Below are 72089 nucleotides of genomic sequence, written 5' to 3' on the forward strand. Positions count from 1 at the left end.
TAAGTAGCTTGTACCTGACAATCGAGAAGACTTGTAAATCAAAGTCCAAAACGTACCCTTGTAAATTTTTTGCATATTCTCCTCTGGATAAAATCTATTATATTGTGCTGCTAATTTATAGGGACCAAAAAGACACAGCAGTTTCTCTATGGCACTTCATGAAGCGTAGACATCCTGACTTGACATTCTCTGAGGTACATGAGGCCTTCTGCAATGGCATCTGCATGGGTGGACCTGCGTGGGATAATATTCTTGAGTTCTGGTACGCAAGCAATGCAGAGCCAACAAGGGTACTCTTCCTGACCTATGAGAAGGTTCTTCAAGACCCATGTGACGCAGTTAAGAAGCTAGCTCAGTTCCTTGGTCAACCGTTCTCGGGTGCTGAAGAAGAAGCTGGTGTTGTCACAGAGATTGCAGACCTCTGCAGCATTGACAATTTGAGGAACCAAAAAGCTAACAAGTATGGCTCCATTGGCGGGAAGATCTCGCATGAATCCTTCTTTAGGAAGGGGATGGCAGGGGACTGGACGAACCACATGACTCTTGAGATGGCAGAGCGTTTGGATTCTATCCTCCGGGAGAAGCTCGATGGGTCAGGGCTAATTGTGTGACGTTATTCCTTTTATTTATTTTGATTTGTCTTGGTATGATGATAAATCTGTTTCCATGCCAAAAATAAATCGGTATTCCACAAAGTCCTGATCTTTACCAGCTTTCTAGTTTCTTTTCTCCATACATGGTTTTTAAGGTCATTCGGGTTGTGTGTGACGGTAGATGCTGGATTTGTAATACACTTTTATGTAAAATCAAAGGTGTTTTTAATTATTATTCTGTGATGAACAATTGGCATCGGAGATTATTGGTTTTGATATTTGGAATTTACTCACGAAGTGGTTTGGAGATGATTGGATTTTAACAGGTGTTAAACAGGGACTGCTGGATTTGGGTCCGGTCAGACCGGGCATGTGCTGCCAGTCAGACCGGCGTGTATCGCGCGGTCAGACTGGCGCAGCCCACGGTCTGACCGCCGACTCTGTGTCGGTTTCGGTTTCGGGTTGTTTGTTTGGATATCTGTGATTGTTTCATAATTATGGCTTCTAGATGGATACTATACGTATGTAATATTGTCGTTTGCTACTAATGAGTCAAGTTGGAGATAGCTTGGTCTCGGAAAATGGTTTCTTTGTTTATTTCATGTGTAGGTGACTCGATGCCTCGGGAGAGTATTTGCGGTGATGGACCGGGAGTCGGCTTGGGGATAAGACGACGTCCGTGGTGGTCAGAGATCATGCGGGATACTTAGGCTAGAGTTGATGCACGTGGTTGGTGAAGATTCCATATGGCATACGATGGAGGTATTGTGTGCGTATGGGATGTGGAGTCGAATTTGGAAGAGGTCCAAATTTGGTATGATTGGTTATGTAAAGTTTGTTTCTTGTATTAGAGGGTTTCCTAAGGTGTTTAGGACTTCTAGTATGAGTTTGGTTCGTGGCTTTAGGCTGCCTACCTCGGATATAAATAGAGGGGGAGCGTGAGGCTTCCCGGTATCGCTTTTGGAGAGCAATTGAGTTGAGAGTTGAGTTAGGGTTTCGAGTTTAGTCGAAATTTTTGTAAGGAGTGCTGTTGGTGCACTTTGAAAACACAGAGAGAATCAATAAAGTCGTCATCCACTCTAAGAGTTCTTCGATTTGTGTTTCACCGGGTTTCGGCGGTCTAACCGGCGGCGCACCGACGGTCAGACTGGCGGCATCGCGGCGGTTAGACCGGCGGTGACAGTAGTCGACATCAGGTAATCTCGGCGGTTCAACCGGAGTTCGATCTCGGTCAGACCGACGTTCATCAGGCGGTTAGACCGGTGCAACACCTTCGGTCAGACCGCGATCCGTCGAATTTGAGGGTAACTTTTATTTTCGCTAAAAGTTTTCGGTTTTTGGGTATATCAACCATTTACCCCCCCTCTGGTTGGCTTTTAGTTGTTGCGATTCGATCCTACATTTTATATTACTAAAATATGAAGACACCCATATACATAATAACCATGTAATTAGCAAAACTCTCATATGTGAGAACACGACTGATGTGATGATAAAAATGTGTGCCTATGCCAAAATAGTTGGGCATACTACAAGGTCCTTATTCCCCTTCTGCAAAGGTCTGCAGAATCTTTCTGCTTTTGGTTGCTTTTGATTCCAAAATAAATTCTTCAAACTTCCAACTTTTCCATCACATCAAAACTTTTCTACATACAAACTTTCAACTTTTTCGTCACATCGTTTCAATTTCAACAAAAACTTCCAATTTTGGTGTGAACTAAACACTGCCTAGGTCTCATTCTTTCATAGGGACATTGCTTTAAAATATCAGATAACCAGTTTTTAAATCTATGATAATTAATTATGTACTAATGATTGCCTCATTTTTACGTGCCTTAATCTTTATCTTCAGTAAAATCAAATGGGGCCATAGTACAGAAGTGTAATGAAACTTCATATTTTTCAGAAATTTTATATTTGAAATTATAAAATTCAGGAACAATTAAATGTTGAATTGTGTTGTGTAGGGTTACCCTCAAAATCTTGGTTTATATGGCAATGAAAAAAAAACAGTGTATACATCATAGAATAAATCCGTGGTGTCCAACCTCAAACGTGTACCAAAATAAGTACACAAAGTACAACAAAACAAACCGGGGAACTAATTATTAGCAGGTCAATATTTATTACTATGGACGGTCATTAAATATCAAATTTGACCGTTAACTCCTGCATAAAACCAACTAAAATGGAACGGCAAATTTAGTGCTTGGGTTTATTACTAACCATTTTCACGAGTATGGTAAAATATTTGTATGCAGGACATTGTAGATGAAAATGTACCTGTGTTGCGATGAAATACACCTCCGGCCAATTAAGCGCGAGTACACGATTTGAATGGCCCAAAAATCAGAGCAAACTGTCATATTTGGAGCCAATTACTATCCACCGCCATGAGGGCCTACTGGACAGTGACTTGGCCGAAGGAGAGGGGGAAAGACGGTGCCAGGGGTCAGCTGAATCCTGGTTCGACCGACTGCCCTTGCGGCCATTCATCCCCAACTTCCATGTGGAGGATGGAGATTTGTCCCCTATGACGATTGTGGGTGAACCGATGATGTGACCATGGCTACCACAGATGCAACCATTGCTCACATCATGGATGAACAAGAAGATATCGAGATCAAGTACTCCAAGTGCTGGAATCCGATTCGGCCACCTACTACACTGCTGACTTCAAACGGCCACCGAATCTGTATACGACCTCCGTTTTCGGCCCGTGAGTACTTGATGGAAAGCTCTCGGAGCCCTCTTTCTAACGGATCCAGCCTCTTCTCTGAATTCTATCTCGTGTGGCCAGAATCATAGGAACAAGGTGTTGCATCACCTATAATGGGCCTATGGGCTTGTAACTTCATTTGGGACCCCAGCCCAGGTGGGGCCCATGTGGGGTGCGCCCCAAGCTGGTGGAGCACGACCCTAGGCACCCCTAGGTCGTCCTCCCACCCCTATATATAGCTAGTTAGCCCTTCAGGGTTTCTCGGGTTTTGTTAGATTAAAGTTTAGCCATTGCTACTTGCTTGCAGCGCGCGTGTCGGCTAGACCGTCCGTCTGCTTGTTCTTCGGAACCCCAACTTATCATTTGTATTAAATTCCTATTTGCAATATCAGATTGCTTTTATCTTGTTCTTGCTTGTTTCTTCGATTTGCTTGCAGGAATAGGGTTGATCTGCACCGGCAAGATCAGCAACCCACGGAGAGGTGTATCGATCGCTAAGGCGCAACACAACGTCTCGTACGGTTGTAGTCGGATCGTCAACGTTTCTCCCAAATCGTAGTTATCACAACTCACCGAAAGATCGGGCCAACAACAGCCTTGAGTGTCGAGAGAAACTCAGGGTTCATCAGGTGGTATCAGAGCTTTCGTTGCTCGGTGAGTTTTTATCTTCCTATAACCAGAAAATAGCCATACAAAAAAATTCGTATCATTTACCTAGCCATATTGTGCCATTGCATTGTTCTTTTCAGTTTTTGCTTTGTTGAATTTTGTGTTGCATCGTCACGTCGTGTTGCTGGTCTTAGCGTCTAGTTCGTTTAGAGTTTCGAGTTCTGGTCACGTTTTGTACCACAGTCGTCGCTGCCACCGTGTCTCTGTTGTTGTCGGGACCTACGAAAACAGAATCGGCTCGCTGCCACGGTTTTATTTTTGTAGTTTTCAGAAGTTTCTGTCGGTTAGTTTTGGAGTTCTTGAGTTGCATCTAGAGTTTGCCGATCCTTGTGTGTGTTTGTTTTGGCCGTGCCTGTGTCGTGCACGAGAGGAGGAAGGTGAATTACCATATCTGATTTTGGAAGTAGTCAAGATTGTTTTGGAAAGATATAGTAGATTGGATTGGTTAAAAATCAGTTTCCTTTTTATCCCATACACCAAATTCGGCTGCCATCCACTCCACCTCCTGGCCGAGTCCGACTCCCTCCCTCTCTTCCACGGTTCCGAGTTGTGTCAAACACCTTGGCGAATTTTTGTTTGGTGTCGGTTTCGAGATCTGTTTGGAAAAACGGAACCGGCATAAATTCAGCATTCCATTTTTTGTATAATTTTAATTTTGGGTTTAGACTTTTACATTTGAGTCCCTGTAAATTTTATATTTATGTTTGAGTCCCTGTAATCTTACATTAAGGTCCTTGAGTCAGTTTTTGTTAAAAAAAATCAAGAAAAAAGTGAAAAAAAGGCAGAAAGGTGCAAAAAAAAAAAAGAAAAAAAAAGCCGCACCAAAAAAAAACAAAAGAAAAGGAAAGAAAAAAAAAAGAAAAGAAGAAAGAAGAAAGAAAGAAAAGAGAAAATACTGTTATGTTTGAGCTGAACTTCATATATCAGAGTTGTGCATGAGTTGTTCCTAGTGCTATCTTGTGGTATCGTTTGTGTCTAGGCTCGCGTCTCTAGTACGTTCTAGCCTAGGACCAGCACGGTACTTGACTTTGAACAATTATTCAACTTTGCATTATCTGATTTGAGCATTTGCTATTCCTTTGCTACATATTTAAGCCTACCCAGAGCTCCACATATTTGATTACAGCTATACCGCAAGTGTTTGCCAAGGCATCGATACATCCAACCTTCATTGGGGTGCTTGGTTGAGTCGGTGTATGTCACCATTCCACTTGCATTGGTAAGATCTTGTAAGAGCTTGGTTAAAAGCTTGAGTGTGTGCGATTTTTGAGCTGCCACTACCTAGTAGTTAATAGGAACGCGCATATTTTTGTGTATGTTTCTTGTTTTCTACTAACAATGGCAGGGATACGCAAGATAATTGGGGATAGCTGCGCTCAACATCGACATCTTCGTCGAGACATGAGGAGGGATCAACATGACCATTATGAGGTAAGTGATGATGTTCTAGGTAAGATCAAATCTGCACTGCCTTATTTCGAGGGAGACTATGATCCTCGTGCTTACATTAATTGGGAGCTAGCGGTTGATAGTGAATTTCAAAAGCATGTCTTGTCGGAGAAACAAAAGGTTATGTGTGCCTCTAGTGTTTTAATTAAACATGCTTCTAATGATTGGAAACATCTTTGTAGGCATAACAAAATACCACAATCTTGGAAAGACCTGAAACGATATTTCAGAGATGTTTATGTTCCCATGTATTATGCTGACATTTTGTTCAACAAACTGCAATGTTTAAAACAAGATACCAGAACTGTTACTTCATACTATCATGATATGCAAGCTTGTTTATTACGTTGTGGTTTAGATGAATGCGAAGAAGCTAAAGAATTGAGGTTTTTATGTGGGCTTAACAAAGAAATTCAGGACATGCTTGATTGTCAAAGATATACATCTCTTTCTCATTTGTTACAACTTGCTTACAATGCTGAAAGTAAAATAGAGGAGGACATGAAGAAGCAACATGCTATGTTTTTGTCTTCTATTACTAACCATTTGCAGGAAGTGCATAATCATGAAAAGGAGGAGAGAGATATGAAAGAGCCGCCAGTCCCATTGATCACACTCAAAGTCGAGGCACCTCCATTATCTGAAGAGGGCATCAAAGGTAAACTTAATGGTGCTGAAATTAATAAAGGTGAGTGTGTTGTTAATGAATTGAATTTGTCCACTTTTCATGCTATAGCAGAGCAACCATTAGTGGAACCAACTGCTGAGATTCCTTTGTCACAAATTGATTTGTTTGCTGTTCCTTGTGATAAAGAAGAGTTATGCGATAATGCTTCACTTATATCCATGCCACAACTTGTGAATGAACATGCTATTCCTACTGTTAATTCATACTGCACTGATTTTAAGCATGTTGTTCACATTGCTAATGAAGTAGAGGAGCGTGAATTGAGATCTTCTTTAAATAATTTAGGCTATGTTCAGTTTGATGATTTTTGTGAGCTCGATAATTTCAAGGAGAAATTATTTGCTAAGTCTGATTTGCCATATCCAACCAATGTTATATTTCACATCTTTGGTGAATATAATGATCTTGGAATATATTTTGTGCATAGAGTTTACATCTGCTCGGATTTAGAACCTCATGTACATGTGGATAAAATATGCAAGCTAGAGAAAAATGTTATTGCTAACCAAATTGTCTCGAGTTTGCCTTGTTTTGATTGGAAGAAACAGGTTGTTGTAAATGGACTACGCAAAGAGCACCATATGGAAAAACCGAGGACGGTTTTCCGTGAAGAAGGGGAGGATGATGTGACCATGGCTACCACGGATGCAACCATTGCTCACATCATGGATGAACAAGAAGATATCGAGATCAAGTACTCCAAGTGCTGGAATCCGATTCGGCCACCTACTACACTGCTGACTTCAAATGGCCACCGAATCTGCATACGACCTCCGTTTTCGGCCCGTGAGTACTTGATGGAAAGCTCTCGGAGCTCTCTTTCTAACGGATCCAGCCTCTTCTCTGAATTCTATCTCGTGTGGCCAGAATCACAGGAACAAGGTGTTGCATCACCTATAATGGGCCTATGGGCTTGTAACTTCATTTGGGACCCCGGCCCAGGTGGGGCCCATGTGGGGTGCGCCCCAAGCTGGTGGAGCACGACCCTAGGCACCCCTAGGTCGTCCTCCCACCCCTATATATAGCTAGTTAGCCCTTCAGGGTTTCTCGGGTTTTGTTAGATTAAAGTTTAGCCATTGCTACTTGCTTGCAGCGCGCGTGTCGGCTAGACCGTCCGTCTGCTTGTTCTTCGGAACCCCAACTTATCATTTGTATTAAATTCCTATTTGCAATATCAGATTGCTTTTATCTTGTTCTTGCTTGTTTCTTCGATTTGCTTGCAGGAATAGGGTTGATCTGCACCGGCAAGATCAGCAACCCACGGAGAGGTGTATCGATCGCTAAGGCGCAACACAACGTCTCGTACGGTTGTAGTCGGATCGTCAACGTTTCTCCCAAATCGTAGTTATCACAACTCACCGAAAGATCGGGCCAACAACAGCCTTGAGTGTCGAGAGGAACTCAGGGTTCATCAACCGACCTCATAACCACCATAGTAACCGTCATTAGAGACTATAAAAGGAGTTTCTCACTTCACTATCAATACACACAATTTAAGTGGACTACAATTCACTTTCATTAAAGGCATAGTAGAGTATTAGCAAATAGGGAGAGAGTGAGAGAAAGTTCGGAGAAGTTCCGGAGTTGTTGGCACTCTCTTCTCTCTTGTACCTTGGCAAATGCTTATGTAATAAAGTAAGTGTTCGGGGTTTTCTTTTTGATTTTTAATTTTCTTGCTCAAGTAAAATATATTATTATCACTGCGAGTTTGTCGCTCAGTATTTGTATCAAATGATATAGTACTAGGACTCTAGATAAAGAAGAAAGTTCTTGCGCGATGCTAGAGTAGTAATTAATGTGCGGCTACCGGCGTGGCGCGGTGCATCGGCGCACGGAGCAGCGGCACGGCTGTGCGACTTAGGGGCGTGGCTGACTGACGGCAGGGCCGGGCGCCGGCGCGGTCGACGGGCCGACATCGCCATCAGCGTTGCTCCCCCTTCCCTTTTTTTTCTTTCTTTTTTCATTCTTTTCTTCTCCATTTCTTTGGTTCTTTTCTTCTTCCTTGTTGGCGCTGGTCGCCGTGGGGCAGCGGTTGCGACTGGCCAGCTGGTGGCACAACCATAGAGGAGCAGCGGCTGGTGCGGCATGGCTCTGCAGTGGCCAGGGCGGCGCGGGCGGACGGCAGCTGAGCGATGCCCGGTGTTGCCTCCTTCTTTTCTTCTTCATTGTTTTTCCCCTCTCTCTCTCTCTCTTGTTCGAGTGCTACCGACGTGGTGCGGGGTTGCTGCGGGTTCCTGCTACCATGGCGCAGCTATATGTGGTGAACTTACAAGGATGCGAGGCCATGCGTAGCACGGTGTTGTGCTGCACGATGCCAGCGGCCGTCTAGGCGTGGCATTACTACTGGAGAACCCCACATCTCTCCCGGTTCACAACCCCTTTACTCCCGGGTAGCGAACCAGGAGAAGAAATCCGGGACTAAAGATCGCAGTCTTTAGTCCCGGTTCAGATACCCGGGAGTAAAGATTTATCTTTAGTCCCGGTTGGTGTAGATGGCTGAGCCACGTCCCGGTTGATTCCCTTTTCTTTTTTTTCAATGTTAATTTACTACTGACAATTAATCCCTGTATTTTCTCGTAAATCGGGTGAGAAGCATATCCCCAAATCAAGTAACATCCCAAATCATTCACCTCACAAATCTAAGTTACACACAAATCAAATACATCACAAATCCTTAAATAAATTACACACAAAATAAAAACATAACATATCCATGCAATGAATCACAAATTCTAGAAATTATACATCCAGTGAATCACAAATCACAAATAAAAAAAATAGGAGGACGCAGGCCGCCGCCTGCGTGCGAGGCCCTGCCGAGCGCCCGCCGCCGCTGGCCGCCTGCACGCACTCGCACTCGCCGGCGCCGCCCGGCCTGCCGCTCGCCCGCGCCGGCCACCGCCTGGCCCGCGCTCCCCTCGCCGGCGCTGCCCGGCTTGCCGCTCGCCCGCGCCGGCCGCCGGCCGCCTGCCCGCGCTCATCCGCGCTTGCCGCTGCTCGCCCCTCGCCCGCGCCGGCCGCCGCCTGGCCCGATGTTCGCCCGTGCTGGCCGCGGCTCGGCCCGCCGCTCACCGCTCGCTCGCGCCGGCCGCCGCCGGCCTCCACCTGGCCCGGCGCTCGCCCGCGCCGGCTGCGGCTCAGCCCGCCGCTCGGCCTTGCTGAGGGAGGAGGTGGAGTAGAGGGGAGAAGGAGGAAGGGAAGAAGGGGGAGGAGGAAGAGATCGGATCTGAGGGGAGGAGAGATCGAGGAGACTTAACTGATCTTATCTAGGACTTAACCGATCAGAGATGGGAGAGAAATATTTACTTTCGGTTGGTAACTCCAACCAGGACTAAAGATAAATCTTTACTCCCGGGTTATACTACCAACCAGGACTAAAGATCTAAATGATCTTTACTCAAGTGGTAATCTTTACTCCCGGTTGGTACTACTAAAGATCATCAGCCCCCTGTCAGACTTCGGGGATAAACCGGGACTAAAGATCAATTTTTTTTAACCAGGACTAAAAACAGTCTTTAGTCCCGAACCGGGATTATTGTGAAAATCGGCCGACCCTCCAAAGACCACTTATTCAGTAGTGCATGGTGCAGATTTTGCGTTTGCTAACCGAAAACCTGCTAATCGGCTTTCGCCGGCGGCTCCATGTTTGCGATAGTGGATTTTTCCGGGAACGACAAAAATGAAATGAGGATAAAGAGATGATTTCATATTCGTGATCAGATCAGTGAGATGCAAAATGGGTCTACGAGTTCTTACCCTTTTTTATTCATGTCTCCAGTAGAATGTCATGCTGATAATGTAAATACCAAATAGATATATTGAGGAAAAATATTTATAAATCCTTCTAAATAAATTGGTTAGATTGTTTGTACTGATAGTAGAATTCTACTAGTTAAGAGCATCAGAGGACTAGCTCTCAGGCCTTTGCAGGCATGGAATCTACCTATCCTGTAACTTGTTATTTGCATAAGCATTAATAATTTATACTCGCGGTATCTCTTAGTTAGCTCTAATAATATCACGGTGCGTTATATACACACACTATTTCATTCAAATTTTAAACAATGGTTCTATTGCATTAATTAATATTCCAACATCGGTAGATAACATTTCATATATAGCATGCACATGGTATTGGGGTTTGCTACTGAAGCAGCACATTTAAAAGTGAAACTCAAAATGTAACTTGAATATACCACGTAAGCAACAAAATATGGACAGTCAGATCAGGAAGAGATAAAACAAGAAGGAAAAACGAGAACCCTTGGATCATATTAGAAATCTACGGCATCATCTTTTCGTTTATGTTTATACTTATAAGCCAAAATTTGAATTTTAAATTTTAAATTTAGAGTTGTTTTGGGGTTTTTTTTCATTGAATTTTATTTTTTAGCCTTTACATTTAGATCACTAAAAACACATATATAAAAATTTTATTTACAAATTATTTTTCGTCTGTAAATATACCATAAGCGAAACGATGGGCCGATAGATCCCTCCGAATCTCCAATTAAAACAGAGGGAATGGAAAGCTCTCCAACCACCATGTTCACACAGGCTAGACGGCACAGGACACCTCAGTCTGTCCTGGAGTCCTGGTCATTGGGAAAAAGAAACAAAAAGAAATGGGAAAAAAATCGACCACTCGATGCACGCCATGCGGAAGAAATACTCCCTCCGCTTTAAAATATTTGACACCGTTGATTTTTTAGCACATGTTTGACCATTCGTCTTATTAAAAAAGTTGGTGAAATATGTAAAACTACATGTGTATATGAAAGTATATTTAACAATGAATCAAATGATATAAAAAGAATAAATAATTACTTAAATTTTTTAAATAAGATGAATGGTTAAACACGTACTTAAAAAGTCAACGGTGTCAAATATTTTGAAACAGAGGGAGTACGTATCGTCGGCGGCTGTGGCACGGTGCAGCGTGGATGAGAAAGATGAGTTGATGTTGGCCAGTTGAAGGTATACTCAGTACCCTGCACAGAAGGGCAGAGCTGAGGCCACCTCCGAACCGAGGTGCCATCCCATATGCTGCCTCCGAACGAGCCGCTGCCCCCATGCAATCCGCCGCCTCTGAGCCACGGCCTTGCCCAATCATTCGCTCCGACCCGTCTACCCATGAGGTCCGAGCCTCAGGCGGCTGTCAGTGAATGGTGATACCATGACAGAAGGAGAGATCGAGGGCTCATGTCGCCGCCTTTGAGATGGTGAAATCGAGCTGGAGGGGTCGTTGCTCATGCCTCATGGTTTCGTTGAAGCGGTGGTAAAAATGGCATCGGTCAGAAGAGCAATAGTTGTGAGAGAGGGTGAGAACTGACGAGTGAGAAAGAACAACTAGATAAATACAAAGGTTGCAATTGACTGAGTTCTCAGGATAATTGTATCACTCTAATGTAATTGACTTAGTTTAATAAAATCTTCTATTATCTTAAAAAGATGTAGAGGATGCAAGAAAGACCATGCTAAGGATATGTAGTGGGAGCTCTAATGATTTTGACACTAGCACACTCCTGTTCTTCAAGCTCTACCAGCTGCACACTCCTCAAAGATTCCACACAAATTAATCCGGCTGTCAAAAAGTTACTACTGTATAGTAATATCTCGCTTAGAAGCAAGAGCACAGTTTCACTGTTCATGTCAAAGAAAAAAAATTACCGTACTAAATTCATGTACTATTTCATATTAATTGTGACTAACTCCTAATCAATCCAATAAAACGATATGGAGATTTATGGTACTACGTCCCAGAATATACTATGTAAGAAACAAATATAGACCGTCAAATTAGAAATATGAAGAGATAAGGAGTATCAAAGGAAATAGATCCATTTGACCAAGTAGAGTAAACAGAAGCTCACAAAACAACCTATAAAGACACACGACACACTATGGTTTTAAAAAAGAGTAGATATCAAAGAACCCCATGTACATGGGCCTTTGTAACAAAAACCCACATGTGTAGGTTGTATGTTTCAAAACACCCCAGGTAGATGGGCCAAGCTAAAAAACCCCACATTTACTTAGTTTTTACCTAATGGGCTTGCCAACGTGGTTGTTTGACCCACTCTCACATGCCACGTAAGTTGTTGGGTGGGGGCAAGCGCGGGAAGGCGCGTGTTCGCCGAGCCTTTTAGGCGGGACGACGCACGCCTGCAGCGCGGTTCTGGACGCCCCTTCAAAAGTTGAGCGCGGGAAGATGGAGCAAGACGAGCAAGACGAGCAGGAGAGAGACATTTGCGGAGAGGCATGCAACAGAGAAGGGTTTAGCATTACGATGGCCGGTGATCATAGGTAAGTAATCGAGATAAATCCCCTTAATCATTCCTCAAATTTTATTAGGGTTGATGAAATTGGGTTTTTTGTTTTTTGTGGGGAGATGAAATTTGGTTTTTGTGACTTGGTTTATGGAATGCTATATTTAGTTGCATCTTAGCTATGAACTGGAGTTTTGACTAAAGTTTGTATATTTGTATATGTAGGTAGGGAGAAAGATAAGGGGAAGAGCATTGCAGAGGTTGATGAATTTGGTTATATTGAAGCACTCAACACTGATGGTACAGAAGATGATTCCGAGAAAGAAGATGTTGACATAGATAAGGTGTTGAAGGAGATGAGAAGAGAAAGAGATGACCCTTTTTTGCATTGTGAAGGAGATACCGATGTCGAAGACTTGTTTGTCAGGTCTAAGGTAACTAAAAAGTGCACGCAGGATAACTTAGTTGCTGGTTCAAGTGCTTTAATGAGCACACAAAATTGTGTTGGCCCATCAAAGTGTAAACCGAGGAGGAACAGCTCTGGTGTTGTCGATGGTAACAGCAATGCGCCTTCTGATCATGTAGTCCCTAATGCTGACCAGCAAAGTTTGTTTGATGATGGTATTGAACTATGCTCTGAAGAAGATGACGGTGCTCAAGTGTCTACTGCAACAAAAAGGAGGAGGAAGAGACCAAAACGGCCTGCAGCTACAAGGATATGGTTTGACGAGGCCAAGATTTTAGATCAAAGTCAACTATGCAATGACAAGAGGGAAGGAGTGGCTGCTGCAAAGTGGGAGATAACCCCACATTACATAGAGAAGTTGGAATTAGAGAAGACTAATTCAAGTTACCGTAGGCCAGTGTGTGCTGGGAGGGGTATTTGGCAAGTGAGTTGCGGGGAGTACACTTATGCGGTTGACCTAGAGAACAGAACATGTGGCTGTTTCAAGTGGGATGTGACTGGCATTCCTTGTAAGCATGCTATTTCAGCTATATACAAGCTCAGACAATATCCTGAAGACTATGTAAATGATTTTTTCAAGAAGGCAACTTTTGAGAAAGCTTATCAACACCTCATATACCCTGTGCCAGGTGAACATGATTGGGTCAGAACTACAACACCTGATATAGATCCTCCAAAGTTTAACAAGCACCCTAGTAGGCCAAAGAAAAGTAGAAGGAAATCAGTAGGAGAGGAAACACAGCATAGTGGAAGGGTGAGAATGACAACTATCACTTGCTCAAACTGCAAAAATCATGGGCACAAGTACACTAGTTGTCCACAACCACTGAGGCCTGATTTAAAGATAAGAAAGAGAAAACACAAGGTAACATTAGTTACTGCTTAATGCTTTCGAAGTTATGGCGCATATACAACTAACAATTTTGTTCTATATTGCAGAGTAATAGAGTTGTACTTGAGGAGTCAAGCTATAGTCAAGAGGTGACATTTGTAGGCACACTTCTACATGGCAATCAGTCTACAGGCATGGCATCGACTGATCATTCTGTGGGGAGAGGCCGTGCAAGGGGAGGACGTGCAAGAGGAAGAGGACGTGCAATGCATTGGTTTGGTGTTGATCATACAAGTGATTCTGCTGCAAGCGAAATATAGAACACTAGATTTTCGCTATTTTGGTGTAGGACTAAGAGTCATCACACTTAACCATGGACGTGAGATGTGGTTAATCTGTGATGCTCATTTGAATCACATATTCTATGCAAGACATGTTATTTTGTAACGAAGGCTGGCTACAGACCTTGGGAATGCTTGGAATGAAGTAATGAAATGCTAATTGCCAATCATTGTTTTACTATTGCAAGTTAACCATATGCTACATGGCATCAACCATATGCTAATTGGAGTACTGATGTAATCTTTCCAGATGCAAGCTGAGAAAATCTGCAAGCTGATTTCACTATAAGAGAACTGATTTTGCAACATCCGTGTAAAATCCAAACAAACATTGAGGCACACATTCTTTTCCCCAAATCAAAGAAACCTAAAACAACATCTCCAATAAAAATTGTACAATAACCTCCTTGTCAACCGGACTGCAGCAAATGCTCGTCTCCACCTACACGAACCGTGCTACATCCCTCGTCTTCGGCGGCATCTTCAAGCCGAGCAGAGCCGCGAGCTACAGGGATTCATGTTGAGCAAGAGAGACGATGGGGAGAGAGACAAGCGAGAAGAACTTCCCGCGCTGCAGGGTTTAGGCTCAGCGCACGCGCCTTCCCGCGCTCGCCCCCACCCAACAACCTACGTGGCATGTGAGAGTAGGTCAAACAACCACGTTGGCAAGCCCATTAGGTAAAAGCTGAGTAAATGTGGGGGTTTTGAAGCTTGGCCCATCTACCTGGGGTGTTTTGAAACATACAACCTACACATGTGGGTTTTTGTTACAACCTACCTGGGGTTCTTTGATATTTACTCTTTAAAAAAATAGAATCGAGAAAAGATTATGATAAGACATCGACACCATCGATACATCCACGTCTTCACAAGTACAATTTCATTGTCCCATTATCCGCGCTCGTGCTCGTCAACTCAACTATCAGGTGAGTTCAATGAGTTCATTCTGGAGTTCATGTTCATCTTATTTATACCCTGGAGATGCGTGCACTCTTGTTTTACTCAGGAACAATGGAGAGGATCCAAAGGAGAGAGGATTGGCGCAGGCGGGATTCGGACTGCAGGACAGTGCCAACTTCTGATGGCCGCCACGAATTCATGCGAACTCCAATTTGGGCGTGCAAGTATTTCATGGAAAGTTTATCAAGTCTACTTTCAAATGGATCTAGCCTCAAGTCCATATCTATTCTTGAGCGGTCGCAATCATCATTTTACTACCAAGTCCTTTTCTATCTACGGTGCCGCGTCACCTTATTTGGGCCCAATGGTGTCACACCCTGAAGTTCTTTCCCAAGCCTAAATTGAAGTTATAAATGGTCTCAAGAAAATACCGGTGTAAAGCAAGAGTAAACCCTAATAAATTAATGCAAATAATAATCGGATTTGGCATGTGGAATTTTTCTTGAGTTCTACATGTCAAAATACGCTAACAAGATTTTTAGTGGAATTTTCAGAGCTCTAGAAATAATTTTAACCAATTAAAATTGAGCACAAGCAATATTTAATCCCAGGAAAATTCATTTCCTTCCTTTTCTTTTTCTTTTTCCCTTTTCTCTTTTGAATGGGCCGCCGGCCCATTCTCTCCTCCCTCCCCTTCCCGCTGGGCCGGCCGAAGGCCGAGGCCCAACTGAGCCGGCCGCCTCCCTCCTCTCTCCTGGGGTCGCCGACAGGTGGGGCCCACCTGTCGGGCCCGTCTCCCTCCTCCAGCCGGCGCCGCCGCGCCCCGCAACCGCCGCCGTGCATCGCTCCCGCGTCTTCCGGGCCACGTCGGCCACACCCGCGCGTGCGCCCGCATCTCCTGCACCCACTCCCTCTCTCCCGCCCGCGCCCGCGCTCGAGACGGCCGGGATTCGATATTCGAATCCCGCCTCTCTCTCCTCCCCCACTCCCCCACGTCGGCCGGCGATTCCCGCCTCTCCCGGTCACGTCCGGACCCCTCCTCCCCTATTTAAGCACCACCGCCATCCCCTCTCTCTTTTTCCCCATCTCGCCGAGTCCTCCCATGCTCTCTATCGCCCTAGCGCCGTCGCCCTCCTCTCGGTCGCCGCTGCCCCGCTCCGGTCGCCACTAGCCGCCGCTAGACACCGTCTTGAGCCGCGCCGTCGACGCCGTCGCATTCGCCGTCATGCGGGCCGTCCCGTCCACCCCTCCTCCGCCGGAATTCACTCCTCGCCGTGCGCCGGTGAGCACCGCCATGGCCGCCATCTTCGGCCGGCGCCCTCGCCCTCTCGCATTTTCCTCTCTCCCTCTAACCCCTCTCCTCTTGTTCGTTAGGTGGTTCCGGAGCTAGTCTCGCCGTCGCCATCGCCCTCCGTCGCTTGCCGTCGTCGGTGAGGCCCCTCCTCCCCTTTCTCTCTCTCTCCCGCGCCGCTTAGCCGCCACGCCACCGCCCAGCCGCTTAGCCGCCGCAGTCGCCATCCGCGTCGCCGCGACGCCGTCGGCCGGTCACCGCCTTGCGCCGCCGCTGCGTCGAGCCGCGCCGCCGTGCACCATGGCCGCCGGGCCGGCTTGAGCCGTCCGTTCGCGCCGGCCGCGTACCGCCCCCTCCGCCGTCCGATCCACCCCGAGTGGATCGGGGCCGTCGGTTCGGCTGCCCGCGTGTGCGCCGTGTCGCCGCCACGTGTGCACCATATGGTGCGCCGCTCCTCTCCGGTCCGTGGACCCAGTCCACCGTGGACCGCCCTCCCCGAGTCACTGCCATGTGGGGCCCGCATGTCGGCGCCGCCCCTCTCTCTCCCGGGATTTATTTATTGCGCAATAAATCAATTAAGGATTTTTCTGTTTATAGTAAAAATACAGTGAATCTTCTAAAATTCATATCTAATTCATCCGAGCTCTGTTTAAGCCCATTCAAGTCTCAGTAAATCAAGAAAAGTGCATAGAATCCATTAAAAATGGTTTTGTTCTCTGTTTCAGTAGTCTTATAGCTTGTTTGTATTGTTTGCTTTGTATGTTGCTTAGATTCCGGCTCTCCCGACGCTCCGGTGTACTTTGAAATAGTCGCCGAGGTTCCTCCAGCAGCAGAGCAAGGCAAGTCATGTTTGTCACTTGATCATGTTGATCCTATATTGCAAATGCTCCATTGTTTTTCTTCAAATACTGCATTGTTTTATAATATTACCATGGGATGTTTACCTACTGTTATAGCCATGTTATTTTGTACCATGTTCCTTTGTTAGCTTGGGATATAACATGACTAGATATTGGACTAGGGGTTGCTTAGCCATGCTTAGTTCAACTAGCACACAATGGGGGAAATTATATTTAACGTATAGACTTCAGGTTCTAGTGTTGATGTTGGATTAGAGCCACCGTCCTGGTGTCGCTTCATTAAAATATGTTAAATGGTGGGCTGTGGGTGCATGGTTTTTGCTAGTCGCACCCATGGCAATTAAGGACCGGTTCGCGGGAAACCCTGGAAGAGTTCCTCGTACTTACCACAAGCCAGCGTGAGCAACGGCTGGGCTTGTAGTGTAGCTTCCCTCTAGCTGACGCATCCAGGCAAGGGTGGGCGTGATGGAGTTTGGATGGGCCCTGCGACGGCCTATGCGGCTTCCAGATTCACCTAGGCACGAGAGGGGACTACCCGCTGCCTTGCGAGGAGTTGGGGTGAAACCTGAGGTGTGGTGTGCTTGGTTAGAGGGGGTTATGCGAAGGGTCCTATCATGGCCTCTTTCCGGTATGTCGTGGTGGCATGTCGGCACACGGAAACGTGTCGTGGGGCTGTGTCTTGTGGGTATAGTTGTACACCTCTGATTAGAGTAAAACTATTCTAATAGCCGTGCCCGCGGTTATGGGCGGTCAACCAGATTCACCGTGATTAGTTTCACCCCAGTCTAGTCTAATGGAATTGAATAGTATAGGTGGATGGTTGGGCCTGTTGCAACGTGGTGTAGCGTTGGACAGTGGATGTTTAATATTGATTAATTATTACAAATGTTTTACTGCTTCCAACTACTGTTTATAAATGCTCGCTTTATGCAAATGAACCACTATAGCTATCCCTCGATATTTCCCTGCATCATACCCCTATTCCGGTATGACTTGCTGAGTTCAGTGGGTAGTACTCAGTCTTGCTCTATTTTCCCCCAAACCCCAGAGTTTGAGTATGCGTCAGATGGTGGCTTCTCCGACGAGTAGGCTTCGTCCGTGTGTTGATAGAAAACACGAGGCCTGGGAGATCTGCTTAACTCCAGTGCAGGTCCAAAACTCGCCTTTGGATGTATGAGCGTGCCAGTTGATTTGATCCTGCAATCAACAAGAAACAAAGACAAAGAAACCGTGATTAAATCCATAAATGATAGCCGATCGGCTAGATGCCGATGACATATCATTTATCTTTGAGCCGATGTCATGTGTAAATCGATCGGCAATTGTTAAGTGAACAAATTAGAACTAAATCTACTCGATGGGCTGTAGATATCAATGATATATAATCCTTATATCGATATATACTTGAATCAAGTGATTGGGATAGATCGGTCACCTTGCCGAGACAGTATAAATCACTTAGATCGAAATATATATTAATAATGAGATTATATATATATTCATAGCATAGCCGATCAGGTAGATCTAGCGTGCATCGGCTAATACTCCGATACTTCTTTATATTAAGATATTAGAGCAAATAGAATATACTAAACAGAAATCTAATATACTTAAATGCAACAAGATCTTAACATAAAGGGCGGATCTAACATGTTAATTGAGCATGTAGGATATAGGCAATTAGATCAGATAAGATCGGCTGAAACTCCGATACTACCCTAATCGGCAACCAGTAGGCAGGCTAAAGGTTGAAATTCTAAGCACGACTTAATAGATCAAACTCAACTGATACAGCATTAAGTATGAAAAGAAGAACAATATCTAGACAATCAAGCCGCTGGATGTTTCATAGAGTGGTGGATATCTCGTATAATCTAAGCCAGCATCGTTATTTCATCTAATCGGCTGCCTTCTGGTAACAGATGTTAGCCGATTGTAGGTTAAATGACGATGTTGTCAAGGATTATGCAAGATATATGATAACTTGACGGATTACATAAACAAGATTAGAGTATCATAAAGATGGAAGCACTAATCTCGAGAACACAAGCCGCCATAACGAGTTTTACCTCTTGTTGAAGATCGAAATCGATGCAGCTCAACCCGAAAGCAATAACTCGTCGAAATAAAACTAAAGCAAAGAGGGTGGCGATGCGCCGAAATTGTATTGAACGTGTGTGTTGAAAATTACATAGGGCTCGGGGTCTATTTATACCCGAGAATTACAAGATATGTCCATACCGGACACGACCACTATCTCTAACAAACTCTAAGATACCATAAGTCTTTGCGGCAGACTTTTGCCCACATTTATCTCTAAGGAATTTACATAAAATATCCTATTTAATAGATACAATTGCCTTCCCAGGACTCTATCCATACGTGGCAATCATCTTGAAGCACATCAACTCGAACCTAATGTCGCACTCGGGTCGTATTATCGGAATCGGCTGTATCAGTTAACCAGTCCAACTCAGACTTAGTCGATCCTAGTCGTAGCCGATCCGGACTCCAGCCGATTCTTACTCTGTTTCCGGAAAGAACCCTTATCTTCGATTCCACTTCAATTTAATCTTCATCTCAGATGCTGATATTACCAAATTTGGTCGTTAACACCGTGCCATCGAGGATGCCTGTGGAGTGGGGATCCCGCTGCGGTGCAAGTCAAGGCTTAGCCCTAGTTATCTTTTAATTTTCCGCTGCATTTATGTAAGACTTTTATAATGTTTGTAAGACATGGATCTGTATGTCAACTTTGTCGTTTGTGTACCCCGGCCAGTCCTGGACGGGGATTTTAATGCACATTCTGCTTGGAATTCTATTCGGGAATTTCTGGGTGTGACAAGTTGGTATCAGAGCCGACCTTGACCGTAGGACAACAAATGGAAAAACCTAAGAGCCCTCTGAATCCTTTTCATTGCATATGTTCATTGCAATTGGATTTGTTCTGGGAAAATTGGGATATGTTCTTGTGGTTCAAGGGAAAAATTTTGGTCGCTCGTTTAAGTGAGATTTGTCAAATTAAGTCAGTCTAGGGTTTTAGTAAAATTATATGAGATTTATTTGACAGTCTGTCGGGATTTGATGGGAGGAATGCATTAGGTCATAACTCAGGAATATGGGTTGCAAGGTATTTATGCTCTTATTGTTATTATTAGTAAGTATCTAATTTCTCATTATTTTATCGCTATGTAAGTCTGTCTTATTTATTCGCTCTCATGCAAAAATGATCTATGCATAAAATTCCGCTCTTATTCGCTTATTTTATTTGAGTCCTTTACTGCTTCATTTAGATTGGATTTGAGCATGCATTGATCCTACCCCTTTGTCTTCTCTAAATGGCCGACCACCCACCCAACCACCGCGAAGAAGGCATGGACGATTTTGTGGCAGAGTTGGCTCGCATGACCATGGTGGTGGGCTACCACAACGCGCCGGAGTACTCGACTGTTCCGCCGCTCAGTGGCGAGCTTCCTTACCGTGTTCGTCTGGAGGTTCATGGCTATGTGGGCACCTGCCTCGCTAACATGGTGGTTGAGGCATCTGGAGGCACAGCAGATCACGCCTGTCAGGAGGCAGCATATCTGATGATGGCTAGACTTCGTGAGCGCCACAACTACATCTTCTGCAACACAGCATACCGTTTCCACCCTCGCCGAGCAAGTGGTGGCGGTGTCAGCACCTTCCGTCCGACAGCGGGCGAGAACGACACCACCTTCGGTCACATGTGCGCCGTGATGAGGGGAATGGACAGGATGCACTCAGATATGCACAAGGCGTCCAAGGCCTTGAATGATGGGAAGCTCGTGAGGATCATAGCTCTGAAGGATGAGATAGCACGCCTGAAGAAGGAGAATGCTCAGTTGAAGGGTCTCCCCATTCCCGGAGGAGTCCGGATCCGCACCACGCCCCGCAAGTCGATGACTGCACCCGTGCGCATTCAGCTTGCGCCCAGGAACCCACCTCCGCCCGCAGCTCCCGCAGCTCCTCTAGTTCCGCCTGCAGTTCCCGCAGCTCCTGCAGCTCCAGCTCCAGTCCCGGCTCCAGTCCCAGTGTCAGCTCCCTGCGTCCGCTCTCTCCTTCGCTCCAGCATCAGCCGCCAGGGGTCCAGCCAGTGGCAATGGAGGTTGGTTGCCTGCTACTCCCAGTGGCAGCCGCGACCACAGCAGCAGCAGTTCAGTGGCTCAGAGTCGGGCAGTGGCGAGACGTATCTGCCAGACTCCAGGAGCTGCTCAGAGGGACCTAGCGATGAGCAGGAGGACGCCTTCGACTCCACCGACCGCAGGAGCCGTTCCGAGCATTAGGCTCATTTTCCCTTAGTTTACTGACTGCTTTGTATTTGTCTGTTAGTTTGTGTGTTTAGGTTTGTTCGCTTGTGGGTCAGTTGACAGTTGATATCATGTGTCTATGATATGGCTGTCTTAATAAGGATTTGCTTGCTGTTTTAAGCGTTTCAATTCAGATCAGAACAATTGCAGTTTAAATTCCTATAAAATAAAGCTTAGTTCCTGAGCATCTATTTTTCTTCTTTTCCACCCCCTCCGTCTGCTCTTCCTTCAGATGGTCAACACCAGGAATGGCAGCCGTGCAGTAGGTGAGGGCAGCAACGGCGAAGAACGCACCAACGGTGGGCATCCCAACAGCGCCTCCGGCAATGGTCCGCCCCCGCTCCCCGAGAATCCGACTCTTGCCCAAGTAATGGCTCATCAGACTCAGATGATGGCAGCCATGATGCAGCAGATGCAGCACTAGCACCAGTAGATGCACCAGAGGATGCAGCAGCAAGCCGAGCAGCAGCAGCAGCAGTTTGGTCCCCCTCCCCCTTAGTCCAAGCTGCCGGAGTTTTTACGCATCAGGCCACCCACCTTCTCCAGCACCACCAACCCTATGGAGGCAAATGACTAGCTCCACGCCATAGAGAAGAAGCTCAATCTCCTACAGTACAATGATCAGGAGAATGTTGCCTTCGCCACACACCAGCTCTAGGGTCCCGCGTTAGCTTGGTGGGACAATCACAGGGCTACCCGTCCGCCAGGTACGGAGGTCACTTAGGCAGAGTTCTATCGTAGCTTTAGGAAGGCGCAGGTGCCCGACGGGGTCGTGGCACAAAAGAAGAGAATTCCGGGCACTCCACCAGGGCAACCGAACGGTGACTGAGTACCTCCATGAGTTCAATCGCCTAGCGCGATATGCACCAGAGGATGCCCGCACTGACGCAGAGAAGCAGGAGAAGTTCCTAGCAGGCCTAGATGACGAGCTGACCAACCAGTTGATCTCTGGAGACTACGCCGACTTTGAGAAGCTGGTTGACAAGGCAATCCGTAAAGAGGATCAGCGCAACAAAATGGACGGGAAGAGAAAGGCAGCGCAGTTCCGGTCCAACCAAGGAAGTCACCAGTGACCGCGCTTCACTCCCGGACTGCGCTTCAGCTCCATCAGCCCAAGCCAAGGAGACTGGAGCAAAGCCAGGGTCGTGTTTCAACTGTGGCGAGCATGGCCACTTTGCTGACAAGTGCCCGAAGCCAAGGCGTGCTAGGCCAAGGTTTTCCCAAGCTCGTGTCAACCACGCGTCTGCAGAGGAGGCGCAAGCAGCACCAGAGGTCATACTGGGTACGTTTCCTGTCAACTTAGTCCCTGCTACAGTACTTTTTGATTCTGGTGCAACGCATTGTTTCATTTCAAAGAAATTTGTGGGGATGCATGGGTTAAGAAAAGAAGAGCTTAGTACACCAATGAGGGTTCATACTCCGGGAAATAGTTCAACCTCGGTCAGTTATAGCCCTTCAGTGCTAATAGAAATACACCGATCACAATTTCTAGCCAACCTCATCCTTCTCGAATCCAAAGACCTAGATGTCATTCTTGGGATGGATTGGCTGACCAAGTTCAAGGGAGTCATTGATTGTGCAAATCGCACAGTCACCTTGACCAATGAGAAGGGAGAAACCGTGGTGTACAAGTCACTAGTCTCACCGAAGCAGAGAATCTCCTTAAATCAGATTGAGGTGGAAATCCCTGTGACCACCGAGGAGAAGAGTTCACGGAAATTGGAGGATATCCCCATAGTCTGCGAGTATCCAGAAGTGTTTCCCGAAGACCTCACTAGCATGCCACCCAAGAGAGAGATTGAATTCCGGATTGATTTGGCACCGGGAACTGCCCCAATTTACAAGAGACCGTACAGAATGGCAGCCAATGAGCTAGCAGAGGTCAAGAAGCAGGTTGATGAGCAGCTGCAAAAAGGGTACATTCGACCAAGTACTTCACCTTGGGGTGCTCCGGTCATTTTTGTGGAGAAGAAGGACAAGACGAAGAGAATATGCGTCGATTATCGCGCACTCAATGAGGTCACAATCAAGAACAAATATTCTTTGCCGCGGATTGATGATTTGTTTCATCAGCTGAAAGGAGCTAAAGTGTTTTCTAAAATAGACTTGCAATCAGGCTATCACCAGTTGAGAATTCGGGAAGAGAATATTCCCAAGACAGCCTTCACCACTCGGTATGGGTTGTATGAGTGCACGGTTATGTCTTTTGGACTTACCAATGCACCCGCATTCTTCATGAACTTGATGAACAAAGTGTTCATGGAATTTCTGGATAAGTTTGTGGTGGTATTCATCGATGACATTCTTATCTATTCCAAATCGGAAGAAGAACATGAGCGACATCTCTGTCTGGTACTCGAGAAGTTGAAGGAGCACCAGTTATATGCCAAGTTCAGTAAATGCGACTTTTGGCTATCGGAGGTCAAATTCTTGGGTCACGTCATTACAGCTCAGGGCGTGGCAGTCGATCCGTCGAATGTGGAGTCAGTTACCAAGTGGACCCCACCTAAGACCGTGTCACAGATTCGGAGTTTTCTTGGACTTGTGGGTTATTACCATCGGTTCATTGAAAATTTCTCCAAGATCGCCAGACCCATGACTCAGTTGCTTAAGAAAGATGAGAAATTTAAATGGACAGCTTAGTGTGACAAGAGTTTTGAGGAGCTCAAGAAGAAATTAGTATCCGCCCCAGTTCTGATTTTGCCCGACCAGACGAAAGACTTCCAAGTCTATTGCGACGCATCCCGTCACGGGCTTGGATGTGTTCTAATGCAAGAGGGCAGAGTGGTCGCTTATGCCTCGCGGCAGTTGCGTCCGCATGAAGGGAACTATCCAACACATGACTTGGAATTGGCAGCGGTGGTTCATGCTTTGAAAATCTGGAGGCATTATCTGATTGGCAACCGCTGCAAAGTATATACGGACTACAAGAGTCTGAAATATATCTTCACCCAACCTGATCTAAATCTCCGACAGCGAAGATGGTTGGAGTTAATCAAGGATTACGACATGAGCATTCACTATCACCCGGGCAAAGCCAATGTGGTGGCAGATGCATTAAGTAGGAAGAGCTACTGCAATGCTTTGTGCACCGAAGGCATGTGTAAGGAATTGCAGCAGGAGCTTGAACACCTCAACTTGGGGCTTGTAGAATACGGGTACGTGGCTGCCCTAGAGGCACGACTTACGCTCGTGGATCAAGTCGGAGTAGCTCAGGTAAATGATCCTGAAATAGCGAAGCTGAAAAAGAATATGAGGGTCGGAAAAGCCCGGGATTTCCACGAAGATGAACATGGCACAATCTGGTTGGGAGAAAGATGGTGCGTACCTGACGACAAGGAACTAAAGGATCTGATACTCATCGAGGCTCATCAGACTCAGTACTCCATTCATCCAGGCAGCACCAAAATGTACCAAGACCTCAAAGAAAAGTTCTGCTGGGTCAGCATGAGAAGGGAAATAGCTGAATTTGTCGCACTCTGCGACGTTTGCCAACGAGTGAAGGCAGAGCACCAAAGGCCAGCAGGTTTGCTACAACCTCTTCAGATCCCGGAATGGAAATGGGAGGAGATTGGAATGGACTTCATAACATGACTGCCCCGGACATCATCTGGCCACGATTCAATCTGGGTAGTCGTGGATCGACTCACTAAAGTTGCCCATTTCATTCCAGTGCATACCACGTATACGGGGAAGAAATTGGCAGAGCTGTACTTGGCAAGGATCATGTGTCTGCATGGAGTACCCAAGAAGATTGTATCTGATCGAGGGAGTCAGTTCACCTCAAAATTTTGGCAGAAGCTGCAGGAAGAATTGGGGACCCGTTTGAATTTCAGCACAGCCTACCATCCGCAGACAGATGACCAGACCGAAAGGGTCAATCAGATCTTGGAAGATATGCTGCGGGCGTGTGCACTCGATTTTGGTGGAGCATGGGATAAAAGTCTGCCTTATGCGGAATTCTCGTACAACAACAGTTATCAGGCCAGTCTACAGATGGCACCGTTCGAAGCGTTGTTTGGCCGGAAGTGCCGCACACCTCTCTTCTGGGATCAAACAGGCGAACGTCAACTGTTCGGAACAGAAGTGTTAATGGAAGCAGAAGAGAAAGTCAGAACCGTCAGAGAGAGGCTGAGAGTTGCCCAGTCTCAACAGAAGAGCTACGCGGACAACCGCCGAAGGGAGCTCACTTTTGAAGCAGGGGATTATGTGTATCTCCGTGTTACTCCGCTCCGGGGAGTGCACAGTTTCCAGACGAAAGGCAAGTTGGCACTACGCTTCGTGGGACCATACAAAATCTTGGAACGAAGAGGAGAAGTCGCCTATCAGCTAGAACTTCCATCCAACATGATCGGCAACCATGACGTGTTCCATGTGCCCCAGTTAAAGAAGTGCTTGAGGGTACCCGAAGAACAAGCCGATTCGGAGCACATTGACATCCAAGAAGATCTGACCTATGTGGAGAAGCCAGTTCGTATCCTTGAGACCAATGAAAGGAGGACTAGAAACAAGGTCACCAGGTTCTGCAGGGTTCAGTGGAGCCACCACTCAAAAGAAGAAGCAACCTGGGAAAGGGAAGGTGAGTTAAAAGCCGCCCATCCGCACCTCTTCACCAGCTCTTCCGAATCTCGGGGTCGAGATTCCGTTTAAGGAGGTAGGTTTGTCACACCCTTAAGTTCTTTCCCAAGCCTAAATTGAAGTTATAAAATGGTCTAAAGAAAATACCAGTGTAAAGCAAGAGTAAACCCTAATAAATTAATGCAAATAATAATCGGATTTGGCATGTGGAATTTTTCTTGAGTTCTACATGTCAAAATACGCTAACAAGATTTTTAGTGGAATTTTCAGAGCTCTAGAAATAATTTTAACCAATTAAAATTGAGCACTAGCAATTTTTAATCCCAGGAAAATTCATTTCCTTCCTTTTCTTTTTCTTTTTCCCTTTTCTCTTTTGAATGGGCCGCCGGCCCATTCTCTCCTCCCTCCCCTTCCCGCTGGGCCGGCCGAAGGCCGAGGCCCAACTGAGCCGGCCGCCTCCCTCCTCTCTCCTGGGGTCGCCGACAGGTGGGGCCCACCTGTCGGGCCCGTCTCCCTCCTCCAGCCGGCGCCGCCGCGCCCCGCAACCGCCGCCGTGCATCGCTCCCGCGTCTTCCGGGCCACGTCGGCCACACCCGCGCGTGCGCCCGCATCTCCCGCACCCACTCCCTCTCTCCCGCCCGCGCCCGCGCTCGAGACGGCCGGGATTCGATATTCGAATCCCGCCTCTCTCTCCTCCCCCACTCTCCCACGTCGGCCGGCGATTCCCGCCTCTCCCGGTCACGTCCGGACCCCTCCTCCCCTATTTAAGCACCACCGCCATCCCCTCTCTCTTTTTCCCCATCTCGCCGAGTCCTCCCATGCTCTCTATCGCCCTAGCGCCGTCGCCCTCCTCTCGGTCGCCGCTGCCCCGCTCCGGTCGCCACTAGCCGCCGCTAGACACCGTCTTGAGCCGCGCCGTCGACGCCGTCGCATTCGCCGTCATGCGGGCCGTCCCGTCCACCCCTCCTCCGTCGGAATCCGCCGCCGGAATTCACTCCTCGCCGTGCGCCGGTGAGCACCGCCATGGCCGCCATCTTCGGCCGGCGCCCTCGCCCTCTCGCATTTTCCTCTCTCCCTCTAACCCCTCTCCTCTTGTTCGTTAGGTGGTTCCGGAGCTCGTCTCGCCGTCGCCATCGCCCTCCGTCGCTTGCCGTCGTCGGTGAGGCCCCTCCTCCCCTTTCTCTCTCTCTCCCGCGCCGCTTAGCCGCCACGCCGCCGCCCAGCCGCTTAGCCGCCGCAGTCGCCATCCGCGTCGCCGCGACGCCGTCGGCCGGTCACCGCCTTGCGCCGCCGCTGCGTCGAGCCGCGCCGCCGTGCACCATGGCCGCCGGGCCGGCTTGAGCCGTCCGTTCGCGCCGGCCGCGTACCGCCCCCTCCGCCGTCCGATCCACCCCGAGTGGATCGGGGCCGTCGGTTCGGCTGCCCGCGTGTGCGCCGCGTGTGCGCCGTGTCGCCGCCACGTGTGCACCATGTGGTGCGCCGCTCCTCTCCGGTCCGTGGACCCAGTCCACCGTGGACCGCCCTCCCCGAGTCACTGCCATGTGGGGCCCGCATGTCGGCGCCGCCCCTCTCTCTCCCGAGATTTATTTATTGCGCAATAAATCAATTAAGGATTTTTCTGTTTATAGTAAAAATACAGTGAATCTTCTAAAATTCATATCTAATTCATCCGAGCTCTGTTTAAGCCTATTCAAGTCTCAGTAAATCAAGAAAAGTGCATAGAATCCATTAAAAATGGTTTTGTTCTCTGTTTCAGAAGTCTTATAGCTTGTTTGTATTGTTTGCTTTGTATGTTGCTTAGATTCCGGCTCTCCCGACGCTCCGGTGTACTTTGAAATAGTCGCCGAGGTTCCTCCAGCAGCAGAGCAAGGCAAGTCATGTTTGTCACTTGATCATGTTGATCCTATATTGCAAATGCTCCATTGTTTTTCTTCAAATACTGCATTGTTTTATAATATTACCATGGGATGTTTACCTACTGTTATAGCCATGTTATTTTGTACCATGTTCCTTTGTTAGCTTGGGATATAACATGACTAGATATTGGACTAGGGGTTGCTTAGCCATGCTTAGTTCAACTAGCACACAATGGGGGAAATTATATTTAACGTATAGACTTCAGGTTCTAGTGTTGATGTTGGATTAGAGCCACCGTCCTGGTGTCGCTTCATTAAAATATGTTAAATGGTGGGCTGTGGGTGCATGGTTTTTGCTAGTCGCACCCATGGCAATTAAGGACCGGTTCGCGGGAAACCCTGGAAGAGTTCCTCGTACTTACCACAAGCCAGCGTGGGCAACGGCTGGGCTTGTAGTGTAGCTTCCCTCTAGCTGACGCATCCAGGCAAGGGTGGGCGTGATGGAGTTTGGATGGGCCCTGCGACGGCCTATGCGGCTTCCAGATTCACCTAGGCACGAGAGGGGACTACCCGCTGCCTTGCGAGGAGTTGGGGTGAAACCTGAGGTGTGGTGTGCTTGGTTAGGGGGGGTTATGCGAAGGGTCCTATCATGGCCTCTTTCCGGTATGTCGTGGTGGCATGTCGGCACACGGAAACGTGTCGTGGGGCTGTGTCTTGTGGGTATAGTTATACACCTCTGATTAGAGTAAAACTATTCGAATAGCCGTGCCCGCGGTTATGGGCGGTCAACCAGATTCACCGTGATTAGTTTCACCATAGTCTAGTCTAATGGAATTGAATAGTATAGGTGGATGGTTGGGCCTGTTGCAACGTGGTGTAGTGTTGGACAGTGGATGTTTAATATTGATTAATTATTACAAATGTTTTACTGCTTCCAACTACTGTTTATAAATGCTCGCTTTATGCAAATGAACCACTATAGCTATCCCTCGATATTTCCCTGCATCATACCCCTATTCCGGTATGACTTGCTGAATACAGTGGGTAGTACTCAGTCTTGCTCTATTTTCCCCCAAACCCTAGAGTTTGAGTATGCGTCAGATGGTGGCTTCTCCGAGGAGTAGGCTTCGTCCGTGCCATCGAGGATGCCTATGGAGTGGGGATCCCGCTGCGGTGCAAGTCAAGGCTTAGCCCCAGTTATCTTTTAATTTTCCACTGCATTTATGTAAGACTTTTATAATGTTTGTAAGATGTGGATCTGTATGTCAACTTTGTTGTTTGTGTACCCCGGCCGGTCCTGGACGGAGATTTTAATGCACATTCTGCTTGGAATTGTATTCGGGAATTTCTGGGCGTGACAAATGGGCCATATGTCGAGTTGGGTCCATTAGGGACATGTCCAAGGGTTTGAGCACGACGCCAACACCCCTGTAGTTATTCTCCCCCCCCCCTCTTCTTATACCTTTAGCCGCCGCCAAAATCAATTGAGTTTTGTTTAGATCAAAGTTTAGCTTCGCTACTTTGCCGTGTAATCCCGTGATCGGTTAGATCACTGGTTTGCTCGTTACGGAACCCCACCTATGATACTTTTGTTGATTCAACCCTACATCTTTAATTCACAAATTGAGTTGCTTGTTCATCTTGTTCTTGCTAGTTCTTGATTGCTTGCAGGAGCAAATACCCTCGTGGTTGGGCTGGCCATGCATCTGTCGAGATTCTCGACTGCCTCTAGAGTTGGTGTAACATCCCTGGATAGTTGTAGTTGGATAGCCAACGTCGCTCCATCATCGACTTATCCTCTCATCAAAAGATCGGGGCACCCTCGTGCACATCAGATTAGCCCAATTTAGAAACATTTAAAAAACCTAAATTTTGCATAATCTAAGGAATGGTTTGTAAAACAGTATATTTTTGTACTATACTATCTGATTAAGTCACTAAGCTTAAATTAGAATTTCTCACTGTAAATCATATAGGTTAAAACACTTATAAAATATGGCATGGAAAAAGCGCTATTGATTTAATTTAAAAATAAAAGAATTCATAAACATATCCTTCCAAAGCAGGTGCGAGAGAGGATAAAGGGGATATGCAGAGCTGGAGATGGTAGATGGTGCAAATAATAATAAGATATTGTAAATTTAGTTTAATACACAAAATGTAAATTAAAGTTTGCTATAAATTGTTTATTACATGCCAAAATAAATTGGCATCTGTAAGTGTTTTAACTAGACTCTTCCTGCTAATTTTATTCTCTGGAACTTTAAAAAGTAAATTCAAGCACAATAAAAATAATATAGAGAACGGTTATCATGACTATATGTCTATATCGATAATAAATTCCTCATGCACCTAATAGTAAGTTTAATAGTATAGCCAACTATTAGCTTCAATTCATCTATAGCCAATCTAATAGCTCATTCATACAATAGTTAATAGTTATGTATAAACATATATTACACCATTAATATATGATCACACATCTCATACACACAATGTATTGGAGTTTGTGTTGCATCTAGCTGTAAATATATAGCTCGCTTCCCTTCTCTCTCCTCTCTTCTCTCCTCCACATATGCTTATAGCTGACTTGCAGCATGTCGTTGTACTCGCTCTAAGAGCATGTACAATAGCATGCTATTAGCTAGCTATAAACATATTTTAATGAGATAAAAGATGAGAGAGAAGAGTAGCGGGCTACAGATCTGTAGCCAGCTGCAGCACAGACTCCAAGACACAGTGTGTGTATGACAGATGTGTCCATATATAAATAATATAGTAAGCAACTATTATATGAATTAGCTATTAGATTGACTATAGATGAATTGGAGCTAGTAATGGGCTATACTATTGAACGAACTTGCTCTAATATAATTCAAATATCTTCACATATAACTCGGAATACGATGGTTAATGTCGCGTAAATATCAGACTTTATATGCTAGTGATTGGTTAAAGAGTGAATATGGCATTTGCTTGAAGTACACACCCGGCCCGGAAACTACAATACTAGTAAAGCCATATTTCTAGACGTCAGCTGCAAGTGTGTCTGCCTCTCTAGTACACGACCAATTAATTTATTTTTCTGGAGACATCACAGCAATGGGGATGGTGACTATAGCTTGAGTGGTTGGTGTGCTGGTCCGGATGGCTCACTAGATCGGGTATTGGGGCAGCTAATAATGGCCATAAATAGTACTCCCTCCGTGATACTAGAATACAAATATTTTTAGAGTTAGACATAGTTATTAAGAAAATAGATAGAATTAAATAGAAGATGATTGTGATTGGATAAGAAGTAGATGTAGGTAGAAAATTTAAATGCTGAAGGGTTATGATTGGTTGAGGAGAGAATATTGGTGTAAAAATTGTTATATTTTAGGACAAATTCTAGAGGTTAGAAGCTGTTATATTTTGAGACGGAGCGAGGACTATGTACCACGCGATATGCTGGTGAAACGTTCGCGTCAGTACTTGAAGCAGTTGTTTTTTACTTGTTTTTTTAGTCATGTTTTTCATATTTTAAAACCGTCATATCTATAATTGTTGCTAATACGTCTTTTCGTGACCGACATTGTATGCAGCGCATTTTCTTTTCGAACACGCGGAAGCTTGGTGATTCGATGTATTAGAAGGCACTATAAAAAACGATATTTGTGGGCGCCCTCTTTTTTCTTAGGTGGGATAAAATAAATCCGGTATGTAAACAGAGTTGGGAGCACTACCACAAAAATCATTTTTCTATATGTCCAAATCTTTTTTTATGCGGTTGAGCCTGGTGTCTGCGCCAAAATGATTTTTCCATGCAGGTGGCGCACCCGCATGCGAAAATCTGCGGGTGCTTATATTGACTGCATGCAAAAATAAAAAATCACGGAAAAATTCCAAAAGAAAAGAAACCCCAAAGCCTAGCCCCAAGCTCCTCCGCCCTTGCTTCTTCGCCGGCAGAGGCCCAGCTAGCCGTTACCCGCGCCAGATCCATCGCCGTCATGCTTGTAGCTAAACGCCACCACGGCGCAGCTACCTGGTGTCGCGCCTCCTGCCGTCGCACGCGCCAAATCCGTCGCGTTGTCGCCAGATCCTCGCTGGAGGGAAACGGTGGAGAAGGTGGAGCCCAAGGACGCCCAGTTGGCCGCTGCTCGCCACTACGCCAGATCCACGCGCATGAGGGCAGAGCGACGTTCGGATCTATGCTGAGGGAGGTGGAGCCCAAGGTGTCCCATCCAGCCTTCGCTCGCCACCGCGCCAGATCCACCGTGTTGCCGCCGGATCCGGGAGCGTGGGGGGCAGAGTGGCGGTCGGATCCACGCTGGAGGGAGGCGCTGGAGTAGGAGGTGGAGCTGCCCGCCCGCTAGCCTTGCCGCGGGCCCGGAGGAAGATAGGAGAGGAGACGAGAGGAGGGGTGAAATAGAGAGGATAGGAGGGGTGAATAATGTGAGGAGAGTGAGAGAGAGAGAGGAGAGAAAGTGAAAATTTTGAAGTGCCTAAGAGGGAAAAGAAAGAGGAGAGGAGAAAAAAAATCTACAGAGGAGAAAGTATCTCATGCGAACCACTTAAAAGGTCCGCATGTGAAAATCTATTTTTTGCATGCGGTCCTTTAAGAGTACTGCATGCTAAAATAGACTTATTTTTGCATGCGGCCACTTAAGAGGTCCGCATACGAAAATAGGTTTTTCCATGCGGGCCTCTTAACGAGCTGCATGTGAAAATGAATCTTGCAGACGTCATCATTTACGGTCCGCTTGCAACCTATAGGGGTCCTCGTACAGAAAAATCGTTTCTGTAGTAGTGGTTGTTCAGTAAAGACATTTCTACGAAATTGAATTTCTGCAAGGTGAATCCTCAGAGAGACCCACATATATTTTATTCACCCAGCTAACTCCATCTACTTTTTTTCCTTCTCTCATCGTCTTCATCCTAACTTTTTCTCTCCCATGTCTAAGGGGCGGTTTGGATGACTTCCATAATTTACTACAAAAAAAATTAGCAAAGTGTGGCATGCCATACAATATATAGCTAAGAATTTGTTGGCCACAATTGTGGCAAGTTATGGCAAAAAAATCACTCAATGGCAAGTAGACCAGCTTGCTAAAAAATTGTGGCATAACTCACTTGTGGCATGAAACAAACACTAAGCTTAACTGGTCAAACTTCATTGCCACAAGTTTGAGGTTGGCACTCAACCAAACAACCCGTAAGTCTCTCAGTATCGGCTGCTTGCCATATCGGCTAAGTCAAGCCCTTGTCTTGTTTCCAGCCGATACGATGCCAGCCGATGCGCAATCCGACTCTAAGTTCAACTCGATTCCACACCAAATCCGCTTCGATCTTACTTCTTCTCCGAATCTGATGCAAAATTCCGTTGTTAACACTCTCCCATCCTCATGATGGCAATGGGATGTCTGATCCTCCGATAGGTATTGATAACTCTCGATTTGATGGAAACTTGACACACAGAATCCAACTTCCAATCAACAAGATATGAACCCTCCAATAACAGCACCACATCTGCTCTGGTTATCAATCGTGCACTGCCCGATTGACCTCGTCAAGAAGGCTAATGTCGATTCTCTGGATCGGCAATATAATTTATAGGGTGCACAAGATCAAGGAGAGATGGTGACGCAGCTGTTTATATTGGTTTCGGCCCTTCATGAGAGGTAATACTGTTAACGAGAAACACGGCGGCCTGGGAGATCAGCTTAACTCCAGTGCAGGTCCAAGGCTTACCTCAAGTGTGCTAAAGGTGTGACAGCTGGTTTAATCCTGTAACCAGCAAGGAAACAACAAACAAGGTGAGTCAGCCAAGAGCCGATAGGCCGATAGGCCGATGACGTATCGTTAGTGATCCCAGCCGATGTAGTTGGACCAGATCGGCTATGGATTGATAAATAAATTAAGCGCAAACCCTAAATATGCCTCATCGGCCGTAATATCATCTAATTAGTTTGTCAAATATATATCAGATGATACTATAGAAATAGCCGATGAAACAATATTTAGAGCAAGATAGAGAAATAAAGAAAATGTACTAGCTAGTACTCTAGTACAAACTTATATAAACAAATCAATCTAAAATATATCAAATAACGATTAGTTACCAAGTTTGGCAATTCAGCCGATACTGATCTAGACTTGATATATTTATATAGGGTGATCTATCTATATATAGGTGGCAAATATGCATAAAACTACAATAGTATCATGTATATTAGGTAAGATTATCTCTAATTACAATTAATTCCAAGTTAGTTTTTAGGGTTCTAGACAAGACTAGGGATGATGCATCTCAAAGTAAGTAAAGAAACCTAAAGTCTAAATAATCAAGGAATTAAAAACTTTTCGAGATGGTGGATGCCTTGGTCAATCTGATCTAGTAAGACAATTTAGACGATACCAACAGGAACCCTAAAACGAGAACCAACCGATAAGGCTAAATTGAGATACTACGACTAGATTAACTAAGACATACGATAGCAGATAGTTATGATAAAAGGAGTAGAACATCTAAAACGACATAATAGCCCCGAAAGAAAAGGCCATAGAGACGGGTAACCTCTTGTCGAGAGAACTCGCCGAAAAGAAGAACGAAAAGGGTGGCGATGCACCGAAGTTGTATTGGATTGTCTCCCTATTACGATGGTCTGGGGTTCATATTTATACCCCGAGTACAAACTTAGTCCGTTATAGACACGACACAAACTTTCTAAAGAGAAGATACAAATAAGACCACATGGCGGTCTCTTGCCAAATCTCTAATAAACTGACTTAAGTATCCTAATTAATAGATATAATTGCCTTGCTCGAGCTCTATCTCTAATAGGCAATGACGGTTATCCTGATCTAGGCCCAAAACAAGCCCAAGTCATATCGTATCGGCTATTTGCCTTATTGGCTAAGTTAAGCTTCTGACCTATTTCCAGCCGATACGATGTCAGCCGATGCGCTGTCCGATTCAGATTCAACTCGATTCCGCACTAAATCCACCTCGATCTTGTTCCTTCTTCTCCGAGTCTGATGCAAAATTCCGCTGTTAACAAATACCATAGTCTAGTTAAGTAGATTGGATCTGTATCAATATGGCGCAGCACAGCGTGTGAGTAACACATGGAACGTATTGTATAATGTAACCGGCTAGATATGGTAATGTATACCTTATAATCCGGATACCTACCATCTATTTACATGGGATAAGATAAGTCGTCTTATCCTCAATCTCTTTCTTAAGACACATGTAAACCGGATGGGCCCAAAGTGCTCGGCCCACCCCATACTATACAACACATTGTTTGCTGTGGATAGCTAGGTATTATGTACCCCACAATAGCCCCTGAGTACTAAGCTTGACGAAGACTCAGAAGTTGGTGAAACCATCAGGGAGAGACGAGATTGGCTGAGTACTCACCCTAGCATAGCCGAGCAGAACTCTCTTAGCCGAGTGGTACAATACGGCAGATATATTCGATGTGGAGGCACAACCACCAGTTAGTGGTGACGATGCCAGCTAGCGCGAGGGTGTGGTGACCTAGCGGCGGCGTAGGCAATGGCCTGGAGAGGCAACTCCCAGTTAGTAGCAGAGGAGCCGGCCAGTATGTTGACGAAATCATACGGCGGTGGTGTAGGTAGCTAGCCTGGAGACGCAACTCCTAGTCGGGAGCGAAGGAGTTGCCCAGCACGGGGGCGAAATCACACGACGACAGCGAAGGTGCCAACCATCACAGGGACGAAGTCACTCAGCGGCGCCGTAGGCAGCCAGCCTGGAGATGTAACTTCCAGTTAGCGGCGGATGAACCGAGTAAGGCAGCACACAGGAGTGTGCACCACACAACATAGTGACGTCCGAGTAAGGTAGCCAACTGAGGAGGCACAACCCCCAATCGGTAGTAACGGAGTCGAGTAAGACAGCACTCACGAGTGAGCCTCACCTAGCTAGTGGAGTGATGGCTGAGTAAGGTAGCCCTTAGGGGCATATCTCACTCAGCGGCACGGTCCAGTCCTTAAGCGTAGGAGACGGGTGTGTGTGTGTTGGCAACTTTTTGTGACAAGTTGACAAGCACGATTGTAGCACCTTATGCCTTGCGGTGATCCTAGAGTCGCCAACCACCTCGATCTAGCAAAGAGCTAAACCTAGATGGGTTTTGACAAACAAACCGGCTAGCGGAGCCAATTTTAGATAACTACCCGTCTCGTGGGCAAAACGGAAGGTTTTCAGGACAAACCTACAAAGAGATGTCGCACTCTCGCAGCAGCGGCGGACGGTTTACGGCGCAAACCGACAAATATGGACAAACTAATTAAGAGAAAACTAAAAGCAATATGAGAAACGATTCGATTGATTGACTGTAGATTGGTTGTTACAATGGAACAGGCCATGTCCCTTATATAGGGGTTGGTCTTGCCCTCTACAGGCCCTCCTCCATGTCCAACTCGGGGTAGAAACCAAAGGAAACCCGAAACATGCCTTCCCAAGCAAGGAAACCTCGAGACCCGACGAAACACAGTCGGACTCGGACCTGCCGGTCAGACCGGCCACACACCGCTGGTCTGACCGGCCCTCAACCGGCGGTCTGACCGCCCAACACACGGCGGTCAGACCGGCCTACTTGAAGGAAACCCGTCACTTTCCAAACTTTGGCAATTTTCCCCTATTTCGTCCATAGGTGCCAAATTTGGGTGTAAACACATGCCCCCCTGCCTTTTTGGTGAACATACGTGAACCTAAAAGCATAGAACATGTTATCTCTGGGCGATAATCCAATTACCGGCCATAGGACTTCCTAAGCATCTTGTCAAATGCTCAGGAAGTACTTCTTCAAGTATTTCCCATTAATTGCTCTCTGAAAACACCATCTTGAAGTGTCTTCATCTCCTTCAAAGTCTTCAAACGCTTGTCGATGACGTCTTCAAAATTGCTTCCCATCAAAGTCTTGAAATCTTCAACCGACGAGTCATCTTGCTTGAAATACTGAAGAGAGCCAAGATTTACCTCAACTGGCAAAACGGCAATTTCAACAATGTTTTATTACCTGACTCGGCTTATTCATTAGCCTGAGCGTAGTAAAGAGAAGAACTCAACAACTTAATATCATAAGATTCGGCAAAACTTCTCACTTCCTTGAACATAAAGAAGCTCCTTTAATGTTTGAGGAATACCGAATGTATGAACAATATGCTTCAAAATAAAGTCAATTACCTCCGTACAAGTAATATTCTCGAGCGGCACAGCTTCGGTCCACTTAGTGAAGTAATCCATTGCAACTAGCACGAACCAATGCCCTTTTGATGACGAAGGATAAATTTGACCAATGAAATCCAAAGCCCAACCTCGAAACGGCCATAGTTTAATGATAGGATTCAACACAGCGGTAGGCGCTAATTGAACATTGCCGATCCGTTAACAAGCTTCACTCCCTCTATAGCATTTGAAACAATCATCAATTATTTTCGGCCAATCTCGTAAGCAACCAATTTATCTTACGGGCCGATTGATGAATTCCAAAAATCCCTTCATGTACTTCTCTCCTAGCAACTTTAGATTGATCATTATCTAAGTACTTCAACAATACTCCATCTATTTTTCGGTGATATAATATTTGAACGCTTGCCGCCGAATCTTCCGATCAACCTTAAGTGTAGGATCTTTCAAATATCTAATCAAAGGAATTCTCCAAGCTATTTCTAACTCATGGGTACAAATGTCCGAATTCACAATTAATTCGGCCTTTTAATCAATTGTAACGTGCCCCCAGCCTCCTGTCTGGGATCGGTCAGACCGGCCACGCAATGCCAGTCAGACCGCCTTGTCTGCCTGGTCAGACCGGCCATGCAGAGCCGGTCAGACCGCCGGTACCACCAGTCAGACCGGCCGTGCAATGCCGGTCAGACCGCCCCTAGTCTGTGATTTTGCCAATTTCATCCAAAGACTTAAAAATCAAGCACCGGCTTTTCTAGTATCAAAAATACTCCTTTCTTCATATTATAACTAGATGCTTGGTGTATCAAACTATTGGACCAAAATCCCTCCTCTCTAGACATAAAAAAAATTATAATATCCAACTAATATGTCTAGATGAATACTAATTCAAATGGCTTTTGAAACAATAATCATCATGGCATCAAAACACTTAGCCAATTGAAGTATGATCAATAATGAATCACCAAAGTCATATGTGTCACATGCATAGATTCCAATAAACTATAAATGTAAGTAATCGGCTTGAGCATGTATGTAAAATATTAACAATGCCAATGTTCCTAAAGAAAACCACTCTAGAGCAAATCATCACATATAGACCATTGACATTAGCCGAATTACTAGTAAGCAAAACTTTCATGGTGCAATAAATATGAAATGTATATCTTATATGGTGATCCATAAAAACACATATGATTTGGCTTTAAATAAATATCAAAGAGTCATGAGCCAAATCATACTTCAAACAAATTATATGCCAACCTACCAATTCTACTACCTAGAACTGGCATTTGCAACATGTATGTATAATATCAATTTGATAAGTAAAAACACACATGTGCTAGATAGCAAGCAATTTTCTAACATGGCATAGGCATATAACGGTAAACACAATAAACTCATACCTTGCCTTAGCATCCAACAAACGGCGGCTCAAAAATGTGATGTCGTATCCATCGCCGTTCATCTCTCTTGATTTCTTCATAAGCATATTGATGTCTTGCCCCCCGAACAAAATTGGCTTTCTTGGTTGCGCGATTTCGAAGGCAAGATAAATACCACACTAACACCCATAGCATCATGCGAAGGAGACTTATCTTTAATGACCGATGATTCTTCTCTCATGAAATTGGATTTATCACTACTATGGGAAATCACCGGTCTCTTAACTTTTACTTCTTTAGGTCTCCACACTCGTTTAGGTGTCGTTCGAGGATCTAAATTGTTACATATTTTGTTCTCCACATCTTCAGTCTCCTTTTCTTTTTGTCCTAAGGCTCGAAGACGTTGTAGCCTCCTCTTTTGAGAGCGAGATAAGCCAGAAGGTATCCACTTCGGCTATGGTTGTTTTCTAGGAGCCAAGCAATGATTCTTAATATTTTTGGTCGAAGTAGAAGCTCCTGTGTTGCTCTCAATTTTCCCGCTCACCTTTAATGCCCCCAGTCTGATCGGCCTCTGGGCCCGAACAAACCGGCTGCAAGCCGTCAGTCAGACCGGCCAGGAAGGTTGGTCAAACCTGCAGTAGGCTGGCGGTTAGACCGGCCAACTGGCTCGGTTAGACCGCCGATGTCGATAGCAACAGCGTCAGCTTCAGTCTTCTCCGCTTGTATAGTTTTCGCCGCATCTTCAGTAGGTACTTAAACATCTTGAGATTTCTCCTTGATAGCAATGACCACTGAGCTTTGGCTTCTTTCCTCATCCACACCTTCTTCACCTTTTTCACCTTTGATCCACCGGACCGATTCTTTTGTGGGAAACGGTCTTGTCTTGAGTTAGAATGGCTTGGTACTGTCCTAGGTGATTGCTTCCATCCTTGATGACACGGCATAGGTGGTTGAGGCATCCATGGCATGTAATACATAGAAGGATAACCAAATGGTGACATTGGATGTAGATACCATGGCATCACAACCGGAGGTTTGTATGGAGTTGGTATAGTTGATGGCTCCAATTGCTTTGGTGTTTGACCAAATCTCTCCGTACGAGATGATCTTGGTCTTTTTGAATCACTAGTTTGATTATCAAATCGTTGACCGGCTAATCCTTTCTTGTACTTAGTCATAAGCATCTCAAAAGTGAGCTTCGGCCTTTTGGCATTTTGGAAACTAGATGACTCATCCTTTGCAACTTTCTGATCTTCGGCCTTCGCATTTTTTATTCTATTCTTGGGCCGAGGATCCCCAATAATAACACTTTTCCCTTTCTTTTTGCCAACATCAATAGAACTAACAGAGAGAGGATCACTAACAATTCCGGTCTTAGGCATAGATGTAACCGAAATAGTTTCACAAATGACCGATGAATCATCAATCGGTCTTTGCTCTATCAAGCTTGCATCTTTAAAATAATCATGAAACTCATGCTCCATTTGTAACCATGTAGAAATTGAATTAGGAGCAAGTAAACTATACCATGTAGATGCAAAGTTTGACGAAGAAAGAGGAAGCAATTTTAACTTAAGAAAATCGTCACTACCGGCCTTACCACATTGATCAATAAATTGGCTGATATGCTCCATTGTTGTTCTAGCATCCTCACCTATGAATTTTGTGAAGTTGGGCACCTCAAATCCTTGCGGGTAGGGGACCGAATCTACGTGTTCAGGATACGGTCTTTGATATGTATGCATAGCTACTTTGGATTCTATTTCACTACTATCCCGCAAGACATTGTCATCATCTTTTCCAACATCAACCTGACCGACTTGTGATTCGATCTTAGGTGACAATGCTATTTCACTTTCACTTGTGATACAATCTGAACCGTCACTTAGTTCGGCTATATTTTCAATGATGCTATTCTCTAAGCTAGCAACACAATCCGAACCATCACTTAGTTCAACTATTCCATCATTGTCTAAACGAGTAACACAATCCGAACCGTCACATGGTTCGGCTATACTCGTTACGGCATCATTGCACAAATCATTAACACAATCCGAACCATCGCTTGGTTCGGCTATACATGATATTGCACTATCATCTAAACTAGCATTTAAACTATTATCATCCACTCGGCTTTCCTGAGCCAGAGCTTCGTGCAATACATGATCAACATCAAGAAATATATGGCCATTCAATCTCTCTTTAATAGAATCAAGCAATCCATTATATGCAATGTTGGCCAAATCTTTGTCAATTATCTTCAAACTAAAACATCGGCTTTTAATATCTCTAAACCTCTCAATATAATCAGTGACAGATTAATCGTGTTTATGCCTAACTGATGTTAAATCAGACAACCTAAGCTCAGTCTTACCAGTGCAAAAATAATCATGAAATTTTTGTTCTAATTGAGCCCAAGTACTAATAGAATTTGCCGGTAAAGAAGTAAACCATATCAAAGCAGTACCGGACAAAGATAAAGAAAACAAGCGCAATTTACATGTATCCATACTACTAGCCCTACCACATTGCGCTAAGAATTGACCTACATGCTCGCATGTGGTCCTACTATCCTCACCACTAAACTCGGTAAATTCAGGAATTTTATAATCAGGAGGATATGGAACAACGTCATAAAAATTAGGATACGGCTTTTGGTAAACCCTAGCACGATTCCTTTCCTCCATGATTTCAGGCGTTGATGAATTTGGTGGTGGATTTGATAGCCTAAAAGGTGGTTGTTGCGGCGCAATATTGTCATATTGGCCATACCAGTTGTCATGAGAATATCCTCTATTAGGATCATTGTAAACATTAGGGATATGTGGAGTAGCATGACTAACAGTATTAACAGGTGATGAATAATAATTAAAATCAGTACTGCTAATTGTGGTATGAAAACCTGGAGAAACTCCCAAGGAACCGGTCTGACCGGCTATAGATAGCCCGGTCTGACCGGCCAAGCACCCGGTCTGACCGGCCCATGGCCCGGTCTGATCGGTGGTCAGTTGTACGGTCAGACCGGCCACAGGAGGCGCGATCTGGCCAGGATAGGACATGGTCTGACCGGCCATGGGGGGCACGGTCTGACCGGCATAGTACACGGTCTGACCGGCCATGGTGGACACGGTCTGACCGGCATAGGATGCGGTTAGACCGATGCCATGACCAGTCATACCATTATCTAGGTTTTGCATATAGCCGATTCCTGTCTAATCGGCCGTATAAACACCCGTTGACCCCCATAGCATTATAAGCATATTGAATAGGAGCAAAACTAGAAGTAGTATATGCATCTACACAATGATTATTAGCAAAGGACGGATTGGACGAATCGGAGGTTACCTTTGGTGAAACTACAACTTGGGGAAGCGAGACATTTCCCTTCACGACGCCTTGATTGTTCCTGATGTATGATTTCATCAACAGCTCCTGCGTAACCACCATCATCTTGCGTTGCTCCGCGTCAAGATCTTCCCATGTGACCTCATCGATCTCGTTCCCGCTCATCATGGTTGATGAAGAAATTCCTTGATTAAATCCGGCCATATAGCTCATAGCCGAAATATTTGACCGAATAAATTAATATACGGTCTTGATTTCCTTAGTACAATGGCGTGTATACTGCTAGCAAATCTTTGAAAATTGATGTTCCACAATAACAGCCGATGCACTGAAATGGCTTTGATTTTTGATTTTTTTTTTATCGTGGATAGTAGTAGATCAGCTTAGACAGCCTGATCTTTTTCCTGTTTGCTCGGTGATAGTCGCCTAATGCACGCACTAATTGAATCCAACTCAGTTTTGCCAACTCTAAGTAAATCGGCTTGGTACAGCCAGATTTTCTTTTTCTTTTCAGCAATTTGTACACGCCAAACCGAATAGAATTGAGGTTCTGATTTTCTGACTGTGTACAGCATAGATGCTGCCAGCCGTTTGTTGCTTTTTCCACGCACGAATATAGATCGGTTTCGGCTATATGGCCGAAACACCTGATTAGATGAAAAATCGATGAATCGATAGCAACAGTAACGGATTTTGTGTAGATTGATTTCGGCCAAAGTAGCCGAAACTCTTAATTCGACGAAACCGTAGCTAATTAGATTGAACAAAATTCGGCCGTTGATAAGGCCGATTAGATCGTTCCCCAGCGGAGTCGTCAAAAATCATGTTGGCAACTTTTTTGACAAGTTGACAAGCACGATCGTAGCACCTTATGCCTTGCAGTGATTCTAGAGTCGCCAACCACCTCGATCTAGCAAAAAGCTAAACCTAGATGGGTTTTGACAAACAAACCGGCTAGCGGAGCCGATTTTAGATAACTACCCATCTCGTGGGCAAAACGGAAGGTTTTCAGGACAAACCTACAAAGAGATATCGTACTCTCGCAGCGGCGGCGGACGGTTTACGACGCAAACCGACAAAGATGGACAAACTAAGAGAAAACTAAAAGTAATATGAAAAACGATTCGATTCATTGATTGTAGATTGGTTGTTACAATAGAACCGGCCATGTCTCTTATATAGGGGTTGGTCTTGCCCTCTACAGGCCCTCCTCCACGTCCAACTCAGGGTAGAAACCAAAGGAAACCCGAAACATGCCTTCCCGAGCAAGGAAACCTTAAGACCTGACGAAACACAATCGGACTCGGACCTGCCGGTCAGACCGGCCACACACTGCCGGTCTGACCGGCCCTAAACCGGCGGTCTGACCACCCAGCACACGGCGGTCAAACCGGCCCACTTGAAAGAAACCCGTCACTTTCTAAACTTTAGCAATTTTCCCCTATTTTATTCATAGGTGTTAAATTTGGGTGTAAATAGTATGTTCCCGAGTACGTATATCCAGACATGGGCCCCTGCATCGCGTAGGAGACGAGCGCATGATCCCGAGTATGCGTACCCAGACCTAGGCCCCTGCATTGTAAAACACATAAAAAGAGTAGTATATGGTATAGAAAACATCCACTTGAAAATAATACAAGTATATTTAAATGCATGCAAATATTTGTTTCTCCTGTTATCAAAATTAATTTTCTTGAGTAGATAACTCCTTACATTTTAAGCACTCTGCCTTGGGCATACGGTGTAGGTGTAGCCATACCGTGTGAGCTGCGCGAGAAAACAGAGCTTCACAGAACAGAGTTTGCGCTACTTAAGTATTTTTGCAACCATTAAGAGGAAAAATTTAATGTGCAGTATGGGCACCTAAAATGGGACAAGCATTCGAGAATGTGAGTATAGTTGTGAGAGGCTGCTAGTACGTACAACGTGGTCCAACTTAAATGGGACAAGATCTAGTCATTAATTATGAGAGATTTCACGGTAGTTTCAGTTAGAGCGGACACAGATTCGGTTGTTATTAGAGTAAGTTCAATAGTATAGCTAACTGCTAGCTTTAATTTATTTATAGCTAATCTAATAACTTATTCATACAATAGTTATATACTACACTATTAATATCTGGTCCCACCTGTCATACACACACTGCGTCTTAAAATCCGTGCTACAGCTGGCTACAAATTTATAGCACGCTGCTCTTTTCTCTCCTTATTTATTTCTTTAAAATATGTTTGTAACTGGCTTATAGCATACTATTGCACCTGCTCTTAAACAAAGCATGGTTGCGTGATTGCTACTATGTCGTCGGCGCCGCCGCACTCCTCTTCATCCTCTTCCTCCCGCTCGCCGTCGTCGTCAAGGAGGAGCACAAGAACGTGTCCCACCTCGAGCGCGCTCTCCAGCAGCCGCCGTCCATCGCCGTTGAGCACCCCACGAAAGAAGCCGACGGCGGTGACGCCACAGCGGCGGCGGCGTGCGGCGGGTGCGGCATCGGAAGGATGTTCAGGCTGCCGGAGTTGGGGGAGGACTACAGCATCATGCAGGCGCTGGTGAGCGTGGAGATGGTGGTGCTGTTCGTGGTGTCGGTGTTCGTCATCGGCGGGACGCTGAGGGCGATCGACAACATGGCACAAATCGGCCAGTTGCTGGGGTACCCTGCGAGGAGCGTGAACACGTTCGTATCGCTCATCAGCATCTGGAACTACGCCGGCCGCGTCGGCGCCGGCTACCTGTCGGAGATGCTCCTCGCCCGGTACAGGTTCCCGCGGCCGCTGGTGCTCACCGCCGTGCTCCACGCCTCCTGTGTCGGCCACCATTGCCTGCCTGCGGAGCCGCGTGCCTGAGCGTGCACACGGGAGAGAGAGAGCGCGACCGGGGAGAGAGAAGTATGACAGGTGGGCCCAAGGAAGGCATTTTTATTTTTATTTGCTGACTGGATTGCCACATAGACATCATGTGTGCAAACTCAAGTCAAAACCGCTCGAAACAGTGTTGAGGGGGGGTAATTCATCCGGTATTAAAAGTTCAGGGTGAGTAATGTTTGGTTTTTGGGTTCAGGGGTAATTCGGTTGACCGTGATAATTCAGGGGATAATTAGTATATTTTCCTTTTTGTTATGGATAATAGAAATGGTTTGCATCTTAGTAGTTCTCTATCAAGGCGCGTGCTCAATACTAAACAAGTAAACACATGGAAAATAAGACAAACCCTTATTCTGAATAGAATAAAGACTGGAGCACGAATGTGCGCTATCAGTAAGTTTTTATGTTCACATATTCATCCTTTGCTTAGTTTTAGTAAGTTTTTTATGTTTCACATATTCATCCTTAGCTTTTTTAAGTTGAATGATTAATATGTCACACTGTTTGGGAAGATCGGCCGTGTCGTAAGGATTGATAAAACTGTCTCCACAAATAAGAGAGGAGGTGCAGGATGGGGAGGGTAAAAGAGGAGTGAAATTGGGTAGACGATGTCACTATCATCAATATAACTATCCATCACATTATTTACTAGCCAGAAGATACAGAGTTGTTGCCTAAGTTCTGGAATGTTATGTCTCCCGAGATAGCATTGACTTCAAAAGGTAACCAAATTTACATAAGAGCTCTATTCTAAAGTCTAAACCCATGAGTATGTGATGGAAACATCACGGAGTACCTTTTTCCAATGGGTCTGATCTTACCTCTAAATTATATGAGTCAGTGGCAATTACAAAGACTCTTACCAACTCCATAAAATAGTTAGGTACTCTTTAGAATTTTTTGAGTTTTGTTTATATTAAAATTTAGCTATTGCTATTTTTTAAGGTAAACTGTGATTGATTACATTGACGTATTCTCCTCAGTTAATTTATATTAAATTCCTATTTATAATATTAGATTTTTTTAATCTTGTTTTTCTTGTTTCTTAATTTACTTATAGGAAAAAGGTTAATTTGTATCGATAAGATTAACAACTAACGGAGTGTATCGATCGCTAATACAACAACACAATGTCTCGCATGACTGTAGTTGAGTCATTAATGTTTCTCCTAAATTATAAATATGTTCAGCTCACCGAAATATTGGGTCACCCCCTGATCACATCATAACTGTAAGCGTAACCAAAACTGTGAGCATATCAGTGGGGATAATGAACGTGGAACTTAATTAACGCGTGCACGAGGACCATGTTGGCTGACTCAACAGGTTTAACGGTTGGTTCAGAAACAAAAAGACATCGCAGGTTTTCTCTCAAACCAGTAGTATCATTAATAGTGATATTATTTTCAGTACCAGTTTTAAATAAACTGATAATATTAATGATGGTTGTAAATATTTTCCATGAATTATTATTGCATGATATAAATACAATAAAATATGTTATGTTTGAAACTATTTTTGCATTATAGTTAACCGATATACCGGCCCAATCTAATTCCATATATGGTCGCTTTGGTTTTTTTTGCACGCTTTTTTCCATCTCTTTGTACACATTTTGGCTGTTCGATAAACTTTCGGAAAACTAGGCAGCGCATGCGCGCCAACTGCGCATATTTTTCCGGACGAAAGTAGTTAGACTAACCAATTAGTCTTAGTATTTAATAGATAAGATTTTCTTTATTCCGTGAATTTTTTTTAGATCGAAAAGAAATCTATACCTGAAGTCAAATTTTGAAAACTTTAAACCTAGATTTGAAACTTTCAACTTGAAATTTAAATTTTTTTGAAGTCAAAATTTAAAAACTTTCAACTTTTCTTCTCAAATTTGAAAAACTTTCAACACGCACTTGAAAACTTTCAACCCGGATTTAAAACTTTCAACTCAGATTTGAAAACTTTCAACTTGAGATTTGAAAACTTTCAACTCAAGTTTGAAAACTTTCAACTCGAGATTTGAAAACTTTCAAGTCTAGATTTGAATTTTTTAAGATGATATTTGAAAAATTTTAAGTCAAGATTTAAAAACTTTCAACACAAAATATTTAAAAACACGTGTGCTGAAGATTAAAAAAAATAATCAGAAAAAACGTAAAAAGGAAAAAAATCGTGAAAAAAAAGAAAGCGACAAAAAGTCACAAGGTCGGGGAGGGGCTGTCAGCCTGCCACCTGGCGCGCACGAGACAATTAGCTGCACCCATAAACTTTTACAGTTACAAGAAATAACTTGACTCGTGTAGATATCTTTTTCTGGTGACTCGATAGTTTAACTATAATTTTATCCAAAACGTCAAGAAGAATTATGAAACGAAGGGAGTAAATATTAACAATGGAAATGCATGCAGTATAAGTAGCTTATGCAAATGTGTGTTTTTTTTAGGAGAATGACGACAGGAGAGCTGCCGGAATTTAATTGAACGGAGAAAAAAAATTACAATCCCAGCGAAGGAACAAAGATCCGAAGTCCAAAAGGAGAATCTAGGTCTAAAAGCCGTCCTACGCAGGTTTAGATCTACTTAACAAGATAAGCTACCTCAACTGTTGTACAAGAAATGCTTTGAAAAATTCTCCTATTTCTCATAAGCCAAACATTCCACCAAGTGGTTAATGTGAGTTATTAATGACTATTGTTCTTGATTGGTCACCATCAGCATAGCTACATGTAAGGAGCTAGTTACAAGAAAAACTCTACCAATTTATGTCCATGAATAAAACGGCACGCAGAAACCTGCCAACAAGCAACAACAATAAAATATATTTCCTCGAAAATAGAAAAACAAAGATGTCGGTGCTCTAGTATTACCCGAGGTCTATTATATGCACAATTGTTCGCTTACCTACCATACCTTCTACAGCTCTTGTGTGCGATTTAGACCATATTTCCCCTACTTTCCCTATTCAAAATTAAGCCAGCTACAACTGACCAACTCAACAATTATGTTCGCTTTAAAAGAAAAAAAAATCATGTGGAGAACAATGTTCCGGGTCTTATATTGCCAAATCAGTGACGTACGTGGTTGAAAATAAACCCCCAAAAGAAAGTTTGAATCCCTACTCTTCTGACATAAAATTTCCAACAACATAGCAAGTTAATTTCCACAACAATAAAAATCATCCGCAAATAAAAATCGTCCACACCATTATTGCTGACGAAAACAATCAGAAGGCTTGCAGGGAAATGCAGCAACAATTAATCATGGAGTTCTTTAGCTTCTAAAGCAAAGCTGGTCGTCACTGGAACATCTACCTCACTTGCCCTGCTCCCTTCTTATAAATACATGGCCAAACTCCTGTGGACGGCAACAGGTGATGCCACCACACTTGACTACCTAACACCCACCAAGTACTCTTTTTACTTTTACCACAGCGCATAATTCTCAGGCGCTCTTGAGGCACACACACAAAGCACACCGGCACCAGTGATGATCAGCCAGATGGATTCTGGAAATGTTGTAGCGTTCTTCAGGGGCAGGAGCATCCTGATCACCGGTTCAACCGGGTTCCTTGGCAAAGGTGATTGATTGTTGATCAGTGAATTCTGTACCCCTGCAGACAGTGCAGCTTGTTTGATTGGTGTTTAACTGTTCGGTGTTTTGGTTCTGTGCTCATTGTGCAGTGCTTGTGGAGAAGATACTCAGGGTTCAGCCAGATGTCAAGAAGCTCTACCTCCTGGTCCGGGCAAACGACGTCGAATCCGCGACGCGCCGGGTTCAGGACGAGGTGGGGTAGTTCTTCTGGCTGTTTTTTCGCCACCCCTGTTGTAGCTTGTAGGTTTTTGTACAGTCTGAAATGGCTGACTAACCATCACAATGTGTTTCCATGCATGGGCGCCAAATGTTGACATATTGAAAGAAAGCTCACAAAAACATCTATGATTTTCTTCACAAGTTAGACTGCAGTCCTTAGAGCATATCTAATTGTTACCGAGTATCTAGTTCAAATATTACATGACGTCTGAAACCACCATGGCATAAACAGGAGAAAAAGGTGGCTGTAAAAGTTATTTTTTAGTATCAAACAACAAAGGGCTTTTGCTAAAATTTGTTCAATATGATAGAGCATTTGTTTGGTAGCTACATCTAGAAATCCATTTACTCTCATCACGCATTCATCAAAACTACCTCTACAATTTTTGTCAGACCAGTTACTAACCAAATGAAGTAATTATGTTTATAGAGAAGTATACATAATTTGCAAAGTGACAAGAAGTTTACTCCAGGACTGTCCATTGAGCAATTCTGCCTTGGAAACTACAGGGCACCAGGGGTACTTCAAATAGATAAAGACATTGACATGTCGGAAGCAATGGGAAATTACCAAAAATGCTTACCGGAAATAATACACACTTGCACAGTGGACAGTAGTGGAACACAAACTAGAGACGGTAAATAGTAGTTGAGGTGTACCCAAATAGTAGTTGAGATGCATCCAATGCTATTGTCAAGTCGAAAGAAATAAATGAATGGAAACTTGCACTGTGCCAGATCTGGAGGTTCTCTCAATCCTGGTGGTCCTATTGGACTAGTAGCATTCGTTCTGAGAAATACATTCTCCCAAGTCCCAAGAAAGTATTCATAATAGATGTATTAAACTGATCATACATAGAACAGTTTGTAACGCTCTGACAAAAGCTATTATATTCTTTTATGGTGTTCTTTCCCTCCAAATGCTATTTGATTTCTTCAGGTGACAGGGAAGGAGATCTTTCAAGTTCTGAAAGAAAAGCATGGTGATGGGTTCGAAAGTTTCGTGGAAGAAAAGGTCTGTACTTTGGCAGGGGACATAATCTATGAGAACTTGGGACTAGATTCTGCCAAATTGACAGAATTGTCGAACGAAATCGACATCATCGTCAATGGTGCTGCGACTACAAATTTTTATGAAAGGTTTGGGAACTTTTCTGGTCAGAGATTAATAGTGTAAATTGGTCAACATGATTTATCAGCGTCTGACGATTTTGCAGATATGATGTGGCTTTTGACTCGAATGTCTTGGGAGCTAAGAACATCTGTGAATTTGCGAAGAAGTGTACAAAACTGAAGATGCTGCTTCATGTTTCGACTGGTAGTAAAAAACAGCACTTGCTTAATATATTTGGCATATGTGCTTCATTGTGAATTCTGATGATATAATGACTTGAACAGCCTATGTCGCTGGAGAACAAGAGGGACTGATACTAGAGAAACCATTCTTGATGGGTCAAGCACTAAGGGAAGGCAGGCATTTGGATATCACATCCGAGCTAAACCTGATCAAGGAGACCAGGAGAGAGATGAAAGCTAGTAACCGTTGTTCAGAGAAGACTGAGAAGAGAACAATGAAGGAGCTTGGGCTCAAGAGGTCAGCCACAAATCAATCTTGAGCCAATCAATCAAACAAAATATTAGTTCACCTAAGAAGCTCCTTAATCTTTTCTAAATCCCTTAATTTTTTCTTTACAGTAAAGTATAATTTATTAGAAAAAGTTAACGGCTAAACCTCAGCGTATCTTCAAAACTGACAAAGTTACTGCATTTTTTTACTTGGATGCACAACTGAATGAAGGGCTAAGCATTTTGGATGGCCAAACACCTACGTTTTCACCAAGGCAATGGGGGAGATGCTGCTGGGGCACCTCCGCGGGGACCTTCCGGTGGTGATCATCCGGCCGAGCATCATAACCAGCATCCTCAAGGAGCCATTGCCCGGATGGATGGAAGGAATCAGGTGAGTGAGACGCATATACAAAAACTAAATCAACTAGTACTTGTCGCTAGCTCTTTCTTGGCCAGCTGATCGAATGGATCACTGAACATTTTCGCCTCGATCTTTTGCAGGACGATCGACTCGGTGATCATAGGTTACGCCAAGCAGACACTGTCCTTCTTCCTCGTCGACCTCAACCTCATAATGGACGTGGTGAGTAAGGCCTTGTTGTTCTTTTGGGCTTTCTTCTAAAAAATTACTCCTACATGTTATGGAAATTACCTCATAATGGAAATTATTTGTTACTCCCTCCATATTTTAATGTATGACGCCGTTGACTTTTTATCCAATATTTGACCATTCGTCTTATTCAAAAAATTTATGTAACTATCATTTATTTTATTATGACTTGATTTATCATCAAATATTCTTTAAGCATGACATAAATATTCTCATATTTGCACAAAAAATTTGAATAAAATGAATGATCAAACGTTGGTCAAAAAGTCAACGACGTCATACATTAAAATACGGAGGGAGTATCTAGAAATAAATAAATTAAGGCCTTGATTGGTTGGTATGGGATTAGAGGGGATTAAGCGAGAATATAATTACACGTCACAGTAGACATGGAATAAATCCGACCTATCCCTTTCTCACAAGGATTAACCAAACGGGTTCATAGAGAGGTTCTATATCTAGGAAATCATAAAATTTTGGGGTACTGATATTAGCGAAATCTTGGAATTTTGGATATTTTGGGCAAAAATGGTTAAAAAAATTGAACAGATTTTGGTTAAATTTAAATGAATTTTACTTAATCCAAAAAAAATGTATTTTTTGACTCAAATAACTTCCTGTCGCTGGATCGAAATACCCGAAATTAACGAAATTGCAAACCAAAATATTAAGCCCTTTAGTGACAACCAACATTAATTAATTCAACAGTCTGAAATGATTAACCTCCATCGAGGTTAGCAATGGCGCTGTATACTGACTGTGCCTGGGACATGCAGATACCGGGGGACATGGTGGTGAACGCGATGATGGTGGCAATGGCGGCGCACTCCGGGGAACAGGCGCAGACCATCTACCACGTGACGTCGTCGCTGAGCAACCCGGCGCCGTACGCGGTGCTGTCGGACGCCGGCCACCGCTACTTCTTCGCCAACCCGCCGCCGCGCGCGGGGAAGAACGGGCGGCTGCGCAGGATGCGCTTCTTCAGCACGGTGGCCAGCTTCCGCGCCCACATGGCCATCAACTACAAGCTTCCCCTCGAGGTCAGTTTGCTTTTTGTTGATTTAATTTCTTGCTTTGAATGGTTTGATAGAAACCATATATAACTTCTCTGTCGTAGGACTCGTGCATCTATCTACACACACCAGATGTAACTGGAGATTTCGTTAATTAACACTAAAAAAATGCTTTATCTAGTAAAATGCTCCAAATAAATATGTTTCCCATTACTTTCCTCCAGGCTAATAATACTTATCGTTTTATATAAGGATGAGGTCAAACTTTATAATCTTTGATTATAAATTATTTTTAAAATATTTGTCTTTCAAATATAATGACTACATGTATAGGTTAGTCTTAAAAAAGTACTTTAATAAAATCATATATTTATTAACACTTTTATATATATTATAATGGAAAATAATGGTCAAAATTGTTTTTTTAAGACCGTGCCCTTGTCAAAAACGACAAGTATTATTAACCCGAAGAGAGTAATTCATTGTTTTATTCAGAAAAATGCAAATCTCAGTGAAGATTATCGGTTATTATTAGTCCGAGGGTATCTATATATCTGAGCAATGCAAGTAAATAATTCAGCTGACGGATATTCTTTGATTCGAATTTATTTATACAAATTGCTATTTAACAGATTTTAGTCGTCGCTGAAAAAAATTCTTTTTCTTTTCAATTATTTAAAGTGGAAGTGTTATGCAATATAATATAATGTGTAGCTACTTCTGTTCATTTTCACTACAATCTTGTTAATATATGTAGTTTTAATTTAATTTTATCTAAGTTTGGATATTCTTATGTAAGTAGAGCTAAATTAATGATCAGCCTAATGAAAGCGATGAAGTTTACATTGTGAATGACGGATGTTATTGTAAGAGAGTTACATTTTTATCCGAGAGATGATGAAAATAACTGAAATTTTCTCCTGAAAACTAGACAGCCCCTACAAATAAATCAACCAGTTTGCCCCTGCTTAATTTTTAGCCATTTTTTTCCTGAAATTTTATTACAGAGGATTACCAAATTAAGCAAGTGGCATACACCGATTCATTTGTGAAACGTGATGGTGTGCAGATCCTTCGGCTGGTGAACATTGCGCTCTGTGGCATGTTCTCCCGGCGCTACGACGAGCTGAGCAGGAAGTACAAGTTCGTCATGCATCTCGTCGAGCTCTACGCGCCCTACACCTTGTTCAAAGGCTGGTAAGCACCCAAGCACACACTCGCTCTTCCTAAGCAAGCTAGCATGTATGTCAAATTGCTACTCCCTCTATTTTTTAATAGCTGACATCATTAATTTCTAAAATATATTTGATCATTTGTTTTATTAAAAAAATTGTGTTTCTAATATATCGACGTGTAATCTTTTTGCGAGCTCGTGAAAAAAATTAAAAAATTTGTGTGATTATTATTTATTTTATTATGAGTTGTTTTATCATTAAATTAGTACATTAAACATGATTTATATCTTGCATACTTGCGTAAAATTTTTAAATAAGATGAACGATCAAACGTGTGTCCAAACTCTGTTCAAACTCTGTAAAAATGGAGGCAGTATATGGTAACATTGAACCTTTTCATCAAACTCTGTTCAACTATATTTATTCTATTAGTTAGTTATAAGTAATAAGTGAAAAGTGTATACTGGCTGTCTTCAGAAGGACCTTGGGTGTGACTAGTATGTTTGATTATTTGTACAAATATTTCTAGAAAGTTGAACACTCAAATAAATTTAAAAGTTAATGGCGTGATATATTTAAGACCGGAGTACTAGTTAACGGCCAATAATTTGCTCCCTCATAATATATTATGGCAATATGTAGCTTCGACGACATCAACACGGAGAAGCTAAGGATTACGATGAGGAAGCAGGAGGACAAAAACGATGGAGGATATTGTTTTGATTTTGACCCCAAGTCGATTGATTGGGATGAGTATTTCTACAAGGTCCACATCCCCGGTGTAGTCAAGTATCTGTGTGATTGAGCTAATCAAGTGTCTGTTACTTGTCTCGTCTTAAATAGTACTCCGTCCGTTTCACCAAAGATTATTTGTTCTACCTTTCATTTTCTTTTTATCAAAATATTTGTTATTCTCACGTTCTAAGAGCAAGTTTAATAGTACAGCCAACTATTAACTCCAAATCATCTAATTTAAGAGCAACTCATACAATAGTTACCTATAAACATATACTTCCTCCGTCCAATAATATAAGGGATTTTGGAGGGATGTAGCACTTTATAGGACTACGAATCTGGACCTCCTATGAAGTGTCACATCACTCCAAAATCTCTTATATTATGGGACATAGAGAGTACTACACTATTAGAATCTGGTCACACCTATTATACACATATTTGTGTCTTGTAGTTTGTGCTTCTGCAGCTAGCTACGAATCAATAGTCTGTTGTTCTTCTCTCTTCTTTTTTATTTTTTCGATATGTATTTATTGCTAGCTTTTTATTTTTTCGATATGTATTTATAGCTAGGTTATAATTTGCTATTGTACCTGCTCTAATACATTTTTAGAGGAGATGTGACCTTCTAACCCTTTAGTTATTTGTATGGGGGATGCCAATGGTCATGAACCAAAGGCAAAGGGGTTCAAGCTCTTAATCTCAGTTAATAACAGCTTTAGGACACGTTTGGGATAAACTAACTTATGAGGCTAACCTTGTTATTCCCTTCATCCCAATTTAATCATCCCCTACACTTTTTAAGGTTATTTTGCATGGGCGGTCCCTAAACTTGTGTGGATGTGTCAACTAGGTCCCCGAATTTTCAAAATGAATTTTTGGATCCCTCAACTTGTCCAAACGGGTTCCAACCCGCTCTGTGTGCTAACGTGGCATGCCATGGTGGCGCCTACATGTCAGTAGAACCCATATGTCAGCCACATATAGAAAAAATTAAGGACGTATTTTTTTCTCCTCTCTTTTTTCATTTAATTTTTTTAAAATTAAAAACATCATTTTCTCCTCTCTTTTTAAATTTTATTTTTTTCTACATGATTGACATGTAGATCCCACTGACACGTAAGAATCACCGTGGCATGCCACGTCATCTCATAGAGCGGGTTGGAGCCCGTTTGGACCTATATGACACACATGACAAGTTTAGAAACCCAAAAATGTATTTTGAGAGTTCAAGAATCTATATGACACATCTGTACAAGTTTAAGTACTGCCCGTGCACTTCACTCTTTTCAAATTGATCATCATCTAAACTAGTGTCTATTCGAGTATTCGGGCATAAGTAAATGGCATATCGTTGCATATGTATGTTCGTTTATTTGTGCAGTACTTCTACTATTCTAATTTGATCATCCCATAAGCAAATGACACCATGACTAAGGACACCAAAATATTTATCATTCTCAAATTAATCCTTATCGATTAAGGTGCTTCATCGCTTCGTGTCCCGTAGATTGCTCGTGTTTTAAATATTGCGTACCATTGCACCAATAAAAAATTAATATTGGTTAGTTGCATACAATACAATCAATGATACACATTTACTCTTTATACAAATAAACAAAGAGACACTTGTTAGTGTTGGAATTAATGAATGGGCCTTAGCCCACTCGAAGATTAATTCTTTGGAAAATCACAAAAGCCCACCTCATGGGATGGCATGCATGTGGAGTTTAGTACCACCTTGCTTATTCTAGGAGAGGGGGACCTCCTTAAAAGGGAGGATGCCCTCCTAATCACTTGAAGCATGTGTGGTGGAGAGAAGAGGGGAAACACACGCGAGCGCTCGCTCGCCTCGCCTGTCAGGGCAGGCGGCGCGCGTGCACGACGTACGCGTCGAATGGTCCGAAAAATTGGCTCCTCACCCTTGCGCAGATGCAGCCTCCTTTTGCAGTTTTGTTTTGCTGTAAATTCGGATTCGTTTTTGTTTTGGAAACGTTCCGAAAAATCCGGTGCGTGCAAACGGCGTGGAGTCCGGATAAGTTACGCGCGACTTATCCGGTTCGGTTACGCGCAGTAGAGATCGTGCGGGCGCCCTGATCAAGCGACCCTTCTCTATATAAACCGACCTGCCGTCTTCACGCAGTATACGCAAAATCAATCTAGGGTTTGCCTCCTACTCTGTACTGCGCCGTCGCTCGTAGACTACTCCATCCCGCTCGCCGGCGTGCACCGGCGATCGGGAGAGCAGGTCTCCGGAACCTCTGCCTTCGACGTTCTGCACCGGGAGAAGGCGGCAATCAGGTTTTTGGGAAGCGCTTCGCGCGACTGCTCCCTGTTCGTTCGCGACGGCTCGCCTTCCTCTTCGCTCGCGTGTTTCGTGCCTTCGTAGACACTTGCGAAAAGTTTCGACCAAGCAGCCGGTCTTTCCGTCACCTCGGTACGTGTTCAATATGTTGCGCATATTTGATCTGTTCATGTTATACTGTGTAGTTTACATGTGTAGATCTAATGATGCGTTCATGCTAGTTTTCATCTGTAATGTCATGATTTATTTATGGAATAGATTAAATCATTATATGTCTATAATCTCAACAATCCAAAAACCTTATTATAGGCACTGTGATTTTACTATGGCTGGTTTTACCGATGCACTGAGGCCGGATAAATTCACCGGTGTGCATTTTAAGAGATGGCAGATCAGGGTCACTCTGTGGCTGACAGCTATGAAATGCTTCTGGGTGAGTACTGGCAAACCTGAAGGAGTTCTTACTGCTGAACAGCAGAAGCAATTCGAGGAAGCCACTACTCTCTTTATGGGATGCATTCTGAGCGTTCTTGGCGATCGTCTGGTCGAGGTGTATATGCATATGACCGACGCTAAGGAGTTGTGGGATGCACTGAATACTAAATTCGGTGCTACTTATGCTAGCAATGATCTGTATATCATGGAGCAGTTTCATGACTACAAAATGGCTGACAACCGTTCTGTAGTCGAACAGGCTCATGAGATACAAACCATGGCTAAGGAACTCGAACTCCTTAAGTGTGTCTTACCCGACAAATTTGTGGCCGGGTGCATTATTGCAAAACTACCTCCATCTTGGAGGAGTTTCGGTACTGCACTCAAACACAAGAGACAGGAATACTCCGTTGAGGGGTTGATTGCGTCTCTTGATGTTGAGGAGAAAGCTCGGGAAAAAGATGCCGCGTCTAAGGGCGATGGTGGGCAGTCCAGTGCCAATGTTGTGCACAAGGCCCAGAACAAGAGCAAGGGGAAATACAAAGCTCAGCAGACCACCAACTTCAAGAAGCAGAAGAAGAACAACAACAATCCTAATCAGGATGAGAGGACTTGCTTTGTGTGTGGCCAAGTTGGTCATCTGGCTAGGAAGTGTCCACAGCGCAAGGGGATGAAGGCACCTGCAGGGCAGACTTCTAAGTCTGCTAATGTGACCATTGGCAACACTGGAGATGGAAGCGGGTATGGTAATTTACCTACTGTTTTTTCAGTTAATCAATCTACTAATTGGTGGGTTGATACTGGGGCCAATGTACATGTTTGTGCTGACATCTCATTGTTTTCTTCTTATCAGGTCGCACGGGGTTCCACCGTCCTAATGGGGAATGGGTCACATGCTTCTGTTCATGGTGTTGGCACGGTAGATCTGAAGTTTACTTCGGGAAAGATCGTGCAGCTGAAGAACGTGCAGCATGTCCCTTCTATCGACAGGAATCTTGTTAGTGGCTCCCGTCTGACTAGAGACGGATTTAAGTTGGTTTTTGAGTCTAATAAAGTAGTCGTGTCTAAACATGGATATTTTATTGGTAAAGGTTATGAGTGCGGAGGCCTGTTCCGCTTTTCCCTTTCTGATTTCTGCAATAAGTTTGTGAACCATATTTGTGGCAGTGTGGATGATGAGGCTAATGTTTGGCATTCACGTTTATGTCATATTAATTTTGGCTTGATGTCTCGGCTTTCCAGCATGTGTTTAATTCCTAAGTTTTCCATTGTCAAAGGTTCTAAGTGCCATAGTTGTGTGCAATCGAAGCAACCTCGCAAGCCTCACAAGGCTGCCGAGGAGAGAAACTTGGCACCACTAGAACTCCTACATTCAGATCTTTGTGAAATGAATGGGGTGTTGACGAAGGGTGGAAAACGATATTTCATGACATTGATTGATGATGCTACTAGATTTTGCTATGTGTACTTGTTGAAAACGAAAGACGAGGCTCTAGACTATTTTAAAATTTATAAGGCAGAAGTTGAAAATCAACTTGACAGAAAGATAAAAAGGCTTAGGTCTGATCGTGGTGGAGAGTTTTTTCTCGAACGAGTTTGACTTATTCTGTGAGGAACATGGCATCATACATGAGAGGACGCCTCCCTATTCTCCCCAGTCTAATGGGATTGCTGAAAGGAAGAACCGCACACTGACTGACTTGGTGAATGCCATGTTGGATACCGCGGGACTGCCTAAGGCATGGTGGGGGGAGGCATTGTTGACCTCAAATCATGTGTTAAACAGAGTTCCTAACAGAAATAAGGACAAAACACCATATGAGATATGGATTGGTAGAAAACCATCACTTTCTTATTTGCGCACATGGGGGTGCTTGGCGAAAGTCAATGTACCAATAACGAAGAAGCGCAAACTTGGACCTAAGACTGTGGACTGTGTTTTTCTGGGATATGCTCATCATAGCATTGCCTATAGATTTTTAATAGTTAAATCCGAGGTACCGGACATGCATGTTGGTACAATTATGGAGTCTCGTGATGCTATCTTCTTTGAGAGCTTTTTCCCAATGAAGGATACACATAGTGGTTCGAACCAACCATCTGAAATAATTCCCAGTTCAATCACACCACCAGAACAAACTGAACATACACATGAACTTGTCTCTGAGGAGGATGTCAGTGAAGCTCCTCGAAGGAGTAAGAGACAAAGGACGGCTAAGTCTTTTGGTGATGATTTCACTGTGTACCTCGTGGATGACACTCCTAAGTCAATTTCAGAAGCATATGCATCTCCTGATGTAGACTACTGGAAGGAGGCTGTCCGTAGTGAAATGGATTCCATTATCGCTAACGGGACTTGGGAGGTGACAGAGCGACCCTATGGGTGTAAACCTGTGGGGTGCAAGTGAGTGTTCAAGAAGAAGCTTAGGCCTGACGGTACTATTGAAAAGTACAAGGCTCGGCTTGTTGCTAAGGGCTATACTCAGAAAGAAGGCGAAGATTTCTTTGACACTTACTCACCTGTTGCTAGATTGACCACAATTCGTGTGCTACTTTCCCTAGCAGCCTCACATGGTCTTCTCGTTCATCAAATGGACGTTAAGACAGCTTTTCTTAATGGAGAGCTGGATGAGGAGATCTATATGGATCAACCTGATGGGTTTGTAGTTGAAGGTCAAGAAGGCAAAGTGTGCAAATTGTTGAAGTCTTTGTATGGTCTGAAACAAGCTCCTAAGCAATGGCATGAGAAATTTGACAAAACATTGACATCTGCAGGCTTTGCAGTCAATGAGGCAGATAAATGTGTGTACTATCGCCATGGTGGGGGTGAGGGAGTTATTTTGTGCTTGTATGTTGACGACATACTGATATTTGGGACAAACCTTGAGGTGATAAATGAGGTTAAATCATTCTTGTCTCAAAATTTTGATATGAAAGATTTGGGAGTAGCTGATGTTATCTTAAACATTAAGCTAATTAGAGGTGAGAATGGGATTACACTCTTGCAGTCCCATTATGTGGAGAAGATCTTGAATCGCTTTGGCTACATTGATAGCAAGCCTTCTCCAACACCTTATGATCCTAGCTTGTTGCTTCGCAATAACAAGAGAATTGCTAGGAATCAACTGGAATACTCCCAAATCATTGGCTCGTTGATGTACCTGGCTAGTGCAACTAGGCCTGATATCTCCTTTGCTGTGAGCAAGTTGAGCCGATTTACCTCTAATCCGGGAGATGATCACTGGCGTGCGCTTGAGCGAGTAATGCGCTATCTGAAAGGTACTGTGGAATTGGGGCTTCACTATACTGGGTATCCTGCGGTACTGGAGGGTTATAGTGATTCTAACTGGATCTCTGATGTGGATGAGATCAAAGCCACTAGTGGATATGTTTTCACACTGGGTGGTGGTGCTGTTTCATGGAGGTCTTGCAAACAGACCATTTTGACGAGGTCAACCATGGAAGCAGAGCTAACGGCACTGGATACTGCTACTGTTGAGGCAGAATGGCTGCGTGATCTATTAATGGATCTGCCTGTTGTTGAAAAACCGGTGCCGGCTATCCTTATGAACTGTGACAATCAAACGGTAATTGTCAAAGTGAATAGTTCTAAGGACAATATGAAATCGTCTAGACATGTGAAAAGACGATTGAAGTCTGTCAGGAAATTAAGAAACTCCGGAGTTATAACGTTGGATTACATCCAAACAGCGAGAAACCTAGCAGATCCCTTCACGAAGGGACTATCACGAAATGTGATAGACAATGCATCGAAGGAGATGGGTTTGAGACCCATGTGAGTTATACTATGGTGGTAACCCAGTCTATGTGATCGGAGATCCCGTGAATTAGATCCTGGGAAGAACAAACCATTAATAAACTAGAGGAGAGTACCAATATATATACCCTCTCCAAGTGAAGATGCATATACTCTCGTGAGCTGCAAGGCAGGTTGGCTATGCCTTAATGAGTTCTGTTGGCTTTAATTAGCAAAGATGTTGTCCTGCAGAGCATTCTTGAAAGAACTCACCTTTGTGAGCTTGACTGTTGGTCGCAGTCTATGAAGATTTTGGGTGAATCTTCTAGGAAGCTTACTAAAGACCTAGGAGTATGACTTATACGCTCCACCCGAGGGGTAGTCTACAGACGGTCTAGTACCAGATAAGACTTTGAGTGAAACTTGCTTGCACAAGACTTGCAATTCAAGGCGTAGTCCATTGTTCAAGTTGTGAGTAAGTGTAGCTTGGAGTTCTAGGTGGATGTTCAACCTTAATTGGTCTCCATCGAACCGCTGGTATATAAACAGTACATTGGAAAAGGCAAATCTCAGTGGGATTTTGAGATTTGGTGGGGGATTGTTGGAATTAATGAATGGGCCTTAGCCCACTCGAAGATTAATTCTTTGGAAAATCACAAAAGCCCACCTCATGGGATGGCATGCATGTGGAGTTTAGTACCACCTTGCTTATTCTAGGAGAGGGGGACCTCCTTAAAGGGAGGATGCCCTCCTAGTCACTTGAAGCATGTGTGGTGGAGAGAAGAGGGGAAACACACGCGCGCGCTCGCTCGCCTGGCCTGGCCTGGCAGGGCAGGGCAGGCGGCGCGCATGCACGACGTACGCGTCGAATGGTCCGAAAAATTGGCTCCTCACCCTTGCGCAGATGCAGCCTCCTTTTGCAGTTTTGTTTTGCTGCAAATTCGGATTCGTTTTTGTTTTGGAAATGTTCCGAAAAATCCGGTGCGTGCAAACGGCGTGGAGTCCGGATAAGTTACGCGCGACTTATCCGGTTCGGTTACGCGCAGTAGAGATCGTGCGGGCGCCCTGATCAAGCGACCCTTCTCTATATAAACCGACCTGCCGTCTTCACGCAGTATACGCAAAATCAATCTAGGGTTTGCCTCCTACTCTGTACTGCGCCGTCGCTCGTAGACTACTCCATCCCACTCGCCGGCGTGCACCGGCGATCGGGAGAGCAGGTCTCCGGAACCTCTGCCTTCGACGTTCTGCACCGGGAGAAGGCGGCAATAAGGTTTTTGGGAAGCGCTTCGCGCGACTGCTCCCTGTTCGTTCGCGATGGCTCGCCTTCCTCTTCGCTCGCGTGTTTCGTGCCTTCGTAGACACTTGCGAAAAGTTTCGACCAAGCAGCCGGTCTTTCCGTCACCTCGGTACGTGTTCAATATATTGCGCATATTTGATCTGTTCATGTTATACTGTGTAGTTTACATGTGTAGATCTAATGATGCGTTCATGCTAGTTTTCATCTGTAATGTCATGATTTATTTATGGAATAGATTAAATCATTATATGTCTATAATCTTAACAGTTAGATGATGATCATTTTGAAAAGAACCTTAAAAACCCTAGGCGATGATCAAAATGTGATGGACGGTGTAGTACTTCTAAATACAATTATTATATGTCTATTCGTTTATCTGTGCAGAAATAAATAGCATCGTTGTAGGTCTTGCATGCCCACGTGAATGTCTAACCCAGCACCTTGATCGACGAGATTTAATTTCAGGATGAATGATATATTCTTGTCTTGGTCTTAATGCCGTTTGTAAATATGATTGATCAAATTAGGATGGAGAGAGTATTTTTCATATCCCATTATTTTGTCTATGTTATTGAATGACAACTGCGTCACGTTGAAGGACGTGGTGACTCATTGAGTGATTGTAATTGTAAAACAATATATTAATTGGTTGAAATTTTTGGGATCCCCCATTACATGGCTCTAGGGGGCTATTTATAATGCTAGTACAGGCTCATACCCTCTAGGGTTTGGTTATTACAAGGAAATTTACATGGTTAACTTCACGATAGGGATACTACAGTGGGTATACAATGTCTTTTATATTTATGGGCCCTGAGGTGGTCTTCCTGGGCCGACCCATTAGGTGGCGAAGGGCCTCCATGGACCACCAGGTCTCCTATGCCCTTAGCCGAAGGTAAGGTGCTGGTGCTCTTTATAAAACATGTACATCTCAACAATAGACTAGATTAATAGTAAACCATCTCAATAGTTACATGAGTATCTATAGCTCTCTCATCCATTGCCTCGTTTTTTCCTAATAGACTATCTCCAGGTTAGTAGATAGCTTTACTCTCTCTCTTCATTTAATCTCTTCCAAATAGAAAAATATGCTGATATGGATCTTTTGTAGAGAGCCTATAAATAACCATTGCGGGTGCCCTAATAGTAGCGGTTATTAGCGATCTCATATCAAGCAGCGGTTACAGCGATCCATCGAAGCGATAATGAAAAAGGAAAAAAAATCTTCGCTCCTGTTAGTGCGCCAGCCCGCCGCCGCCGCTCCCACCGGAGCTGCTCGCCGCCTCCTCGCGCGCTCCCGCCGAAGCCGTGCGCCCGCCGCCGCCTCCTCGCGCGAGCCCGCCGGAGCCGCTCGCCCTACCCCGCCGCCTCCTCGCTCGCGCGCGCCCGCCGGAGCCGCTTCCCTTCGTCGCTGCCCTCCCCGCACGCCTGCGCCGCCGCTCCCCTCTCCACGCGCAGCCCGCTCCGCCGCATACCTCCGGCACTCCATCCTCCACTCCCCGCACTTCTCTGATGTAACCGCATCCGTCTTCCCAGCTCTCCCCTTCTCTCTCTCGGTCTCGCCACGCGCCGCTCCTTTCTCCCTCAATGGCTCCAGCCGCATTGGACGCCGGCGGTTGGTGAGCATCAGAAGGACAGCGCATGCGTTTCATCGTTGTCTTGTGAGGTGAGGTTTTCTTTGGTTAGCAGTAAAAATCTGGTGAGTGGTGAGGTTTTAGGTCATGTTTAGATTCTACTATTTCAGTAATGCAAACTTGCCTGGTCACCACATTGTAGGGACAATAACTGAAGCCAATAATTACTTAATTAGTAGGAAACGAGATGTGCTGAATCTGATCTGAATATCTCATGTATATAACCATATTTCTTGGGGTGCAGCTGACTATGATCCAGTGACTGATGTTCACTCTTAAGTCGCAGAATTGTGTGTTTATAGGAGACCCGGCACAAGAGCAAAATAGTTGTCTGAACACCACAGCCAATGATGTATATATACAACCTTGTTTTAATCAAGTGTGTGATGTTGTCAAATCTTGAGTATGTTACTGAAATACTGTGGTTCTGTGTTTTGTCTGACGACATATTGTGGTACTGAACGACCAACTAACTAAGCTTACCAACGACCATTTTGTTTAAGGCCAACCCTAACTTGTTTTGTGCCCTAACTAACTAAACATATTATGTTTCAGACTTTCAGTAGCTGTAGCCTGTAAGTTCTAAATTTTGACTCCGATCTTCTAACCTTTCAGTTGAACACTTGTCTATCATCACGATTTAATTCTTCCATGGCTTAGTAGTATCAACAGTTCAATAATACCTAGATATTAGTCCATTTTGCTACATTGTTAACTCATTTGTCATGATAAGTTCATAACTAAATTGCAGGAGCTAATTTGAATTCAATACATTATTTTCTTTGGTTAAGTGGGTCTTAGATCAATTTTTTGTTTGCATAAATGGAGTCAGGTTTACATTTATTTTTGCATTCCATTTACATGTAAACTTTTTTTATGCTCCTTCTCTTTGATGAATGGAGTCATGTTTATTTCTGATTTTCATGAAAAGTTGTTCGAGGTTACTGGATCACAATCCATCCTGGAGCAGCCTTATGAAAAGAAGTAGCTAAATTTTCTATGGGTAAATATTTATTTAAAATATGGTGTGAAATCTGTTTTCTTTCCTAATGCACACGAATATTTGTCCAAGAAGATGTTCTGCTGGAATCTTTTAATGGCCACATGGTAATTAGTATTTGAGGGTTAACAGGGCAAATGAGGCTTGCTGCAATCGTTTGACTCTGAATTTATAAAGTTTTTAGGGTGCACATGTCTTACAAATTAGTTTACGCTGCTATAAATTTGAAGAGTTAGAGCAAATTTGTATAAATTAAATAAATGAAAATACACTACTGGGCAAAGCCCTGGTAGTATTTCCAGTTAAAAAAAAAGATTTAGAGCAAGCAAAAGGTATGTTTGTACTTGGTTTCTTATTCTGATAGAGCTAGCAAGCAAGATGTCCTGGATGGAATATTGATGACACCTTTGACTTCGTTTACTAAGATTTGGTGCATGCATAACAGTGGGTCTATCATGTGGCCCTTGGGCACACAGCTTATATGGGTTGGTGCTGATCAGTTTGCACTGCAGACCTTTGTTCCATTAAAGGTAGCTACTATGTATACTGCGACCTCTTTTTAGTTTACTGTTCTAATTGTCGTTTGGACTTCATGCTATTTAAAACATGTCAAATCAGTTAGACAATTACCATTCTTTGTATCTGCATTGCCATTTTATCCATTGGTGCACTTGTTAGCAAATGTTTTGATGAGGACATCAACACCATCGATACATCCACGTCTCCCCATGTACAGCATGATGGTCCTATTACCCGCGCTCGTGCACGTCAACTAAATTATCAGGTGAGTTCTTTCTTGAGTTCATATTCCTCGTCTTTATACCCCGGAGACGCGTGCACTCGTGTTTTACTCAGGAACGATGGAGAGGATCCAATGGGAAGAGGATTCGCGCGGGGTGGATTCGGACTGCAGGGCAGCGCCAACTTCTGACGGCCGCCACGACTTCATGCGAACTCCGATTTGGGCGTGCAAGTACTTCATGGAAAGCTTATCAAGTCTACTTTCAAATGGATCCAGTCACATGTCCATATCTGTTCTGGAGCGGCCGCAATTGTCATTTTACTCCCGACTATTTTCTGTCCATGGTGTTGCGTCACCTCTTTTGGCCCAATGGACTGTGTATCCAAGTTGGGCCCATTAGGGGCGCGTCCTAGGGTTGGAGCACAACCCTATGGTCGTTCTTCCCCTCTTCTTATACCTCTAGTCGCCGCCAAGAACATGCGGGTTCTTCCCCTCTTCTTCCCCTCTTCTTGCTACCGGCTCGCAGCGCGCGTGTTGGCTAAACCGCCCGTCTGCCTGTAATCGGAACCCCACCATATCGTGTTTGATAGTGAAACTTTCATCTTTATCTAGCAATTTCAGTGCTTGTCCTACATGTTCTTGCTTGTTCTTCGATTGCTTGCAGGACGAGTGCCCTCGTGGCCGGGTTGACGCGCACCACAAGTTCGCGGCGACCATTGGAGACGGTGTATCGGTTGCTAAGGCGCAGCGTCTTTGGACAGTTGTAGTCGGGCCGTGAACGTCGTCTTCATCTAATCGAGTTATCCCTTACCTCTCATCAAAAGATCGGGCCACAAACCCTAGCGGGTTCGCATCAGGTGGTATCAGAGCGTGGTTCATCGGTGAGAGAATTTACCCTTCCCTTCGTCATTAATTTTTTTTTCCTATAGTCCAGAAAAGACCAACAAAAAAAAATAGTAGATTAGTTTTCCCGTGATCCTATAGACCATTGTGCTTTTTTACTAGTACTGCTTAGTTAAGGCTTGTTGAGTTTTCGATTGCATCGGTTGTGTTAATTTGCTGGTCTTAGTGTTAGGCGATTAGAGTTTCGAGTTCTTGCCACCACCGTCACCACCGTCGCAGTCACCCACCAAATCACTTTCTATTTGTGTTTGATCTGTTGCCGATAGCTTTTGTGAGTTGCCTTGTATCCTGCCGCCACTAGAAAGGAAATAGAACCCTGATTCGAGTGACCTTCCTTAAAACAGTCATATCTTTTTCATACGGACTCGAAATTAGGCTTATAATATATCCACGGACATCTACAAAAAAAGTTACATCCGATTCTCCCCTGCTTTGCCGGGTTCGGCAAATTTAAAATCGCCAAATTCCTCTTGCAAAATTCTGTTTTTGTAGCGAGAAGCTTCGGGACCTATTCGCATAGAACTTTGAAAAAATTCTACAAGCTTCATACTTTGTCCGTTTGAGATAAGATTTTCTGTGGTTGGTTCTAGTGTGCTTCTGGTTGTGAAAAAAATATCAAAAAAATAAAAAAAAAGTAGTGTCTCTCTCCTCAGCACTAGAGAGCAAGAAAAAAAAAAGAGGATCCAGCGAGCACACCCCACCATTCCCCCTTTGTCACCACCTTCCACCACCGGTTCTTGTTTTCGTTGCTGTTTGGGTTTGTGTTTTGTGGCGTCCTTTGTGGTTAGGCTCGCGTCTCTACTTTGACTAGCCTAGGACCAGCACTGTACACTATACCCTTGAGCGATTATTCAATTTGCTTTGGCTAACGTGGTTTCTAGTTTTCTCTTGAGCATTGCTTTCAGCCCACCAACAGCTCCACCACAAACCCGACTACAGCTTGACAGGTCTTGTTGCTTCAGCACCGATACACCTCGTTCCACGGTTGCTAACTTGTGGGTTGCTGTCCCCCTCCTGTGGGCAAGGTAAGAACTGGTAAGAGCTTGTGAGACAAGCTGCGAGTGAAGTGAGAGTGAGCGTCTTGCAAAAGCTACATCCCAATAGTTGTGTAGGGCTTACATTACATCGTCCGTTGTTTTGTTGTCCTTCATTTCTAAACCATGGCAGGTCCAGAGGATAAAGATGAGGAGGGTGCATCTCATTCCCCACGCACCAAAGGCATCATCCAATACTTTACAAGGCAAGTGAAGCAGCACACAGAAGGACTTGATACAGATTTGCAGGTGACAAATGAGAAGATTGGACAATTGGAGTCCACGCAGATCTCCACCAACACTAAGCTTATAGGGCTGGAGACAGCGGTCGCCCGCATTGACACTAGCCTTGCTGCTCTTGTGAGGCATTTTGATGCTCTCAATGCTGGAGGCAATGGTGGGGGTAATGACGATGACATTGACGGAGAGTACGTCGAGGATAATTTGGAGGATGAATATATTGCTGACACTGAACAAGATGATCGAGATGCTCGAGATCGTCGACGGCTACACAACAATCGATGAGGTATGGGTGGTCGCCGCCGACGCGAGGTACGCAACAATGATGATGCTTTTTCTAAAATTAAATTTAAGATTCCTCCTTTTGATGGAAAATATGATACTGATGCGTACCTCTCTTGGGAGATTGCTGTTGACCAAAAATTTGCATGCCATGAGTTTCCTGAGAACACTAGAGTTAGAGCTGCTACGAGTGAGTTCACCGATTTTGCTTCGGTTTGGTGGATAGAACATGGCAAGAAAAATCCTAATAACATGCCACAAACTTGGGATGCTTTGAAACGGGTCATGCGGGCTAGATTTGTTCCTTCTTACTATGCACGTGACTTGCTGAATAGGTTGCAACAATTGAGACAGGGTACGAAAAATGTAGAGGAATATTATCAGGAGTTACAAATGGGCTTGCTTCGTTGTAATTTAGAGGAAACTGAGGACGCTGCCATGGCTAGATTTTTGGGTGGGTTAAACCGCGAGATTTATGACATCGTAGACTATAAAGATTACACTAATATGACCCGATTGTTTCATCTTGCTTGTAAGGCTGAAAGGGAAGTGCAGAGACGACGTGCTAGTGCCAAGGCTAATTTTTCTGCAGGTAAAACTTCATCATGGCAGACACGCACCACTCCTCCGGCCGGCCGTACTGCTTCTCCATCTTCCACACCCACAACCAGTCGAGCAGCACCTCCTCCATCTAGTGACAAGTCAGCGACAAAGGCTGCTCAGCCAGCACCGAGTGCTTCTTCAATGGCATCCACAGGCCGAATGAGAGATGTTCAGTGCCACCGTTGCAAGGGCTTTGGGCATGTGCAGCGTGACTGCCCTAGCAAGCGAGTTTTGGTAGTAAAAAACGATGGTGAGTACTCCTCTGCTAGTGATTTCGATGATGATACACTTGCTTTGCTTGCGGCTGACCATGCAGATAATGAGCCACCGGAAGAGCACATTGGGGCTGCATTTGCGGATCACTATGAGAGCCTCATTGTGCAGCGTGTCCTTAGCGCACAAATGGAGAAGGCGGAGCAAAATCAGCGACACACGTTCCAAACAAAGTGTGTCGTCAAAGAGCGTTGTTGCCGCATGATCATTGATGGAGGTAGCTGCAACAACTTGGCTAGCAGCGAGATGGTGGAGAAGCTTGCACTTAGCACCAAACCGCACCCACATCCATACTACATCTAATGGCTGAACAACAGTGGTAAGGCGAAGGTAACAAAACTGGTGCACATTAATTTTGTAATTGGAAATTACCATGATGTTGTTAAATGTGATGTTGTGCCCATGCAAGCATGTAATATTCTGCTAGGTAGACCATGGAAATTTGATAGGGACTCTATGCATCATGGTAGGTCAAACCAGTACTCTTTTCTGTACCATGATAAGAAAATTGTGTTGCATCCCATGTCTCCTGAAGATATTTTGCGTGATGATGTTGCTAAGGCTGCCAAATCCAAATGTGAGAGTGATAAAAAAGCCCAATCTGATGGCAAGAAACCTGAGACAATCAATTTGAAACCCAAATGCTTACTTGCTACTAAATCTGATATTAATGAGTTGATTGCATCACCTTCAGTTGCCTATGCTTTGGTATGCAAAGATGCTTTGATTTCACTTCACGATATGCAGCATTCTTTGCCTCCTGCTGTTGCTAACATTTTGCAGGAGTACTCTGATGTGTTTCCCAAGGAAGTGCCACCGGGGCTGCCACCGGTGCGCGGCATTGAGCATCAAATCGACTTGATCCCAGGTGCTTCCCTACCGAACCGTGCGCCATACCGAACCAACCCTGAGGAAACCAAGGAGATTCAGCGTCAAGTTCATGAGTTGCTTGATAAAGGGTATGTACGCGAGTCTCTTAGTCCATGTGCGGTTCCGGTAATTTTGGTACCAAAGAAAGATGGTTCATGGCGTATGTGTGTTGATTGTAGAGCTATTAATAACATTACCATTCGATATCGTCATCCTATTCCTAGGTTAGATGATATGCTTGATGAATTGAGTGGCTCTATTGTGTTCTCCAAAGTTGATTTGCGTAGTGGTTACCACCAGATTCGTATGAAGTTGGGTGATGAATGGAAAACAGCATTTAAAACGAAGTTTGGGTTGTATGAGTGGTTAGTGATGCCTTTTGGTTTAACTAATGCACCCAGCACTTTCATGAGGTTGATGAATGAGGTTTTGCGTCCTTTCATTGGAAAATTTGTGGTGGTCTACTTTGATGATATCTTGATTTACAGCAAGTCTATGGGTGAACATTTTAATCATTTACGTGCTGTTTTTAATGCTCTTCGTGATGCACGTTTATTCGGTAACCTTGAGAAGTGCACCTTTTGCACAGATCGAGTTTCTTTTCTTGGCTATGTTGTAACTCCGCAGGGGATTGAGGTTGATCAAGCCAAGGTTGAGGCAATTCAGAGTTGGCCGACTCCTAAAATGGTCTCACAAGTGCGGAGGTTTCTAGGACTCGCGGGGTTCTATCGCCGCTTTGTGCAGGATTTCAGCACCATTGCTGCACCATTGAATGCGCTTACAAAGAAGGGAGTGCCTTTCACTTGGGGCACATCACAAGAGAACGCCTTCCACATGTTGAAAGATAAGTTGACCCATGCACCTCTCCTCCAACTTCCCGATTTTAATAAGACTTTTGAACTTGAATGTGATGCTAGTGGGATTGGATTGGGTGGTGTTTTGCTACAAGAAGGAAAACCTGTTGCATATTTTAGTGAAAAGTTGAGTGGGCCTGTTCTGAATTATTCTACTTATGATAAGAATTATGCTCTTGTGCGAACTTTAGAAACATGGCAGCATTATTTGTGGCCCAAGGAATTTGTCATACATTCTGATCATGAGTCTTTGAAGCATATTCGTAGTCAAGGGAAGCTGAACCGTAGACATGCTAAATGGGTTGAATTTATTGAATCTTTTCCTTATGTTATCAAACACAAGAAAGGGAAGGAGAACTTCATTGCTGATGCTTTGTCTAGGAGATACACTTTGTTGACACAACTTGACTACAAGATTTTTGGCCTGGAAACAATTAAAGACCAATATGCGCATGATGCTGATTTTAATGATGTGTTGCTGCATTGTAAGGATGGAAGAACATGGAACAAATTCGTCATCAATGATGGGTTTGTTTTCAGAGCTAACAAGCTATGCATTCCAGCTAGCTCCGTTCGCTTGTTGTTGTTGCAGGAAGCGCATGGAGGCGGTTTGATGGGACATTTTGGTGCCAAGAAGACACATGACATCCTTGCTAGTCATTTCTTTTGGCCACAGATGCGAAGAGATGTTGGCAGGTTCGTTGCTCGCTACGCTACATGTCAAAAGGCTAAGTCACGCTTACATCCACATGGTTTGTATATGCCTCTTCCTGTTCCTACTGTTCCTTGGGAAGATATTTCAATGGATTTTGTGTTAGGATTGCCTAGGACCAAGAGGGGGCGTGATAGCATTTTTGTGGTTGTGGATAGATTTTCTAAAATGGCACATTTCATACCATGTCATAAAACTGATGATGCTTCTCATATCGCTGATTTGTTCTTTCGAGAAATTGTTCGCTTGCATGGTGTGCCAAACACAATTGTTTCTGATCGTGACACAAAATTTCTTAGCATTTTTGGAGAACTTTGTGGGCTAAATTGGGGACTAAACTTTTGTTTTCTACTACTTGTCATCCCCAAACTGATGGACAAACTGAAGTGGTGAATAGAACCTTGTCTACTATGCTTAGGGCTGTTTTGAAGAAAAATATCAAGATGTGGGAAGAATGCTTGCCTCATATTGAATTTGCTTATAATCGTTCCTTGCATTCTACTACAAAAATGTGCCCATTTCAGATTGTGTATGGTTTGTTGCCTCGTGCTCCAATTGATTTGATGCCTTTACCATCTTCTGAAAAACTGAATTTTGATGCTAAGCAACGTGCTGAGTTGATGTTAAAACTGCATGAGACAACTAAAGAAAACATAGAGCGCATGAATGCTAAGTATAAGTTTGCTGGTGACAAAGGTAGAAGGGAATTGAATTTTGAACCTGGAGATTTGGTTTGGTTGCATTTGCGAAAAGAACGATTTCCTGATTTGAGAAATTCTAAATTGATGCCTAGAGCTGATGGACCATTTAAAGTGTTAGCAAAGATTAATGAGAATGCATATAAGATTAATTTGCCTACAGATTTTGGGGTTAGTCCCACATTTAACGTTGCAGATTTGAAGCCGTATTTGGGAGAAGAAGATGAGCTTGAGTCGAGGACGACTCAAATGCAAGAAGGGGAGGATGATGAGGACATCAACACCATCGATACATCCACGTCCCCCCATGTACAGCATGATGGTCCTATTACCCGCGCTCGTGCACGTCAACTAAATTATCAGGTGAGTTCTTTCTTGAGTTCATATTCCTCGTCTTTATACCCCGGAGACGCGTGCACTCGTGTTTTACTCAGGAACGATGGAGAGGATCCAAAGGGAAGAGGATTCGCGCGGAGTGGATTCGGACTGCAGGGCAGCGCCAACTTCTGACGGCCGCCACGACTTCATGCGAACTCCGATTTGGGCGTGCAAGTACTTCATGGAAAGCTTATCAAGTCTACTTTCAAATGGATCCAGCCACATGTCCATATCTGTTCTGGAGCGGCCGCAATTGTCATTTTACTCCCGACTATTTTCTGTCCATGGTGTTGCGTCACCTCTTTTGGCCCAATGGGCTGTGTATCCAAGTTGGGCCCATTAGGGGCGCGTCCTAGGGTTGGAGCACGACCCTATAGTCATTCTTCCCCTCTTCTTATACCTCTAGTCACCGCCAAGAATAGGCGGGTTTTGATGATAGAGATAGCTTCTTGCTACCGGCTCGCAGCGCGCGTGTTGGCTAAACCGCCCGTCTGCCTGTAATCGGAACCCCACCATATCGTGTTTGATAGTGAAACTTTCATCT

At 44.1% G+C, this 72089-nt stretch overlaps 2 protein-coding genes across 2 annotated transcripts in view; both read left to right on the forward strand.

The window, feature by feature from the left end:
- The window catches only part of LOC4345205 (cytosolic sulfotransferase 5), a 1609-nt gene extending 755 nt beyond the window's left edge, over window positions 1–854 (forward strand). The window contains exon 2 of the mRNA XM_015793378.3: window positions 122–854. Within this exon, the coding sequence (XP_015648864.1) occupies window positions 122–611 (490 nt within the window). The 3' untranslated portion in view covers window positions 612–854. The remainder of the gene's footprint in view (window positions 1–121) is intronic.
- A 47127-nt stretch (window positions 855–47981) lies between these two features.
- Window positions 47982–53753, forward strand: LOC9267826 (fatty acyl-CoA reductase 1). Its single transcript, XM_015793426.3, has 10 exons — window positions 47982–48190; window positions 48294–48397; window positions 49364–49563; window positions 49641–49741; window positions 49822–50017; window positions 50222–50383; window positions 50494–50575; window positions 51379–51642; window positions 52685–52812; window positions 53433–53753. Exons 1-10 carry the CDS (start codon window positions 48100–48102, stop codon window positions 53593–53595), a joined length of 1491 nt encoding a protein of 496 aa, XP_015648912.1. The 5' UTR covers window positions 47982–48099; the 3' UTR covers window positions 53596–53753.
- Window positions 53754–72089: the final 18336 nt, after the last annotated feature.

This window comes from Oryza sativa, chromosome 8 (genome assembly GCF_034140825.1).
Source record: "Oryza sativa Japonica Group chromosome 8, ASM3414082v1".
Classification (NCBI taxonomy): Eukaryota; Viridiplantae; Streptophyta; class Magnoliopsida; order Poales; family Poaceae; genus Oryza; species Oryza sativa.

Coding starts and splice junctions, on each gene's coding strand:
- LOC9267826 (XM_015793426.3), top strand. CDS start 48,100: ATGATCAGCCAGATGGATTCTGGAAATGTTGTAGCGTTCTTCAGGGGC. Junction 49,564..49,640: donor ACTACAAATTTTTATGAAAG/GTTTGGGAACTT, acceptor ACGATTTTGCAG/ATATGATGTGGCTTTTGACT. Junction 50,384..50,493: donor GGATGGATGGAAGGAATCAG/GTGAGTGAGACG, acceptor GATCTTTTGCAG/GACGATCGACTCGGTGATCA.